Source organism: Micromys minutus (genome assembly GCF_963924665.1).
Source record: "Micromys minutus genome assembly, chromosome: 11".
NCBI classification, from domain to species: domain Eukaryota; kingdom Metazoa; phylum Chordata; class Mammalia; order Rodentia; family Muridae; genus Micromys; species Micromys minutus.
In genome coordinates, this window is record NC_137980.1 from 16,950,725 (window position 1) to 17,022,813 (window position 72,089).

Here is a 72,089-nt window from a genome sequence, read left to right on the forward strand (position 1 = left end):
CATATGCACACAAATAAGACAGGCGGAGGAGGAGGAGGAGGAGGAGAAGGAGAAGGAGGAGGAGGAGGAGGAGAAGGAGGAGGAGGAGGAGGAGGAGGAGGAGGAGGAGGAGGAGGAGGAGGAGGAGGAGGAGAAGGAGAAGGAGGAGAAGGAGAAGGAGGAGGAGGAGAAGGAGGAGAAGGAGAAGGAGAAGGAGGAGGAGGAGGAGGAGGAGGAGGAGAAGGAGAAACTATTGCAGCACCAATATACAAAAATGATGACTTTTTTATTCCACTAAGTTTAGGGGCATCTGGAGATGGAACCCTGGGAATCAGTGATGATGGACAGGACCTCTATTATTGAGTTGTATACCCTTGAGACACACTGATGTATTTTCTAAGGAGAGAAAAAAAAGTCTCAGACTACATAGTGATCTGTCATAATAAGTGAATATTACAATCAAATGACAAGCAACAGTCATCATAATTAACATAGGAAAAAAACCTCAACTTTAAAGATCTTGCTCAAATCTTTAAAATATGAATAAACATTTTCCTTTACTAAATGAAAGCATTACATGTGACAGCTCTGCTGTTTCAATTTTTAAGCACAAATAAAGTGTCCAGTGGTCACACAGATGGAAGTTCTGTTTCTTCATCTTCCAATCTTTGTGCTGTAATTGCTTTTTTGAGGACTTTCAGGTCAAAATGTGGGAATACGGAATCCCAACAGCAGAGGCTCAGAGCACACTAGAAAGGAGCTGCAGTTACTTCTGTCTGTTAGACTTTTTATTTCTCCAAAAGAGTTTGTATTGGGGCCAACTCATAATACCCTTGGGAGAGAAGTAGAGAACTTGGCACTACCCAGAAAACTGGGAGTGTGTGTCTGCGTATGTGTCTGCGTGTGTGTGTGGGGGGGGTGCAAGCACACCTATGTATGTATAGGTATTGGCTGTTATGCTTGGGGTTATTTTTTAAACAAGGTTTGAGAGATCAAACTCAAGCCCTCAGACTTGCAAGGCAAGCCTATTGCCAACCCATTATCTCCGCAGACCTAACTGGTGATTCTTTTAACCACCGTGTAAAATGCCCTTATTAAAAGATAATTCACACAAATTTGTACATCTGAAATGCACATACACATCTAGGAAGTTCTAGAGCAATTTCAGCAAACCTTTAGAATGTGTGTGTAAGACTTTACTGTTGACTTTTATTTTAGACTAACAGAATATGATAATAATTTATTTTTTAACACAGAAGATTGTAAGACACTTGGGAAGAACCCGCAGCTGATTGTCTGACTTAATGGTAGAAAACTGAATATCTCTCTCTAACGAGCGTCAGAGACAAAGGTATAATAGATACTCTTCTCACCCATTCCATTTGGTCCTCTGGTGTGTAGTCCCAACCATTAGGGAATAGGTATGAAAGAGGACTGTAGGAAATGGAGAAAGCCCTGGTGGCTGAGTGTGTTGACATCAGTTGACCAGGTCAGAGAACTCAGAGCCTGCGACCCAGGAGGGGGTGGGAAAGCCTTCCCCCTAGGGTGAGCGCAGATGCGTGCAGAAGCCTCCTTTGGGAGGCCTAGTTTGAGTCCTGACAGTGTGTGTACATGTCTACTGTCTGTTTCTCCTCCCACTCCTAGATGTCTACAGCCTGAAGATTGTTCTTCTACACTGACCGCTCCTATCCAGGTTAGCTGAACCCATCAGCTTGATCAAACTGGATACCGTAAGCCCTCCCTCCCTCTTGGTCTGTAGGTAATAACTCTGGCTCCATGTGTTACTGCACACAATAAGGCTGCTTCTTTGTTCAACTCTACACAATAAACACACTGAGCTTCTGAGATGCTCAGGCCTTCCCAGCTGAGAGCCCAGGCCACTGATCTGAGCTTTGTGTCTGTCTGTCTGTCTGTCTGTCTGTCTGTCTTACTGTCTTCAATCTCTGGCCACCCTAATCAAGTCCACATCACTCAAGGAGACATCAAAGGAGGTGGAAACATTGGACTAGAAAATCACAGAACAACTTTACCTAGAGTTAGTTGTAAAAGGGCTATTGTGTAACTGTTCCTTCTGGGTAGGCATGATGACTGCCATTTTGAATTACCACATGAGACAAGAGACTGGACTTATTGACAGAGCCTCGTGGAGAGAAGGGAAAGGTTGGCACAGCTCATAAGAGTGGTCAGTGATAGCTGGGGGTGGCATTTCAGTACTGTAGCTGCCTATAAACCCCACAGGGAACACTAGGGTTGGCACCCATGCTGGGCTGAATGTCTTTTTTTAATCTGTTGTTTTCTTTATTTGAGACAGGGTTTCTCTGTGTAGCCTTGGCTGTCCTAGAACTTGCTCTGTAGACAAAGCTGGTCTCGAACTCACAGAGATCTGCCTGCCTCTGCCTCCCCAGTGCTGGGATTAAAGGCGTGTGCCACCACACCCTGTTGAGGGGTGAACTTAATGATAGAACTTCATGGATCGTCCAAGTTCCTGTTAGCAGCTTCAAGAAAAAGCTCTGGCTTACCAGGCTGAACGTGGATGAAGTCCTTTCTTTGTCTGAAACTGACCTCTCCATCTGGGGAATATAATAGTCCTGTGAAAAGCCGCACGGGACCAGAAACGCTAAGAGGCTGTGCAGGCTGTGCAGAGTCCAGGCAGAGCTGGACTCCAGAGCCCTGTTGTCAAAGCTTGTGCCCTCAGCTACTGTCCTGCCTTTGCTCCCTCCTGCTCATCCCTGGGCTCTTGCCAAGTGTAGAGCCAGTGGAGAGTTTTCATTTAGAACAGGTAGGATGGAGTAGGGGTTAAAACCAGAACCAGGAATTCTGGTCTCCATCTGGACCAGCCACACACACAGGGCCCAAAGCTAGAATTCAATGAAGTCAGTTTTATATTACTTTATATTATTCAAACCCAGCAGTATTCTTGAGGTATCCAGCATTCCTGCTCTCCCTGGTGCCATAAATATACAACTTATGAAAAAAAAGGAAACTTCAGCTGAAGTTCAAATGGAGACCTATTGGAAGAAAAGGGGAGGAAATATCCCATGGCACTGAGTGAGGCATGAGGAAAATAGGTCCACCACCATTCTGGTAAAGTATAAGGTTAGCTGTCTGAAGGTGTATCTGCACCTTGGCTTTGTTTGAAATACTTTTCATGAAATATTTCTTCTGTCACATCTTCTGGCAAATGTTCCCACGGGAAACCAAGGCAAAAATAATTTTAGATACCAACTCTAGAGAACTGGAATCAGGTATCAGAGCATACTAATAAAGAAACCAATAAAGAAAAAGGCCTTCAAGATGAAGTCTGAAGCTGCCCTTAGCTTGTCTGGAGCAGACAGTCTAAGGCAGGATAGAGACCTCACTTTTTTTCTGTCCACAGGCCTGTTTTTAAGGGATCCCTCTCACAGGGGATACTCCCCTTCCTGTTATGGTCAGCTAGGTAAGAAAATCAACTCTGGGTACTCTCTAACTTAGTCTAAAGGGCACAGATGGGGATATAGGGGCCCACGAGCTGCCATCAGCTCCTTTTAAGCTGGGTGGGAACATCCATTCTGAGAGAAAAAAAGCCCTGACACTCTGGGTAGGGTTATCCCTAACCCTTACTCAGCCACCAGCTTGGTGCCTCCCAGGAGTTGGGGTTCCTGTGAGAGCACAGATCACAGAGGATTGGTGGGGTGCTGCTGTGCTTTTAGCCACACAGAAGTCACTGATTAAAAGCATATCAGTCACTGAACAAAACAGATCAGACTCATCCCATGAGTGTGTTATCGCTGAGTTTTCCCCCCAGGACACAGGAACTTTGCTTGTGGTGGGTTTTGACTCTTGTCCCAACTAGATTCATGGGGACAGACTTTAAAGACAACAACCTAAACGCTTGCTGCAAAGCTTCCTGTTTAAAAAAGAAAAACAGCAAAGAAAAGACAAAAGAGCTGACAAGTGGAAGGCTGAGTTTGGTGACTGGAGTCCGCCCATTGCCATTCACACTAGGACTTTAAAGGCAGAGGTGAGTACACCACATTATTGTGTGACCATCAGCGCTGTCTCCACGGCCCTTTTTTTTCCCAAAACTAAAACACAGCCTACATCAATCACTGGCTCCCTCTTCCTTCTCCAGCTTCCAGCGGCTTCCACTTTTCTCTCTGTGTCTATAAATTCGCTTACTCTTACTATGCCTAAGTTATACGGAACTGGCATTGGTGTGTGTGCGCGCACGAGTGTGTGTGCTCGTGTGTGTGTGTATGTGCATGTGTGTGCATGTGTGTGTACATGTGTGTCTGCATGCTCCTGAGTGTGTGTATGTGCATGCATGTGTATGTATGCGTGCATGTGTGTGTGCATGTGTTGTGTGAGTGCAGGTGCTACAGATAAAGCCAAGATATCAAACATGCTAAGTACATACTCCCATTACTGAGCTCCACCCTTCATCAGACTTTTTGTGTTGAATTTTCAGTCCCTCCGTGAGTTTACTGAGCTCTGGCGCTGTCTGGCATCCTGCCCGGCACAGACCTGGCTCTATGGAGGAAGGGAACATATAACACACGAGAGCTGGTTCCTGCCATCTCAGAGCGATCTAAGAAGTCTTGATAAGAGCTAGGGCTCAAAGAACAGATGAGTCCGGCAGGTCAGAGAGGAGGAGTCTGGCAGGTCAGAGAGGAGGAGTCCGGCAGGTCAGAGAGGAGGAGTCTGGCAGGTCAGAGAGGAGGAGTCCGGCAGGTCAGAGAGGAGGAGTCTGGCAGGTCAGAGAGGAGGAGTCCGGCAGGTCAGAGAGGAGGAGTCTGGCAGGTCAGAGAGGAGGACTCCGGCAGGTCAGAGAGGAGGACTCCAGCAGGTCAGAGAGGAGGACTCCGGCAGGTCTGAGAGGAGGACTCCGGCAGGTCAGAGAGGAGGACTCCAGCAGGTCAGAGAGGAGGACTCCAGCAGGTCAGAGAGGAGGAGTCTGGCAGGTCAGAGACCGGCAGGTCAGAGAGGAGGAGTCCGGCAGGTCAGAGAGGAGGACTCCGGCAGGTCAGAGAGGAGGACTCCGGCAGGTCAGAGAGGAGGACTCCGGCAGGTCAGAGAGGAGGAGTCCGGCAGGTCAGAGAGGAGGAGTCCGGCAGGTCAGAGAGGAGGACTCCGGCAGGTCAGAGAGGAGGAGTCCGGCAGGTCAGAGAGGAGGAGTCCGGCAGGTCAGAGAGGAGGACTCCGGCAGGTCAGAGAGGAGGACTCCAGCAGGTCTGAGAGGAGGACTCCAGCAGGTCTGAGAGGAGGACTCCGGCAGGTCTGAGAGGAGGACTCCGGCAGGTCAGAGAGGAGGACTCCAGCAGGTCTGAGAGGAGGACTCCGGCAGGTCAGAGAGGACTCCAGCAGGTCAGAGAGGAGGACTCCGGCAGGTCAGAGAGGAGGAGTCCGGCAGGTCAGAGAGGAGGACTCTGGCAGGTCAGAGAGGAGGACTCCAGCAGGTCAGAGAGGAGGACTCTGGCAGGACTAAATGCAAGGCACCCAGACTGGAGGACCTGAAGCAGAGGCCGCTGCAGCCCACGTAACTGTTCTGATGATCCCTCCGGAGACAGAAGAACACACTGTGGACCTGAGTATCAGATCTCTACGTGTCTAATCCAAGCCACACACCCATAGGCTTACTTCCTCTTGGTGTTAAGATTTTTTTTTAAAGAAAAAAGAAAAAAAAGAAGTTGATTCTCTGGTTTTGTTTTTCATAATATTCTCAGAAAAAATTGCTAAACCAGCGCAGGTGTGTCTTTCTCCTGTCACAAAAGGACTTTATAAAGTCGTGTAGAACTTGTGGAACCCCAAAGGGATGAGCCTGGGCATGTCTGCCCCAGGCAGTCACACTGGACAGTAGAAGAGATGGTGGGGACCCCTCTTCCCAGGCCCTGCCGCTCTGCCCTCCTCTGTGCATCCCAGGCAAGGACTGAAGCTGCCCTTGCTTCTCCTCCCATTGCTTTCTTTTCCTTCCTTTCACTTGAGAACAGCTCTGGCTGCATGTGGAAGGTCTCCCCTGGGCTCATGTCTTTGGACTTGTCCCACTGGTAGTACTGTTTTGAGAAGTTAGAACTTTTAGAACATTGGGCCCCACTGGAGGAAGTGGGGTCACAGGGAGGTGAGCTTTGGGGGTTATCTCAGGCCTGCTTCTGGCACATTCTGTGTCCCTTGCTGCCTGCTTGATACAACCAGAAGCACCATACTCAGGTGGCCATGGCCACAACTGTGAGTCACTCCAGCCATGGTTTCTTCTCTACTGTGGTGAACTACAGCCTCTTAAACAGCCCAGGGAAATCTCCCTACCTTAAGTCAGAGTCACACAGAGCTCAGGCTGGTCTTGAACTTGCTCTGTATCTGAGAATGACCTTGACCTTTTGATCCTCCCTTTTCTACCTCCTGGGTGCTGGGATTACAGGTATGTGCCACCAAGGCTTGGCTTTCTAAAATGTTGAGCATTGAATTCAGGGTGTGGTACTTGCTAGGCATCGATAACCTTACTCTGCCTCCCCTTAAGTTATTTCTGTCAAGTATTTGGTCACAAGAGAAGAGTAATTAATACATGTCTTTCTTCTAGAAGTTTCCCAAACAGCTTGACCTATAGCCGTGCTGAAGGGCAGGGTCAACTGAAAGGTGATTAGGTCATGGACATTTCCTTTGGAAGGGATCAATGCAGGTCTTCCAGGACTAGGTAAGTCCTCCGGGGACCATGCCATGTTGTCACGGTTAGTTCCACCGTGACTCAGGCAGATACCAGTACCATATGCTTGGGCCTTCAGAAAAACAAATAAGCTAAACTGCCTTATCGCTTTAATGTACTTGGCCTTTGGGATTTCGTTACGATGATGGGAAATCAACCAAGATACTTAGCTCTTTCCTTTACATTACAGCAGAAAGGCAAAGACAGAACCCTACTTTTAGACAGAAATTCTTCTTGGTATGTGTTATTGTAGATGTTTGGTTCTGATTGTCCAGTCGTCCAAATGTATTTCAGCAGAAGCTGCAAATACAGTGATGAGAGAGGCAGCCAGAGAAGCCGCTACAGGACACCTTAGACCCACAGGAGGGGAAAAGTGCCAGGGAGGGGACTGATGGGACACTGTGTGATAATAGAGACAGTCCTGCCTGGAGAGGGGATTAATGGATTCTGCATAGGGGTTGAAAATCTGGGACAAACCTCCAAACTATTTCTGCTTAATAGTTATAAGAAATATAAATTGATTTCTAATGTGTTTCTGAGAATTCCCATAGGAAAACAGCCGTATTTTTTTCTGCTACCAAAACACTAACACAAGCATACAACTCTGTTATTTGTGTCCCCAGGGAGATCTCCATAAATATTTTCCGAAAACCTGGGTAGCTGACTCCTTGATTTTGACCTCCCGTCACTAACCATGGGGGAAACACATACCTGATGCGTTAAGTCATTTCATTTATGACACTAATCAGTTCAATTTGACCTAGCCTCCCTAGGAGCTAGGTCAAAATTAGCAAGAGGACAGCTTGTTATGTGTGCTGAGTTCTAGCTGATCTGGGGCTGCAGTGTACCAGGACTCTGTGACATCAGAGAAAGTTTCTAGATTTACAAAGAAAAAACTGTGGGATGTGGTGGTCAGTTGAAAGCTGGCATCACATCTGGTAATGAACTTCGTGGAGGTGTTCCTAGAAGGTGTTTCGCCGAAGGCAGATGGTAAGACATCAAAGGACAGTTGAATAAAACCCTATGTGGGAACCAAATGAAAGAGAGAATGCCCCTATCAACTGACAGGACCTGAATGCTATGAACAACCATACCCAGCACATGGAAGTGAAATGGACGGGTCCCCAGAAGATCCAAACTACCCGAACTATCACAATAAGAAACAAGTAACCTAGACCTGAAACACATGAAGAAACTAGTACTTAAAAAAAAAAAAAAATGAATCCACTTTATTTTCATAGATGGATAATGTTTTTCCCAGAAACCACAGGCTATTAAAGTCCCATTACCTGGTGTGGGATAGACCCTTTTGGGTTGTTGGTCAAGCAGGTCCCAGAGGCCCCTGAAACAATACAAACTATTGCCTTTGCTCTTGCTCATCCATTGATGAGAAAGGCCTGTTGCTGAGACACCCCTGGCACTGGTTACAGGTCATAGAGGGAAATCAAGCTGGAGCTGAGCTGGGAGTCCCTCCTAGTAGGTAGCACTCACAGTGCCAGAATGTGGACTGTTGGGGGAGCCTTACCCATCTGTGAATCCTGTGAGCTACAGTTATGAACTGCTAGGCATGATATGCTAATTAGGGCTGGAGAGATGGCCCAGTGGTTAGGAGTATTGATTGCTCTTCCAGAGGTCCTGAGTTCAAGTCTCAGCAACCACATGGTGGCTCACAACCATCTGTAATGGGATCTGATGCCCTCTTCTGGTGTGTCTGAATACATAAAATAAATAAGATTTTTAAAAAGATATGCTAATTAGTACAATCTTGGCGTGACTGTAATGAGGGTAACCCACTACTTTGTGGTTAGATTTGAGGCCCGTTGCAAAGGAGGGAACGCCATTATGGTTCTATAAACCTGGTCCAGAGTCTGTGACTTGAGAGGTCATAGGTCCTAAGTGGGACTAGGACTATTGTCTTACTACTGGGTCACATGGTCAAGCTGTCTTCTCAAACCCCGCATTTATACCACAGATGAATGCTGCACCCAGCCTTCGTAAGAGAATCTTTTTATGGCAACGAGTAGTGGCTAATTCAGAAACACATCCGCGATGGTGGAGTGCTCAGCCCTAAATAGGACCACCATATCATTCCACCAAGGACCAGAGAACATCATCCAAAAGGAGGCAGGAAGAACACAGGAGCCAGAGGAAGAGGAAGAGGTCTTCTGCACTCGGGAACTAACTGAAATTGTGACTACTTGAACAAGACCTTCAGGAAACCGGGCACAATACCATTTCTTCAGGGTTGTGGGAGGGACTCATATGGCTCCACCTCTTCCTGAAGAACGGTGGATGGTAATGGCTGCTGAGAGAGAGGGCGGCACTTTCTCCAGTGGTGTGGCTGCTGAGAAGACACCCTGGCTCCAGTAAAAGGTCCCGCCCACATTCAAACAAAGAAGTCTAAAGAAACTCAGTGGGTCGCCCACAAAGGCTAGAAACAGGAGCACTAGGTAGGGTAAGGGTTTCAGTAGGAGAAGGTAGGGGATGACACGGGAATGGGAGGTTGAAAACAACAGAAACGCACTGTAGAAAAATGTGAAATTATCAGACAACAGCGATAAAACACGTCCGTAAGGAAATTGCAAGACCCAGACAGTCTTCTCTTTAAAAAAGGTATTCTTTACCGTTCAAGCATTTCTGTGTCTTAAGAAGTCTCCATAAATATTTTTATCAAGCTGTTCGTTTTTTAATAAAAATTACACAGCAGATTTTGAGCTTTTTCTGGCATGATTCTGGACAGTGTATTAATTCACTGTCTTAACAATAAAACCCAGGCCCCTACTCTCTGCCAAATTCCAGGACAGCAGACAGACAGCAACGAAGGATTTTCTTACATGAAAATTGGAGGCTATTTATATATTAATAGAACAATAAAAGTTTGAGGAATTGCCCCTACCAAAATATTGTAAGCAAGGTGAAGTGAAACCACCAAGCTAAACCACTCCTTGAGTAGAAAAACAGTTTCCTGGGGGTTGGGGGGGACGGCTAGGCTGCCTCAGAGATCGGAGAACAGCTTGTTGGGAAAGCAGGCAGGTTTTATACGAGAGCAGGTGGGAGTATTTCAGCGGGCTGTTGTAGTTAATCAGGAACTAGATGAACTTTGCCCAAGGGAGTCAACCATTGTGGGCAGAGGAGGGAAATAACACTTTTCTGGCAAACTAAAACTTACCTCACAGGGCTTTCCAAAGCATGCTGAGTGTAGGTTTCTGTTTACGAGGTAGAAAAAAAAATTGGCCTGGGTTGAGCATCAACTCCGGCCGTCGCCAAAAGCACCACCACTGCCCTGATCGATGTGAATTGGGGAATATGTTCCCTTCTGGAGCCCGAGGAAAGAACATTAAGGGAAGCAGAGTTTGAGTTATTAGTTTTTTGATACACATTTTATCATTTGCCTTGAAAATTAATTTAAAAGTACCAAGAAGAGGTGTCTGGCTAGAGAAACTGATGAGTATGGTATTGAATCCAGGAAAGACAGACTCTCTTGGGTCTTAGGAAGACACCCCAGACACATCTCATTAGAACAGCAAATCCATAATGCCTGGAAGATTCCCACCCATTCCCACCTCTTCAGGTCTTGAAATGCTATCACTTCCAAATGTCTCTGGCTGGTCTCAGTTCTCTGCAAGGCTGGACTCTTTCCTTCCTCCATCACCTCTGCTCTTCCTGGAGCTGAATCTCCCTCAGCTGTAATCAGAGGGCAGCCTTGGATTCCTTCTGCCTCTGCCCCAGTTACGGTATGCCATCACCTGAAGTGTCAAATGAATGTGTAAGGCATCCAAACAGTAACACCCAGGCCCAGGATTCAGCAGAGAAGCCATGGGTTCCATCACCACCTCAGAAACTAAATAAATGAGACCTCCTACTAAAAGATATACCAAACACAATAATTTCATTAATGTGGGAAAACCCAAATTAATGGACGGTTTTAAGTGAATTCACTTGTATTAGATACTTTTAACCAGGGTGCTTTTGTTAAAAAGTGGTAGGCAAACCCATACTGTTTGTTAAAGAGGCTAAGAACCTGGGACCCCTGAGGTCATGGCCCCTAAGACAAAACCTATTACTATGATTCTGCTAAATTAACAATAAGCATTAACAACAACTACCCATGACATATTTTGATACCCAGATATGAAATCAGTACATCACACAGAGAAGCTTCTTCTTGCAGTAGATGCTAATTAACAATGAGCCACAGCTGGGCAGCTTGCAGGGAGTAAGAGACTTCGGAGCATTCTGTCCTAAATGGGATGTCCTCAACACATCCTCCCAGACTCACGGATGAAGCTGGAGAGGTTGAAACTGTGTCAGAGCAAAGGGTGTGGGGATGACTCCAAGGACACACCAAGGCTGACACAGGTGCCACGCAGAGACTGTGAAAGCACGCAGAAGACCTGCAAAAGGGCAAGCCAGACCAAATCCCAGTGAGAGAAGTGGGCAAAGTCCCACTCCGAACAAAGAGCCGGCTGCAATAATTCACACCTGCAGGGAGAGGAAGGGAACCGGCAGAGAGAGAACTGTCTCTCAGCCAAGCGCCAGGGCAGGCCTCATGCTCAGAGCAGTTGTCCAATACTAGTCTCCATGTGTGACAGCTATTCTTGGTTATCAAACTCACTGCATCTGGAAGTAACTGAACCCCCAAGTAAAAGGCACACCTGTGAGGATTTTTTTTTTTTTTTTTTTTTTGGCCTACGTTGAAGTGGGAAGTTCCACTTCTAATTAGGATCTTTGAGGTAAGAAGACACACCTTTAATCTTTTGAGTCAGAAAAACCCACTCCCTAATCTGGGCCAGGCCTGTGCTGGAAGCCTATATAAGGACACTGAGGAAGGAAGCTTATGCTGGCCTATGTGCGCAGCTCTGGTTTGCCAGTCCATCGGCATTAACATCTCCTCCAGCGTATACCGAAGACCAGCTGAGACATCGGCCTTGTGAGCTGAATAACTACTGGATTCTTGGACTTTCATAGGCAGCCACTGTTGGATTAGCTGGAACACAGCCTGTAAGTCATTCTAAAAATTCCTCTTATATAAAGAGAAATTCATTCTATAAGTACTGTTACTCTAGAGAATCCTAATACAGTTTTTTAATGTGCTTTTCTTTAAAAAAAAAAAAACGGTTTGCTGCGTTAAAGAATATGATCAAAATATATTGTATGAAAAAAAAACTTTAAAGGGGGTTAGGGAATCTAATAACTTCTTCATTGCAAAATTATTTCTTTACAGATAACCAACAAGATTTCTCCTTCCTCTGAAATTCTTGGCATAGTAAAAAGTCAACAAATAGGTCTGTCAGTTTTGGTTTTTTTTTGTTTTTTGTTTTTTAATGAGGAGGGTTATAATAGTTCCATGGTGAAACACGTGTTCCACACGAACCAGGCCAAGGGTTCATCCCCAGCACCTCCACCGCTAACCCACTTGAACCAAAGCAGTTCATGTGGACTATATTACTTATAGAAATAAAAGAAACAATTTTTTTTTTATCTTTTTGCTTATTGTCTTCTGGCTAGTAAGGCTTCCCGCCCATTGCTCACGTGACTTACTTTGACCAGTAGAATGTAAGCAGAGCAGTATGTGGATTGAAATGATTCGGTGGGTTTAAAAAGTCGATCCATGGCCCTCTTCTGGATTCCACTGACATTGCACCCGTGCATGCACAGACCCCACCACCACCACCGCGCAAAAACAAAGTTAAAAAAGCAACAAATGTGTGTGTGGATTTCTTGTTATGCTTTTATAAAGGGCAGAATGTGCCGACTGTGCGTAAAAGCTAACTGGTGCATTCTTGAATTTGGCAAGTCACTTCCTTACGACTATTTGTAGATTAAAAATCTAGATGGTGGGAAGATTTGGACGGCTGGAACAGCAAACACTACACAACAGGATTGCCCCTCAACCTGCAAAGCCCCAGAGCTCTCACCCGCACGGCAGCGGGCCGGTCTTGAAAAGGTTTATCTTTGCACATGGAGTGTGGAATAGAGAACCCCGCCTTAGAACGCAGCTGCTGGCGGCTGATGTAATTGTTGTAAATCGCGCAGACGCTGTTACTGAGTATAATGAAGTCCAAAGTAGTCCCCTGTGCTGGTGGTTTGGGTGAACACCTTTTCCTCCTCAGACCTTGATTGCAAAGACTTCTGACTTATGCCACATCAGAGGCCTTAAACTGAAAGAATGCGAGCCGGGCGTTCAGCTGCGGATCTGGACCAGCGGAGTCCAGGTCTTGGAAGGTTAACGCAATCGTGCGGTTAAAACGTTTTCGGCATCCCCGCGCTATTATTGCACCTTTAAAAAGCCCCGACACATTTCCATTCCTTAAACCAGTTCTCCATCCGTAACTCTAAACCCCTCCCGAACCGGATGGTTTAGCGGGGGGATGAGGGGGGGCACCCCGGCGTCCTGACCGCGCGTCACCGCCCCCCTGGACGCCCCCAGACGCGCGAATTGAGCGCTGTGTCTTTAAGGGGGAATCGGCCCTTTCAGTCCGGGACAAAATGTCTGCGAGGAGCCTGGAGGCGAGGGGAGAGCATCGCGGGGTCCGGGTGAGCGTGGCTGGCTGGGGCTAGGCGGCGTGGCGTGGGGAGGGAGTGTCGGGGACGTCTGTGACCGCGGGGACACCGGGGCTGCAGTGGTCTCGGTGGGGAAGGGACGCCACGCAGGACTGCGGGGACTTCGGGAGCGCCCCGGGCCGTGTGCTCCAGGGGCCGCAGCCACAGGCTGGGGGTGGGGCGAGGGGGGTGTCTGCAACCCCGGGCTTGGTGGAGGGGCCCATCGTGTGGGTTTCCAGAGCTTCCAGAGCCTTCTGGCTCTCTGTGGATAACCGCTCACGGGATAGAGGAGAAAACTGTCGCCATAAAGTTGTCGCGGTGAACCCAGCCTGTGGCTGCTGTATGCCTACCAGGGGCCTCTTGAGCTGATTGTGACTTGGTTAATGGTTCCCACCTGTGCAGGGGAGCAAACCGGTGTAAACCAGAATCCCCTCCTCCACTAGACACAAACAAAAGAGTTTCCGGATCCTATGCCAGCACACTGGAGCCTTTGGTTGTGCAACCCTTTCTGTGGCCTCCTCAAAGATTTACAAAAAAAGAATGGGGTGGGTTTTCCTTCATTGGAAGAAAAATAAATACCTGCCATTGCTTTTCAAAGAGGTGTTTAAAACGGCTGTTGAAAAATTAGTTCCGTGAGTTAATTAGTGGTGCTCCTGAATCTTTTTTTTTTTTTTAAAGACAGGGTCTCACTGTTTCCTGTATAGACCAGGCTGACCTCCATCTCATAGACTAATCCTCAGTCCCTGCCTCCCAAGTGTTGGGATTAAATTCATTTAATTTCTGTACTGTGTTATTAGTTCATAGTTCAAGGCATGTGACAATAAAAGGTAGAGCAAATTGTGTTTTTTAAAGTGTTTAAGAATCCAAACCAGGTTATTCTCAACTTCAAAATACACACGGCCTTTGTAACTTAAATGTGTGTGTAAGTGTGTTAATGCAGAGCCGAAATAAAGTGCACTTCAGGGCATAGTGTTATTTCAAAATGCATCAGTTGTGCTTTGGTGGCTTTTAGTTGATGGTCGAAATAGCTGAGAGTTCAGCTTAAAGCATTCAGGTAGCATTTCTGCTTTACTAAATAGCTATGAGTTCAGTCAGTACTTCTTAAAATACTGTAGCTGTCTTCAGACACACCAGATCTCATTACAGATGGTTGTGAGCCACCATGTGGTTGCTGGGAATTGAACTCAGGACCTCTGGAAGACCAGTCAGTGCTCTTAGCCGCTGAGCCATCTCTCCAGCCCGGTACTTTTTTTAATGCCTATGTAAAACCTTTCTCTGAATATTTCCACACTCAGCCCTCTGTTTCACACTACTTTGTGTTGTTTGTACTGACTTAATGTTCTTGTGTGTCTGCTCCCACTCACACCTGGTGTGTGCATGTATGTGAGGATGCCTGTGGAAACCAGAGTGTCAGATCCCACAGAGCTGGGTTACAGGCAGTTGGGAGTAGCTGGGCCTGGAACTCAGGACCTCTGGAAGAGCAGCAGGTGCTCATATCCACTGAGCCATCTCCCCAGCCTCTTCACCAGCTTTTAATTTTATGTATGCGTTCAGGCTAATAATTACAGACTAATTTTTCTAGTTGTCTGGATCTGTCTATGAGTGAGTCCATGGCAGGAAACTTAATAGGTGAGCAGACCTGGACAGATCACAGGTGGGTGGATTACAGCGCCTTGGCACTGCAGCCTCGAAGGCTAATTACTCAATTATGTTTGCTTTGATTTAAACCACCGTTGAATGAAGTAAGCACAGTCCGTTAGTGTTTCTCAGAATCTGTGAATTTCATAAGGTAGTTTTTCACGTTAGATCCAGGCTCAATCAACACGTCCCTGTTTATTAACTCTGCCTGGCAAATCCAACTGAAGCCATTGGCCCTGACCACAAAAGGACAAACGGACCGCACCTCACTTGTTTCCTTCTGAAAACATTTCCTGGTTCTTTGGCCTCTGGCCTACCCAGTCCTTACCCATGTGCAGACATAAGCTCATGGGTGTTTTGTAGTGACCATATGCTTGAAACAAAGCAAGGTAGGTCTGAAATGAAGGTGTGCACTTCAAAGCATGAGGCTTTGGAGTGAATTGGAAAATGAAGCCTGGAGGGATGGTAGATTTACTGTAGATCAGAGGGGAGAGCCAGAGTGTCCAAACTGAAGGGAGCCCTGAGAGGTGAGAGGGAGGAGAGGCAAAAGGGGCTAAGAGCCAGAGTGGCTGAAATGGCTGAGTTCTATGGAGGACAGAGGCTGGGGGAAGGGAAGCCCGGCCCCTGGGCTGGAGGGTTTTGGGTAAGGCTGCAGGTAAGAAGCTTTGAGAGGAGCCAGGACTCTAATAGGTGTCGGGGGAAGCAGATGAAGGCTAGTAGCCACCGTCTGCTTTGATATCTAGGTACCTCAGCCATCTGTCCTCAGTTTAAGACTGAACAGTTTTCTTCCTTCCCTCTCCGCCCCACCCCCAGGGGTGAGTGGGTGGGGCCTGGAGCTCAAAGACGAGCACTTACTGCCTAGCACCAGTGAGGCACAAAACAATGAGTACATTTGCTTGCCTTATAATAGTTTATAGTTATACATATATACACGTGTGTGTGTGTGTGTGTGTGTGTGTGTGTGTGTGTATAGTTATATGTATAAGACCATAGTTACAGGTTTAAGAGTTTTGCATTTGTGTTTAATGTGTGAGCGTCTGTGTGTGTAGAGATCAGGACAGTCTCTCCTTACACCATGTGAGTCCCATTGTTCAAACTCTGGTCATCGGGCTTGGTGACAGGTGCCTTTACCTGCTGAGCCACCTTAACAGCTCCATATTTCAGGTTTTAATGGCTTCCTTCAGCCTGTGTTCGTATTTGGGGAAGTCATACTGAAGAATCTGGATTTAACTTGATAGTTTGCTAGTAAATTTCGAGATAGAACCAAATTCGGGGCTGATCCATGGGAATCTATCTCCCACAGATAACGGATTTATCCTTCCAGAGAGTAGACCCCCAAGTTCAGCCACGGGAAAATGTAGAGGTACAGTGCCAAAGTGGTGGTCCTCCCTTGCCACAAAAGCTTGCTATTAGCTTTTTCACCCAGTGCTTTTCCCTCTGAAATTGGTCCCAGAATTGTCCATTACTAAGTTGACTTTTTTTTTTCCTGGTAGTATTTAAAAGTAGCTCGAATGTGTTTTGATTTTAAAGCAGGAACTCAGAAGCCCAGTTCTATACTAACAAAGGACTCTTTCTGAAGCTCAGTGCTGATCTGGTGATGTTAAGGGATCCTTGGAAATATGGCTTCCTCCCTGCCCCAGGTGGTGAGGCTTTGAAGGCCGAGTCTGCAGGCTCTGCTTAGCGGCTCAGCAGCAGGCCCTTCAGGAACCCTGAGCGGGTGCATGCTCAGCATTTGTTTGGGTGAGAGTTGGCTGGAGTAAAGGCAGGAGACAAATAGTCACACCTGTTGGCACCTTAGACGTTTTTTTAAAAAGCTGTCACTAAGGAAAGGTCCTGTCCTTTTTCTCTTTTATTGACACACATGATAATGACTACGCATTGTTATCTGGTGCTTACTAATGGAGATGTGGACATCGCCCAGTCTGGGCCAGCCCATCTTCCCATAGTTCCTGGGCCTGAATGATGAGCAATCTGTTTCTTTTCTTTTTTTTTTTTTTAAAGATTTATTTAGGGCTGGAGAGCTGGCTCAGTGGTTAAGAGCACTGACTGGTCTTCCAGAGGGCCTGAGTTCAAATCCCAGCAACCACATGGTGGCTCACAACCATCTGTAATGAGAACTGATGCCCTCTTCAGATCTGGTGTATCTGAATAATAATATATATATATCTTTTTAAAAAGATATACATCTTATATATAATAAACAATACGCTGTCACTCTCTTGCCCATGGGACTGTCTTCCTCCAGCCCCCTTATGGTCTGTTCCCACCTGAACTCACAGCTGAGATGCCAAGGGTTGTTTATTAAAAGTTGCTTTTTATTTACATATAGACCTTGCCACATACATTGTGGTAAAGAATAGGCCTAGCACCCATATTTCTCAGGTTTTCTTTGGCTTTTTGGCTTAACACTTCCCCTCCTCCACCTCTCCTATCGCCTTACACCTCAGCTGCTGTGTCTCTTTATTTTCTTAGCCTGACTGTGGAGATGGGTCCATAGTTTTGGACACTATGGCGTGCAAGTGGTAGACATTCAGTAGAAGCAATATTTTGAATTTTGACGCTTGATCTTTTCTGGCTAGCAGCACCCAGCACTGCTGGGCAGACATGTCCAGCAGCAGGTCTTGGGAGTCTTGCAGTCATGAGGAAGTGGCCAGTAATCTGTGATACACTGCCGTGCTCAGCCGCGGTGCTTGGTAGGCTAACCGTATCAAAGCTAACTGTATCAAAGCCGGCTGCTACTTAGAGTATGTTTGTGTCCGGTGGTTCATTAGGATGTCACTGCATCATGATTAAAGAACATCTATATCTTTACAATTTCTTACAACACTGTAGTAATCTGGTATTCTCTAGAAATGATGGGGTTTTATACACACTTTACAACATTTAGCGCCCCCTCCCCTCAAAAAACTTCCTCCAGAACACCTGGCAGATTTCCCATCCTTTAATGACTGCATAAAAGTCCCAGTTGTAAACAGATGCTATATTCTCAGCTATAGTTCCCATTCTAAATAATGATGGAATAAATATCCTAACACCTGTGACTTCATGTGTTGGTACCTTTTAGTTCTACAGAATAAATATCACACCTACTTTTAATGTAGGAAATTCCAGATGGCTTTCCTCAAAGCACTCAGATCTTCGGTAAGAAAGCGGGTGTACCCTGTTTCCGTCCCCTTCCTGACTTTGAAAGTTAAACCTGCCCACCTTGGTTAGGATGGTGGATATAAAATGACACCCTTGCTCTCGCCTTTCCATAGACCTTTCCACGGACGTTTGAGCTGGCCCTGAGGTCATTAGCGTGCCCATGTTTCTTGCCTAGTTTCCTATTGGATCTCTTGCTATTTAAAACTCCGTTGTAAGGACTCTTGGTCGTTGTGGACAGTTCCGAAACTAGACGGGTAGACCTGGGCTTTCTGCTGCTCCAGGTAAAGCGGAAGTGGTCTCGGGCTGTATTCCAGGGCCGGGCAGGTTCTACCCTGATAAAGTCCTATCTTAGGGAGCCAGGATGCTGCCCACGATGGAGGACTGAGAAGGTGGAGCAGTCCCATACTATGCTGCCTTCCATTGGTTAAGACCTCCAACAGTAAAGGGCCAGCCTTTACTGCTGCCCTCTCCACCACCTCGGAGGGGCAGTACTGTGCTGGCCCACACTTAGAGAGTTGCTGGTCACCCCCTCAGGTGAAGAGCGTGGTGAGGAACCCACACTCTCTTGCAGTGCCCACCTTAGTTTCCAGCAGAGCTCTCAGCACCCCAGAGTTTACAGGACGCACAGCTCCCAGGGGTGTAAAAGGCTTGACAGTGATTGTCACCGCTGGCATTGTTAGGGGCATAGCAGTGGGGACGCTCAACCTTCCACACAGCTGAAAAAAATCTGCAAGCTCACGTGCCTGTCAGAACGGCGAAGCAGTAGTCGGGTCATTTTAAGTTTATGAAATAAAATCTAGATTCAGTATAATCGTATCCCATTCCATCTAGTAACTAAAGAGAGCCCTGAAGGATCGATCAAGACAGAAGGAAATGGAGTTCTTAACAGGGTACATAGATAACCTTATTCTGTGTACTCTTCTGAGTTGAATACCCCTTCACCACAAAAGCACTGGAGGACTGAGGATAGAACGTACCTCAGCATCTACTGTGATCAGGGATATTGGTCTGTACCTTAGTTTTCTCTTGTGCCCACATCAGTCATGGCATCGAGGTAATGCTGGCTTCTAGAGTTTGGTGTTGCCTTCTCCGTTTATGGAATAGTTTTGGGGCAGATCTGGGTATCAGCTTCTTTTAAATGTTTGGTAGAATTCAGCAGGGACCCCGCCCTCCTTTGTTGGGAAACTTAATACTATTGGCTGTTGCAGAGCTGTTTCACTTCTGTAGCTGTTAAGGTTGGTAGACCATAAGCAGCTGGGAATTTATCCGTTCCTTCCAGATTTCAGAGCACTTCGGAAAACGTTTTAAATACTTGCTAACCTCACAGGGTTAGTTAGCATCTGACATAGCATCCTTCATCTCTAGTTTTATAAACCAGTGTATTCTCTCATTATTTTGGTTAGATTGGCTAGAGGGTTGTCAATCTTAAGGTGTTTTTCCTTCAAAGAACTTGTTATATGTGTGTGTGTGTGTGTGTGTGTGTGTGTGTGTGTGTGTGTGTATTACTCATTTAGCTTAAATTTCTTTAATTGCTGTCCCTGTCATAACTTCCTGCCATCTACTCCTTTGGCGTTTGACTTGCTCTTTCTGTTAGACCTGGGGTGTATCACTGGTCCAGACAGATCACAATAAATGGATTTCTAATGTAAGGATGCACAGCTATAATCTTTCCTCTTCGAGCTGCTTAGGCTGCACCCCAGAGGTTCTGGTGAGTTTTGCTTTCGTGTTCACTTGGTTCTAGGGGCTTTTAAATTGCCTTCCGAGTTTTTCAGGATCCACTGTTCTTTTTGAAAACTTGTCTAATTTCTAAATGTGCAGGTAGTTTCTGTAGTTTCTCTTGCTGTTTTCTAGATCTACTACACTATGATCTGTTGATTCCTTTGTATTAAGGTTCTGTGGGCTACTGAAAAGAACTTATAGGCAGCTATTCTGCATGTATATAATTTACAGTATAGTTTCACTCTGACGTTCCTTGATCTTTAGTTTGGATGATCTGCCCAGAATTGAGAGACTAGGCATTAGAAGTACCCACTGTCATTTCTGGCCTTGTATGCCTATTATCTGTTTTGTAAAACTGGGAACCCAAATCTCTCTTCCTCTATACATACATATATGTATAGATATCATGTACATATGCAGGTGTTTTTCTCCTGGTCTTTGTCTTCAGTTTTATTGATTTAACAGATTCTGTAACTTTATAATCTCTACCGCTCCTCCCTTGGCCTGGCAGAGTGAACTGTCACTGGCTAGCTCACTGAGATCGGGTCTCCTTGGCCATGGTGCTTCCTGAGATAAGTCATCAGAAGAGCCCAACAAGTCTTAAGTGTTCCGTTGTAGCTTTCAGAGTTTGTCTAGATTCACACCTCTGGTCCATTTCCAACTTGTTCCAATTTGTTCCAAGTGCCACTTTTTTACAGTTTTTTACGGGGGCTGGGGGTGGGGCGGATGGGGCAGGGAGTTGTGTGGGTGAGTCTTAGTCATTGGGCCAGAGTGATGGCTCAGCAGGTAAAGTGCTTGCCATGTGAGCCTGGCAACCCAGGTTTCCCAGACCCACGTACAGATGGAAGAACACCAGTCCCAGAGATGGTCCTATCTCTGCACCCATGCTGTGGTGCCTACACACATACCCAAGACTTGGTCGTTACAGTCATGACACTGTTTGGGTCCCTCTTGTGTGGATACTTTAGCAGACAAAGCACACACAATTAGATTTCTCTTCCAGCCCCATAACTCAAGTGTCAAAACGAATTTTCTGTCTTTTAAATATGAGAGGGGCTATTAGTTAGGATGAGCAATGAAGACTGCCATTTGTGTTGAGAGGATCCTGAATGAGCATTCATTAGTGATTTTTCTGCTAACCAAGGCTGTTCGTCGGATTTCTTGTGGGTCTGTGTGTTCTACAAACTCCAAGACCATCCTGAGTTATCCTGTACACATCTTTGGACCCTAGGATGGTCCAGAATGTCCAACCAATAAGGTGCTTAAGAGAGACCTGGCACGTGCTTAAGGCTCTGCTTTACATCTGCCTAGTTCCTAAAATGTGCATACTTCGAAAGCTTAAGGCTTCCTGCGTGGCCAGTTTTCTTTTTCTTTTTTTTTTTTTTAAAGATTTATTTATTTATTATATAAGTACACTGTAGCTATCCTCAGACACACCAGAAGAGGGCATCAGATCTCATTACAGATGGTTGTGAGCCACCATGTGGTTGCTGGGATTTGAACTCAGGACCTCTGGAAGAACAGTCAGTGTTCTTAACCGCTGAGCCAACTCTCCAGCCCACCAGTTTTCTTACTAGTATGTTATAATCGCCACTCCCAGCATGTGGCGTCTGGGATGAAATCTAGTGACTCGTGCTTGCTGGGCAAGCGCACTACCAAACTACATCTCCAGCAATTAGCTCAGTTTCTTGACTACATGGTACACGAAGATACTTGTTCTTCGGAAGAGAACGCAGAGCGCTAGGACATTTCTAATCTTTTCTTAGATATTGACATTTAATGCTGATTATTAAAGAGGGGAGGGGAAAAAACCGCATCCACAAGGTTTGTAGCATAAAAGGTAGTTTGTCCTCAGCTAACGTGTGTAGGATCTGTATAATAATGGTTGCTGTGATTTCCCCACGTCTCCATGCAGACACTGCAGAAGGAATGAAGAGTGAAAAGCCCCCGAAGACCATGGAAGACAGCTGGGGGTCTGACGACCCTGCAGAACAAGGCAGCCCCAGTTCTGCGCCTGGGGGGCCATCCTACTCCGAAGCCTGGGGCTACTTCCATCTGGACCCAGCTCAGCCTAAGCACCGGATGATGAGCGCCTGGGCCACCTGCCGCCTGTGCGGGGAGCAAGTAGGCGGCTTCCCCAGCCTCCAGACGTGGACGCGGGCGCTGTGGCTGCACCTGGGTGATGTGCATCTGCTGGAGCTGAGGAAGAGCGCTCCGAGCGCGGCACCCGTCATTTCCCGCCCGCCGGCACCCGTCATTTCCCGCCCGCCGCCGTCCAGCCCCGCCGTGGCTGTCGAGGGCGACTGGGCACGCCTGTTGGAGCAGATGAATGAGCTGGCCGCGCGGGGCAGCCGGCGCGAGCAGGAGCTGGAGCAGCGCGAGGCGGCCCTAAAGCAGGCGGAGCTCGCGCTGGAGCGCAGGCACCGGGCTCTGCAGGAGGAGGCGCGCTCCATGGCGCAGGTGCGCAGCCAGCTACAGGCGGAGTGGGAAGTGCTGAATGAGTGGGTGAAGAAGCATAGCCCCCTTACGAGCCCCAGTGCGAGCCCCAGTGCAGGGGGTCGGGCACCGATCTCTCCCCTGCCTCTGCTCCCCAAGGAGGACCCTGACGTCCAAGACGTGATCACCAAGGTCCTGGTGTAGCAGGACCGTTCCATGTGTAAACCTAACCATAGGCTGCAGGTGGCGCGGTAGCGCCCCCAAGTCTGGTAGCCTGGTTTGGGTACACAGGATGGTCCTCACAGCTACCTCCTTGCAGTGCCTTAGACCTGAAGGTTTTTAAGCCAGAAGGTTCTCTAAACACCAAAGACTCATCACACCGCGATCCTCTCAGGGGAAGAGGCATGGAAACAGTAAGATTATTTATCCAGGAACCCGGTCCACTCCTTTCCAAATGTATAATCTTGACCCAGCACCACGTTCCAGAAAGGAACCTTTGAGTATCCCTGGCTCCCTGCCTTCAGTATCTTTAGAACCCCACTTAGCCCGTCCCAAAGAGACCCTTTCTTGTTGCTGTCCCTCATGTGGCTAACCCAAGGCAATGAGCACCCTTTTTTAACGTCCATCTTTCCCTGGGTTAGACCCAGCGACAGGTACACTCTCCCATTTTCTTGTCTTACATCTTGACACCTTAACTTACTAGCGAGGCCTCTTGTCACTTAGAATAGTTTCTTGCCCCACAGACCTCCCCCTGAACCAAAAAAAAAAAAAAAGAAAGAAAAAAAGAAAACCTGGAGGCCGCACCTGCCCACTGCCTTAGAGTCGACCCCTGTCTCATTCCTTCTTTCTTCCACTGGGTTCCCAGCAATGACTCCTGCCTGTTCTTGCCCACACTAGCCACTTTGTATCCAACCGTGTTTGTTTCCTGTCTTACGGTGTGCTTAGCTTCTACCCAAAAACCAAATATGGCTTCCCCCAGCCCTTGACGTTCTTTCTGAAGTCCCTTCTTTTGGAGGTAGAACATGCTTTCTTAAAGTGTTTTGTTTTGTTGCAATAAGGTCTTTTTTTTGTAAGATATAAAAAAGATGTACATTTAAAGCATTTGAATGTAAATGCTTTATTATGAAAAGTTTGGAAGGGCAATCTGACCATTATGTTTTATAAGAACTAGTATATTCTAGGACAAATCTCTGCATTTGACTTGAAAGAAATCCGTTTCTGTGACTGACATGAAATATAACAGATTAATTTCATGAAATACTTGTAATTTTGCAACATACTCTTGCTTTTTTTTTTTTAAATAAATTTTTATTTATACGCATTGGTGCTTGCATGTATGTCTGTGGGGTGGCGGACCTGGGAGCCACAGACAGTTGTGAGCTGCTATGTAGGTGCTGGGGATTGAACCTGGCTCCTCTCTGAAGAAGCAGTTAGTGCTCCTAACTACGGAGCCATTTTTCTAGCCCCACTTTTTGTTTTTTGTTTGTTTTCTTGTCTGAAAATCGGTCCTCTTCAGCACTTGAACACAGGACAGCAAGTGACACAGTTTATTGGAGGGACCTTCTTCCAGGACGGGAAATAGGTAAGGAAGTAACCTTTCAAACATTCTCAAAAGTTTGGCCGTTCGAAGAGAGAATGGTGATGCTTTATGTTGGTGACATCCGGGTTTTCTGTCCTGGACCTCACTGCAGACCTGCCTCAGCCATGCTTGCTGAGACGAAAGGTGTGAACCAAGTTCTGCCAAATGATTTTACCTTGAACGATCTAGGAAGAGTTGAAAGACGTGGATCTCGGTTCCTGAAGCATCCACTTGTGTCTTAGCTTTGCTTTTACGGCCCATCCTCTACATTTGGCTCCTGGTTCATTGTCCTTATAATAGCTTCAGTGACTTCTGCCAGCAAGAGAATCCCGGTCTTCACTATTCACCCTGGGACTGGGCTGCAGGCCCTGTTGCCTGCTTTATGGTGCCTCCCTCCCACTACATCTCTGCCACCTTTTTCTCCTTCTGGACTCAGCACTACTACTTAGCTTATAACTGTCGACTGGACCCAGCTAGAGTCATCTAAGGGAATCTCAGTTAAGGGGTTCCGGCTCAAACTGGCCTGTGGGCAGGCATGTCTGCTGAGGCTTGTCCCTAGGCAGCACCATTCCCTGCAGGTGATCCTGAGCTGTGTGAGAAAGCTGACCACCCGTGGGCCTTTTTGTGAGCAGGCAGGTATCGCTTCTGATTTTCTGCTTCAAGTTCTAGCCTTGGCTTGCTCAATGACTGGCTGAGACCAGAAGGTAAATAAACCCTTTCCACCTTCCGGTGCTTTGGTCGGAATGTTTTATCAGAGTGACAGGAAGCTAGAACAGAGAGCTCCATTTCTGAAGATCTGAACTTTGAACCCTGCAGCCACCCCAGTGTACCTCCTTGACTGGAAAATGGATGAGATGACCTAATTAAAGTCCTTTTGGCCCTAATCTTCTACAATTAGAGGAAATATACTAGACCAGCAAAACAATTGATGGTTCAGCAAACCAGTCACTTGGTTAACTGCATTTAGAAACAATGCTGTCATGTAGCTAGACTTACTGGTAAGGTTATTAAAAGTAAAAAACGGTGGCACACACTTTTAATCCCAGCACTTTAGAGGCAGAGACAGTGGATCTCTGAGTTTGGGGCCAGTTTGATCTACAGAGCGAGTTCTAGCACAGCCAGGGCTACACAGAGTCTCTAAATGAAATGGTTTGGTGGTTCATGACTATAGTCCTAGTACAAGGGAGGCTGAGCCAGGATGATTGCTGTTAAGTTCAAGACCAGCCTGGACCACAGAGCTTGAGGCCAGCTCAGTGTAGAGTTTAGATCCTGTTGTGAAAACACTGTTCCCAGCATTCTACAGGCAGGGAGGCTGTGGAGGCCGACCAGCTCTCTGCCAGGCTCTCGGAGCCCAGCCTGCAGGTCTGCTCACAACCATGGCTGAGCAGGTCTCTTCCGGTTCATCTCACTGTCAGCTCTAGGAACTCCGTGAGTTGAGACTGATGTCGTGCTGGCTGTGACCACATCCATGACCTATGATGTTGAGGGCAAACTGTGCTCTCAGAGGAAGGAGAGGTTGGCTTTGTCCTGTACCATCTTAGTGATTTAAAACAAATTCCACTTACAGTTCTGCAAATTCTGAAATGGATCTCAAGGCTCAGCAGGCCTGTCCCTTGTAGAAGTTCTAGGGAGACATCCAGTTTTGTCATTTCTAGCATCTAGGGGCTTTTTGTACACGGGCTCACAGCATTCTTTCAGTCCCAGCTGGCTCTATTGCATCTACCTGCCTTCCTCTCCTATAGTTAAAAGCTGCCTTTACATTAAGGACAGCTGGTTAGCATCCTAACACTATCCAGACCTTAATCTTGCCTTCATTCCATGATCTATTGGCAGACTCCAAGGGTTACACAGACATCTTTGAGGGGAATTCATGCCTGAATCCTACCATGGGTTGAGGTGGGTGTGAGAGAGGGGCAGGTGGGCAACTCTCCTAGAACTGATACTTTAGTTCAGCCTAAGCTGCCCCTTTAGACAGCGTTTTGCCCTGGGCAGGGGATACTCAGACTTCTGGGACAGATATTTTGGAAGGTGGGTGTCTAGAATGTCTCTAGAGAGAAATCAGAGCCCTCAAGGATCCTGAAAACATCTGTGACTGTTGACCAAGTTAGATAGGAAGACTGTGTAAGTAGTGTATGAGCAGTTACCAACACACTGGAGTGAATGGGCGGGGTTATGGCTCAGAAGCAGGATGATTAATCTGCAAGCTTGAAGCCCTGGGTTTAAGCCCCACTATCATTTCGGTTTTAAAAAAAAAAAATGCTGGGGCTGGAGAGTTGGCTCAGCAGTTAAGAGCACTGACTGCTCTTCCAGAGGTCATGAGTTCAATTCCCAGCAACCACATGGTGGCTCAGAACCATCTGTAATGAGATCAGAGGCCCTCTTCTGGTGTGTCTGAAGACAGCTAGAGTGTACTCCTGTACATAAATAAGTCTTTTTTCTTATGCTTCCTGCCACTTAATGCTGTTAACCACACCAGCCCTACCTCTGGGCCCCAATCTCTTCTATAAGATGGAGATGGTGGGGTGAGGAAGACACTGGTTAGCCAAATGCTGGGATATGTTTAGGCCCAACAACTGGGACCTCCATTCCTTACTTCATCTGAGACGGAGCCCAAACACAGCCCTACGGCCATCAGGAAGCACAGGCTCTGTGAAAGGGCTACTAAAGTGAGGTTGCACACAAGCCCCAGAGACAGTCTGTAAAGTCATTCCCCCTCCCAACTCCAAAGGAATGGTCCCTTCCTCTAAAACTGTTACCCAAGATTACAGGTCACATGACTGGCCTTACATCAGACGCCTCCTCATAGTGACCCAGAAGAGTATACAGTTATTTCAAAAGTACTTCCTATAAACGCTTCACAGAGCAGCCACCAGATCTAGCATGTTTTTTAAAGCATTCTTTGAAGTAGCAAAATATTCATCTTTTCAGAATCTTTTTTCCTGTTTAAAAATAGTGCCAGAGCCTGTCGACCGTGGCACGTGATTATCCAGGTTAATATTTCTGACTAATAAGGTGAGATTATGAAGAAGCCACGATAATTATTTTTGTGTGACTAATAAGTTGGTTTGACAGCACCATAACTTAGGGTCAAGTAAGGCAGCAGAGTTATGGAAGAGAATAAAGCTGGTTTTGGTTGGTTTATGATGTGGAACCCTGGCAGCCACTATGTACTTAAACAGTACTGAATGACTCTTCCTCTGAAGACCTTAATTATGACATTTCTCAGATCAAACTTCATAGAATTAAAATAAGGCTTTAAGAAAAAAAAACATTAAGGGGTAATGAGAGCTCTGTTCTCGCAGAATGATTCTCAAGGGCTTTTGGTCAAGATAAGTAATGGGTAGGTGAACGAGCCGGTGACCTTCCTGACCTTTGAGTCTGCTGGTAATGGGAAGTTAAGTAATTCACTCTCACCCGTTCAAATACATCTAATAACACTCCACCAGCTACGTCTGTCTTCCGTTCGCTGAGGAGGGCTAAGCCATGGTGTTTCCTCGCAGATGAGGAAAGCGCTTCTGAGAGCGATTCTGAGCAGATGGGAACGCAGCTTCCCTTGTGAGTGTTGGTCCATCGCCTACTGCTCAGATTGAGAGGAGTGCGGCCCAATGTCTACGCTGCTGTCAACTACAATTCTCAGGCCATGATACAAGATGCATCGTCAAAGGAGGGCCTTCGGCCTTGGCAAGACTTAACGGTCATCTTCCTGCCTCAAAGCTCAGAAGGAGGAGTAGTTAACTCAAAAGACTAGCTAAGTCTTAAAATTCAAAAAATAAAGACAGCGATCATAAGACTCCTCTAGGCGGGTTTGAAGAAGAATCTGGAATCAATGAAAGAAAGATGGCTTTCGCCCATGTTTGGCCTTTGTGTTTTGCCTAATTCAATCTGGAAATAAATGTAGGCTCCGTGCACACAGTAGGCTGTCTGTGTGCTGGAACTCTAACTCACTGTGACTTCCCTAAGAACGGGAAACAGCCCCCGCCCCCTTAGAGCCAGTTTGTCTTTTTTTTTTTTTTTTTTTTTTTTTTTTTTTTTTTGGATCAGTGTATGCTGCTCAAATACAAGTTTCTAAAATCTTACTTTTCTTTCTAAAGTCTTGACAAATGAACACGTCCTCTGAGGATGGTCAAGATCACCTCCAATAGCGCCATCTTTTCTCCCTGTCTTGCCGACCAACATGCTACTTAGTCTTCAAAATGCACCAAGAAACTCAGTTCCTAACTCAGGCTTCGACTGCACCTGCTGCCTTCCACTTTGAGGGACTAAGTGAGCGTCTGTCTCAGTCCCACTTCTAACTTCCCAGTCTTTCTTGGAATCAGTAAACCCGAGTACACGGCAGGACTCACCCCCTTACACCACACACACACACACACACACACACACACACACACACACACACTCCTGGGGGTGCGGGGTCAGCAGCACAGAAAGTAGCAGTGCCAAAACTCAACAAGTGTTGAGTTATTATGTAGAGCCAACAGGCCAATCTCATTAACAATTCCCAGTAATCACAAGGAAATATCAAGGTGCAGAGGTTAAATACGTTTTTCCGGTGGTCATGTAATGCAGAGGACTTGAACCCAGGTCCACCAAACTGTTTACCTTGTGCTCTTCACCCACATGAAAAGAACAAAGACGAAAATCCCAGCTCTGCAGCGACACACTGCAGGGAGCGGGGTACACCTCTCCCGGGGCCACTGGGCCGGCATTAAGCAGGGTTACAATCTGTTTAAAAAAAAAAAAAAAAAAAAACAAAAAAAAAACCTAGTGTTAATTGTGAATTAAGTCTTTATTGTGAGTACTGCTGAAGTTTCGTTTTCCTACAAATAGGGAGCAATGTTAGGATGGGACAATAGGAAATTTCTTGTTTAACCTTTTGTTTAGGCTTGCGGAGGCGTGCGCATGCGTGCGAGAGGTCAGAAGACAACCTGCGTTTATTTATTCTTGCGTGCGCATGCATGTGCATGCCTACGTGCAGAAGGTCAAAGGACAACCTGCAGGAGTCTTTCCTTCTACCACGTTGGCCCTGATGGAACTCCGGTCACCAAGTTTGGCAGAGGCACCTTTACCTACAAAGTCATCTCAGGCAGCTGGAATGGGGCCGTTTGGCTCCCTCGTTAGCAGCCGTTGGCTCACTTTCCCTTGCTGTCCTGGCTGCTGGGAACAAAAAGACTCATTCTAACCGACAACTGGGACCACCCTTATGCCAGCGCCGGCCATTATGAATATTCTGCAGATACCTCGGAACAACTACACGACGACTCCAGCTGATTCTCCCTAGCCCTGGCCGCAGTGACAGCCACAGCTGAGCAATGACACAGACGCTGTGCTGGCCAGTTTAATCTCAACTCCACACAAACTGGAGTCACCTGAAAGGAAGGAACCTCAACTGGGGAGATAACTTGCAAAAGACCTAGCTGTAAGTCATTTCCCTAGTTAGTGGCTGACCCGGGAGGGTCTATTGTGGTGATGCTATTCACAAGCTGGTGGTGGTCCTGTGTTCTGTGAGGCGGCAGACTGAGTAAGTCAGTAAGCAGCACCGCTCCTCGACCTCTGCATCGGCTCCGAGTTCCTGTCCTGACTATGGCGGAAGCGTCAGCCAAATAAACACTTTCCCTCCAACTTACTCTCCATTATGATTTTTTGTTTTTGTTTTTGTTTTGTTTTTTACCACAGCAAGCATAACCCTAAGATACAGGTGTCCTATGTTTGGCACTGAAACTGGTTTCAGTCCTGGTGGTATTTTGGATAAAAATATAACCTCAGCCAGGCTGTTCCAAACAGTTTGTGTTAGACTCTTCGCTACCCTAAGCCTAGAATTCTGTCTAAATAACCTTGAAAGTATTCCCACCTTAGCCAGAGGGGTAGCGCGCCCCCTGGTGGCCTAACAGAAAGTGGTACCTATTGCCTAGAGCAGGCTGTGGTTGGGTCCACATCCAAAGCATCCCTGACTGTAACTGGTACTGACTTGTCCAAAACAAACGGTGATGGTGCACAAACTCCCCAACTATACAAGCCGACTGCTCAGGCTCACTCGGCAGGTCAGCAGAGAGGCGCTGCCCTTTGTGTCCCCCATTTCTGCTGCAAAGCAGGCCCAATAATAGGCTTACTCAGAATGGCCTTATCTACTCTCAGCTTGAGCTTGGGTGGGGGTGGGCAGAAGGATGGAGAGAACAGAAGCACCAGCACCTGGCTTGTGCCTCATAAGGCTGGTACCTTAGTTGGCCCAGCAGTAGCTGCACTGTGTAGGAGGAAGCTCGGGCGGGAACGGGGGGGGGGGGGGGGAAGGGAGGGAGGAAGGGAGGGAAGGAGGAAACTGGAAAACTGAGGCTATAGGATAAAGCGTTATAAGGACCGAGGGAAGAAAAGCTGTGAGCGCCCAGAGCCTGAAGAGTTCCAGGGAGCTGTTTGGGACCAAGAGTGTCAGATCACAGGCTGAGAGCTGTTATTACTGACCGCTGGTTGGGTATAGGAGGGGACTTGCACAGAGACCTGCCATAGCGTCTGCCCACCCCAGTGGTCCACTCACTGCTGCGTGGTTCAGAGACCAGCACTTGACATATTTTTTTTGCTACCTCTATACCTGGGGTTTCTACCCAATTAGAGAAAGAACCCTTAACCAGCAGAGTGGAGTATCACTGTCATTTCCAGCAAATAAGTGGTTTGACCTTGAAGAAAATAAAGCCCCCACTTTTTTTTTTTTTTTTTTTTTTTTTGTAATACAGGCAATGCTGCAATCCACCCCAACTCTCCAGTTAAAACAAGCAAACAAAAACCCGCCTCAGTCTAGGCTTTCTAATTCTTAGTGTTGAGTCACAAATACAAGTTAAGTACCTAGTGCAGTCTCTGATACAGTCAACGCATCCAGCCATAAATTACCAAGGACCTGCAACACATCCATCCTGAGCTAGGTGCTGAAGGAACAGCCTTGAGAAACACTGACAAGGTTTGCTGCTCTCTAGCTCTGAACAACACTCTCAGGAGGTTGAGGATTTGCTATCCAAACTCTCCAAGTCTCCAACCTTCCTCTTCACCCTTCAGTCAGTTATCCATCCTGCTGAGCGAGAGCCAAGGAAAACCTTTCCCTGCTCAACTATCAGTAGGAGTTGCAGTATACTGTCAGCTCTATAGTAAAACACTTGTGCAGGCATGCATGAGACCCTGGTCTTAATTCATACGTAGAAATAATTAAAAGGAAGTAGAAAGCTACATACCCCTTGGATCACTCACTAATAATTCAATGTCTGCCTGTTTGTCAAATAAAAAAAAGACTGCACATTGTACGATGTGCCTTTAAAAATCAGAAAGCCGTGACAGATTTCCCCAAGTGTTTGGAAGTTCCTATTTGAATGGATACAAAGTAGGGATGCATCATGGTGGTTACCTAGGTAATGGTTACCTGCTCACACAGTATCTACTGCCTCGCCTCTGGTGTCGACAACAGTGTGGACAGCAATGTGCTTGGCCCCAACTGATGGCTCACAAGGATCAGCTTATGCCAACTGTGACCACCTGTTGCTTGATTTTAATAAGTCTCTTGGGGGCATTAAAAGGGCAGTGTCAGCCTGAGGTCCCTTGCTTTCCTGAAAGAAAAGAACAGGCATCTAGCACCACTCCTGACCCATTCTCCCTTAGACAGGACTACGGCCAGAGCTCCAAAAGTCACTTTGCCACAAGTCAAAAATATGACCAAGCAGGAAGGCAACAGGCAAAGCACAGGCCTGGTAGGCAGGCACACACAGAAACACCATCCCGTCCCGAGGGATCCAACGGCATCCGACTTTGGGATCTGAAAAAGAAACTGTCTCATTCAAAATTCTAAAGCAGAAATGGAGGCAATGCTTTAGAGAGGAACACAGGAATGCCAGGCTCGTGGGAAACTGCATCCGTGTGTCCCCGAGGACACCTTAAGGGTTAGGCACCAGACACACGTGTCCTCTTTACTCCACAACTTTACAAGGCTCCTCACCTTGGTTTTCCTTTGTTTGGGATTTGTCCCTTCTGCCTATTCCTGGGCTCATAAACGGTCCACAAATGAACTCATAGATGGCTCTCGGATGCCTTCAGAGCTGGGTGAGGTGACGTGGAGTTCATAATCAGGGTGAAAAGGAAATGCTGGAAGTAACACTCTTTCAAAGAGTCCCGTCTTTCTGAGTAGGAGTGCATCCACTAGCTATTTAATACTAGAAAAATGATTTGTTAAAGTGAACGGCTTCCTCAGGCATTATAACAAACAGGGAATTTCCACATTCTGACCACAAGTAAGATTAAATTGCTTAAACTTCAACAACTTGTAATTCAGTCTAAACAAAGGACTTTGAAGCTACCATATAAATTAGCAAATCTGCACATACATAATGGACTACTTAAAGTTTGCATTTAAAATACTTATGCATAATCCAAGCTGTACTTTGCTTACACTTGTGTTTCTAAACCAGCAGAAGCTCAATGTTAATTTACTAATTGGCTACACTTACATCTCTTTTGTCTGACAGAGACATGAGATAAAGTTTTAACCTTTGGCCACTGTTTTGCATGTTCTTAGCCAGAAGACCTATGAAAAACTCCTCCCCCAAGGTAGACTAAAGTTAGGAAACAGTCTTTTCACTCAGCACTCGAGGGAGATATCAGAAGCAGAGCCTGTTTTGAAGGTTCTACTGTAACCTACTAAGGAAATCAGCAAATTGATTCCTATTTGAGAAAATAATGCAGAGCATTCCTGCTGCCTCCAAGTGCACGTGTGTCACACATGTGCATGAGTGTAAGGACACAAAGAAACACTATCCAAACGAAGAATCACAGGGCTAAAGTCTCCCACCCTGGCCCTCTGGGACTTGCAAACTGGTCCTTTCTTGCCTCATAACCGACCTTTCAGCACCCACATCACTCACCCTGTGTTGCTAGAGGGTGCGCTCCACCCTTCATTCCGGATCCTTCCCAAGGCCATGTCTCTCACCATTACAAACTCCTGCACTTGTTTCTGAATCTCAGACATTTCTTTCACAGATGGGGAGCTGCAGTTCATTCGCACTGCCAGTGCCAACCCCATGGGCAGCTGTCAGAAGGGCCGGGGAGCAGACAGTGGTGACCTATGGGACACCAGCCCCACAGGCTTTTCTTCTGCCACTGTTCTGGGGACAATGCTGGCTGGTTGCAAATACAAAGGAGACCAATGCTTAAATCATTTATTCAAGAAATCAAGCCTTTGAAATTTTTTAAAATATTTTATTGCATTTGAAGACATTTCCAGTAAATGTTTGAAGCCTTGGCTTAGTAACCCATCCGCCCCTGGTCATCAGATTTCTCGAGCACAGTCCCATTGCCTGCAATGGTATTTATCAAAACTAAAAATGCTAGCACACTAAATGTGCCAACTGCACCCGGTTGTCTATATCAAATACTCCATCAGCTAGGAAAACCAAAGGCAAGTGCCGAATATATGGTACAAACCAACATTCTTCACAGAAGAAAACAGTGTGAGACTAATTTCTACAACATGTCACCTGCCATCGATTCTTCAATAGTATTACTGCGGTTATTTCAAGAATAGGAAAATTAGGCTCCACTACCTGTGGTTTCTCAACTTTTTAAAAAACCTAAGTTCTAAAAGGTGTAGCCAAGTATACACAGAATTGTTTATGAACGTTTGATATTTGATATCTGCGTGTCTTAATGAAACAGCATGGAGACAGGACCACGCTCTGAAGTCATTATTGGTTACGTGCACTCTGCTCCCATGGTTGGCTCACAGGGCTGAGGGATGGGCTGGAACGGAGGTCTGGCAGCTCTCCTGTGTGGTCATCGAGTCCCCATCCTGCATAAGTGCACTCAGTTCCTGCTCAGAGGTTAAGAACCGCTTCCTACAAGCTGCAAACGTGTGGTTTACACGTTCCCACGAGTGTGTGGATCAGGGGGTCATCTCAAGAGTTCCCTCCCATTTCAAACTCTTTGCAGCTCTGCTCTCCCCTACGACGGCCCTTACTCTGCAGTCCCTGTCACCCACGGTGCAGGCCCCGACGCTTCTTTCCGAGCTTTATTTTCTGTGAAGTTTTCTGCAAACCGCTCCCGTGCTTTGTCCCAGTTCTTTTTGCTCTTACTCTGGAGGAAGTAAACATCATCAACTGAGGACGGCGTCCCTGTCCCCAAGCCTGCATGTGTCCGTCGAAGCTGAAGCTGGATCTGTTATGAAAGTGAAAGAATTGTTTTAGAACCTAAACACCCAAACTGTTGTGGAGACATTTGACTGTAATCTTTTGACTTATGCAAAGAAAATGTGCCAATCACACTGTCACATTGGTACACACAGAAATACATGCTCTACAACAAAAAGTCCCACCATGCTTTATGTGTGCTTATGTTTTGTTTAGGCTGCACATAGCTATGTGGGGGTGCTCACAGCCCAGACAGGGGCGGGACACACATTCAGTCCCAAAGTAAAGGCCATGGACACAGTTAACCCTCCGGCCCTAGCCTCATCCAAGTGCATGTACAAGAGGACCAAGCATTAGAACAGGAGGCCTGGGAAGGTCGCTGGACACAGCACGGCACTGTGTCCAAATAATGAATCAATGGGCAAATAAATGAGTAAATGTACTGAGCGTATCTGAGCGACGCCCTTGCCTGACATGCTCAAGGTTTAAACGGCTAACGTGGTAAAGCAAATGAGCCTCAACCTGCACAACTGCAAAGCACGAGAGAAACCTTTGACTCAGTAAGATTTTTTAGTCATGATTTCAGAAGAAAGAACACTCAATAAGGCTTTTCCCAAATCACAAAACACCAAACAAAATGCACATGTGTTAAATGGGAACACAGTGAAGGCCTTAGCCATGCCTGGGTTAGTGCTCTAGCCCCAGCACTTGGCTCATTACTATAGAGGCAGTGCCTACTGGAAGAACTCAGGATGAAGGAGAAGACGAGTCTTACCGGCGTCTTCATCCCTCCACCGTCCTTTCCCAGGCCTTCTCCCTTTTTCCAACCCATCTTCTCCAGCATCTTTCGGCCTTTGTTGCTATCTGTAATTTCACTGTAAAGGAAAATTAAGCCAACAATTGGCATATAAAAGTTTTTAGGCCATGTACACAATATGTCATGCATAAAAAACACTGGTAAAGCTACCATAAAAACTGACAATACTTCATAAGGTGGAGGGCACAAGTGCTACTGTATAGACGCTACCTAAGGAAATAAGCCAATGACACACAAGGGCACAGACCTAAAGCAACACATCACTAGCATGTCAGATGTCCGCCTCAGAGGACATGCACAGAGGAAGTTCTGTGGCAATGACATGAGCTGCACAGACAAAGCTACATAGGACAGGAGGACACAGACACCTGTGAACACTCACTTAAAACTCCAAAAAGTTCCTGCTGTCAGGATGGCAGGAGACGGGGCTGTGATTAGGGCAGGTCAGAGATTACTGACACTGTCGCACCTCTTGTCCAGGAAATGTGCTCCTACTGCGCGGCATTCCACGGTACCACAAGGCTGAACAGTCAGCACACAACAGAATGCTTTCTGTCTATATGAATGCCCCAATAAAAAGGGAAGCTGGAGCCCACCTGTCCCTACCCGCATTTGGTGTGATAGATTGTCTACTGGGACAGTTTTGGTTTTGTATTTTTATTATATTCCCGGTGCGGATAGGACTAGCTTCTTTTATAAGATAGCAAGTAAAGCAGGCCACTGTGCTTAGTCTTTATTTCTGCCTTCTCATTTAACTCTAACATAATCTCCTTATTGTTCTGCGTAAGAGATGCTCTATTGGTAAAGAACTTGTCTGCTGCACCTAACTGGAGTCACTCACTGCATGTCGTGAACTGACTCCATCACCAGTAGGACGTCCCATTCCGCCCTCCAGGGAAAGAAAAGGTACCGCCAACTGTAATTATGAAATTAAACCTGGCACAACACTGCAGTTTGGGAACAAGGGAGAAAAGTCACAACTATTTTTATTTCTATATAGAAGATTTAAATGGACTCAACCTAGAATAAAAAATAATGTAGCTAATTTAATATGTAAGTGTGGTCATATTATAGGTTTCAAAAATTACATTTTTCATGTTGATTAGCAAAGCCATTTTACTAAGTGAAAAGAATCACTGAGTAAAAAATTCAACAAGAAATGCCCTAAAGGTTATCCGTCAATACTCACGAGTGAACAGATGCAGGGGCATCATCTCTTTGGAAAGTCCCTTCGCTTCCAACCTGTTCCCTGCGTTTTCCAGCTCTGTCTTTATATTTAGGATTCTTCAATGTTTTCTCATCTTCATAGTCTGTGTTCTTAACAATCACAAACCATTGTTGAAAAAAAAAAAGAGAGAAAATAAAATCAAACTTAGAAAAAAATATGGCTCAATGTGGCTTCTCCAGACACTAGTAAAACAAGTGGCTGTTTGCTCCAAATGGTTCAAGTGACATCACGAAGGCGAAGAGATATTATCATGCTGAAAACCCAGTGTATTCTTCTGTTATGGTACAGCCGCCTACTGTCCTATGAGCCAGGGTCCGGTGGCTCAGTGGGTAAAGGCGTTTGCCATGCAGGCCTGATGACTTGAACCCCAGAACCCCACAAACATGGAGGAAGGGCACCAGCTTCACAGAGGTGTCCTCATCCCTCCACATGGCACTGCAGCCTGTGTGCGCGCACACATCAGGGATGCACACATAGTACTAAGACCTGAACTGCTGAAACTGAGAAAAACATCTTCCCCCTTTTCTCTGAAGATTCCAGAGAATGCAACATAGTTTGATACCGTTTCTTGGAAGGGAAAAAATAAGGAGTCCTTTCAAAATGAGGAAGTGGTCCATTCTGTTCCTACGAAAGCCTTTGCTTCAATATAACCCCATCTATGTGACTCCTTCACTCCCCAGCACATATCACAGGACAGAGTGGGCTGAGCCCCGTGTCAGATGGATAGACATAATGTAATGATTCCCCAGGAAGGACACACTTTTAGCAGATGCAGTGTGACATGCCCAGGATAAAGGCGCACCCAAGTGTGGCAGTGACACCGAGGTTACATGTGTTTTAATAGTCCTCACTTTTTAATTGATAAACTGTACTCCACTATAACACTACTGCATGGTTTACTTATCCATATTTAAAAGACATTTGAATCTCTCAGTTTGGAAGCACTACTAAAAAACAAGTAGGAATGGTTGCTTACCAGTCTTTGTAGAAAACTGTTTGCACTTCTTGAAGGCAAATACTATGAACTGGTGTGACAGACACACTGAGAGCGTGTGGCACCCTTAGGAAGCAGAGCCTTGCTAAGGTAAATCTTTCCTCTTTTTTCTTTTCTTTTTAGTTGTTTTGTTTTTGTTTTTCAAGGCAGGGTTTCTCTGTGTAGTTCTGGCTGTCCTAGAACTTGATCAGTAGACCAGGGTGGAGATGCAGCCTCTCAGGTGCTGGGCCCATGTAGTGGTAATATTAAAAAAGGTTCTGTTCTGTTGTTACTGGCCTCCGAGTGGCCTCACTCCACGGGAGCCGCTCCAGTAGTCACTCCAGTGCGGAGCCGGAGCGCAATCCCCTAAGTGGTTAGTTCCCAAACCTGGTACCCACACATCTCATTCCACAGGCCCAGTAAAAACATGACTCCACAATCATTAACTTATCAAGCAGGTTTATATGTTAAATTCTTAATCCACAAACCCTCTACACAATAAGCTTACAACCAGTGGACAAAGATATAAACTGCCCACCTAGCTAAGATAAATAGACCCATAGAAACCCTCAGAAATAATCATAACAACCTTATTCATCTAGAGATGTGCCGAGAGAAGCATCCAAGTCTGCTTCCATTTTGCCTCCTATCCAATCTCCTGCCTACCCTCCTCTTCCATTTTTCCTAGACTTTTCCCTGCCTACCTCTCCACTGTCCAATCGTATATTGCCTTGACATCAACCTACACATCACCCTGTTTACTTAAAAACAAAACAAAACTTTTCCCTCAAATGTAAGCTATGTATAACTATTATCATTTGAAAATATTCTAAATAACTGTTTTCTCAAAGTTAATTAGCTTGGGTAGTCTATAAAACTAAATTAGTCCTCAACTCCATCAGAAATCTGAGAATGGCCAAATATCTACAAACATAGGAAGCCTAACATGACTTCTAGAACTGAGACTGGTTGTAGAGACAAATCTCCATTAGTAACATGTGAGAGCAAGTGGCGAACCAATGTGTTAGGCAAGAGTCCACTAAAAAGTTAAGACTATCAGGCTAAGAGTTAGAGACAAAGTTTTATTTTCTAATTAGGCAAGAGTCCACTAAAAAGTTAAGACTATCAGGCTAAGAGTTAGAGACAAAGTTTTATTTTCTAAGTAAGAGGGGGCCAGCGCCATGTTGAGTCACGAGATGTCTCACAACATGGTGCGGGAACCTTAAACAAAATAAACAGAGACAGCCTCTGCCGGTAGGCTGTAGGGGGGTCTGCTCTGAGAAAGCAGACTACCCTGAACACAGTGATTAGAAGCAGCTTGATTCTTTGACAGAATTGTTTGGGAAATGTATTAAAAATTTGTTTGTTTGTTTGTTTGTTTTGAAGATGGTATAGAGAATTAATGCTTAAGTCAAGTTTGTTTTTCTAGTTAGAAGAAGAGAGTAAGTACAGCGTTTACCCAAATCACATGGGGATTTTTACCCGTGGTTCAAAATTAAGATAGGGTAAATTAGTCATTGACTCCAAGTAAAGAGTGGTGATATTTACAAGTTAAGAAGGTTATTAAAAATAGAAGTCTGTACACCAGGCAGAGTGAATACAGACATATGCTACAGAAGTTATTAATAAATAAAGATCTGAAGCTCCAGATAGAGAGCTGGACAGATCAAAATACTTTGGGCTAAAGTCCTGGTTTTAGAAGTTGCTGACTTATTATTAAAATTGATAAAAGTTGTTAGTTTCTTTTGTGAATTATCCTGCTAAGTTGCCAGTTAGTGGGGGTTTGTGGTAATTTTAAAATTATCACAACAAGAGGCTCATATTCTCTTAATGTGAGATCCACGGGAATTTGAGTTGATTTCTTGACATGACAGATTATTAGAAGCCTAAGAATAAGATCATACAGTTTTTTTGTTTATTCACTTTTGTATTGTTTTAAATTTCAGAATGTGTAGGATGTTGAGTTTTGTGGTTATATTATTTCTCTGGGAGAGAATACAAAATACTAGATATTCTAGTTGCCAAATAAGGGACACGCTATTTTGGGAGAAAGGTTTTGTCTTTGTGTTTTAAAAAAGTGTGATTAAACTCTGTGTGCCTTCCAGAGTTATATGGATCAGATTTGATAGAGGGAGACCACATTAAAAAACCAAATTTAAGAGGATCAAACAAAAATATATCTTGAAACTAAAATGTTTTATTTTGAGATTTATATATTGCAGAATGTGCAGCTATGGTGAAGCTTGTCATCAAAATGCTGAAATGGCCTCTTAGATTCCTGATCTCAGAGACTACCACAAACACTGGTGCGGCCTTCCTTCTTGAGGCCTGGCCAGCTTCCTCATTCTCCTCCCCATTTCTAGATTCTCAACACCTATGTATTCAGCTTGAAGAAACTACGAAGAGTCGCTGCCCCAATTCCCTGGATTTTGGGGGTTATTCTAAGGTTGTTTTTATAAGGAATTTAGAAATGGTCATAATTTAACAGGGAGGAATTAGCCAGATTTATTTGTTCAACCATCTCTTGTTTGGTAACTAAGCTAAAGTCATATCTTACACTGGTAGAAATCTTTCTAATTGATACAAAATTGAAGTTATAATCTTTACAGTGGTTTAGAATTTATTTGATACAGATTTAAAGTTTTCATTGGTATAATTTCTTATTGATTTAAATTTGAGGCTAGTATTGTTGCTTTCATATATTGTACCTATACAATACATTTGGGAATACAAGGCTTAGACCCAGTCCTATAGCTGCTGTTATACACTGATTTTAGTTGATTAAACAATACAAGTTAAGGGCCAGATAACAAATTCATGATTCCGAGTCAGTTAAAAGGGTGTATTTGAGATATTTCAATTAGAAATGGTCAAGAGTAGTCAAAGCTTAACAGTTCAGAAATGCTTTTTGTAGTTAGATTGTTTTCAAAAACATCAGAAATCCATAAATTATGACATTTAATGTTATTTATTGTTTGTTGAGACATATCTGCTCCTTACAGTTCCCCTTTGGTAGATTTAACAAAGATATTGATCACCTCTACCTCCAGGTGAGGTTATATCTTATGGCAAGACAGCCACTAGGTAAGAATTTCTTCAATTTATCTAAAAATACTGCCCAGAAAGGAACACAGTATGCAAAATAGTTGACTGATAATCTTTGCTGAGCCAGAATTATCAGTGCTTCAAAATTCTGCATTACAAAGTCTGTCAGATATGATCCTGGGCCAGAAGGCTGAAGACTGATGCTCTAACTGTTCAAGGATGAAGGACTGTCCATCAGCAGTCTCTATAAATTGACTAAGTTTTGAGAAGCTGTATTTTGTGCTTCTCATATATCAGGTAATATTAGTCATTCTTGGGTTTCTGATGTGGTTGAAGACATAGCCAACCCAGCTGTTTAGCTGGTAACTAATATACACAGTAGCACAAGGCTGGCCCTGAATGGACTGAGGCCTGTGGTGTTTATAAAGTAGCTTCCTTTTAAGTTAACTTGTTCTCTTATTTTACAGTCACTATAAGATCTATAAATTCTAGTTTCTCATCAGGTACATGATTTGCAAGTATATTCCCTGGCCTATGGTTTCCTTCATATTCTCTGTGTCTCTGGGTAAGCAAAAACTTACATTTGACAAAGTATAGCTTGTCAACATATTTTCATGCATTGTAACTTTGGTGTTAAATACCTCAGAAATTTTGCCTAAACTTGTGTGTGAATATGAGTGTAGTCAGAGGAATGGAACGGTTTTCTCCAACCACCATCCACTTCAGTTTCTAAGGGGGATAACTGATTCGAATGAACTGCCTGGCTAGCAAGATCCAGGGATCCTTCCAGCCCTGTATCTGGAGTGTACATACACGGCACACTGGCTTTCAGATGGGTGCTGGGATCTGAACTCAGGCCCACATGTGCACTATATTTTCAACTCCAACTTCAGTAGTTACGTTATAAACAGCAGAACTATAGAAGTTACATAAGTAATCGTGGCAAACAGAACTTAATTATATGTAGCATGCTTAGTACACTGACTAAATGAGAGAATATTTAGCACTCTTACCTGCAAACCATACTTTACTCGTATTTTCTTTAGTGCCTTTCTTCTTTCCAACTCCTTTTCCTCCTTACTTAATGCTGGACCAACTAAAAGGAAAATCTGAGTTTGAATATGACAGACTTTACAGGAAATTAATTCTTATTAAAAATAGTTTATCTTAGTATATTAGCCAGTTCAAACCATTTTCCTGCAAATTTAATAATCTCATTTTTCCCTATAGTAGAATAAGATTCCACAGTGTGTCTATATACCATATTATCACTTCATTCATCAGCAAGTATTATGCTGAGATATCTAACCCAGGCCCAGAGAGACAAATGGCATAGTCTCACATTTCACATATGCTGTGTCAAACAATTAAATGGGTGCATTTAACCCTGAGTGTCTGCAGGATGTGGAAGGCAGGGTGAGCTCATGAGAGGAGGAGGGAAAAGTAGAGCTTCTGTAATATGGGGCTATCCGTGTGTGGAGCGAAGAGAGGGGGGTTGCAGAGCTGGGGTAAGCAGAACTAAGGACCCCGAGAACCCCTTCTGGAAACCCACTGTTTCGAAAGTCAATTTACAAACAGTTTCTACAAAGGACTTTGGCTAGAGGTGGCCTGCACGCGTGGACAATTCCCAATGTGTCAGTTCTCAGCCCTGCAGCACTACACACTGAGCACACATGCACCGCACCGTGTCTACAACAAGCATGCCAACTACACACAGGCTGCTCCACCCACATGCGGTGAGACATGAGGGGTGGGGGTGGGGGTCCGATGGTGCAGAGGGACATTCAAACACCGAGTGCAGCAGTCCAGAGTACCGCTCACACCCACACGTGCTGGGCTTCACATACCCAAAGGCTCATCCTTTCTATCAAGGCGAAGGTGAGCTCTGACCTGCCCGGGTTCACAGCCATCGCACGTCTCGCTGCCAGGGTGAATGTGAAAAGACAGCACGGTCTCCCCAATCTTTACTTCATCCCCGTGTTCAAGGACATAAGGCTCACATTTTGTTTTTGGCTAGATGAAAAATTTTCAATGAAACAGAAATATAAAAGTCATATGGCTACATTATGTCTATGTAGAGAAAAGTTCAGAAAAGGAGACACATGCACACTTCTACAACTTGATGAACAGACCCCGAAGACTACCAGGATCATGGCAGTAGCTCAGTGGAAGAACATGCACTTACCATGAACCAAACTCTGGGCTCCACCCTACAATCCCTTATAGTATTCCCAAAAAGCTACTTCTAATTTGATCTGATCAAAGCCCACCAGTCCACTCTGGGCTTCAATCTACTAGCAAAACACATAATTAGAGAAAAGTTATGTATTAAGAAATGATTGCCTTTCTTCCTCTTCTATAAAAATTTTTGCTCTGTGTGTGTATGTGTGTCTGTCTGTCTGTCTGAAAACATATAAGTTGTTAAATGGGCTCTGGGATCAGAACTTGGTCCTAATGATACCATGGTAAATACTCTTAACCACTGAGACACTCCCAGCTTTCCTCATAATTTCTTTTTTTCATTCTTAAAGCATTAGAGTAAGACCTAGGTGGTGGTTTATATTGCCAACATAGACAGGCTGAAGAACCACTTATGGTCTCTGAGCACATCATGGGAATATATGTAGTTCATAGTGACCTCTGTCTGGGCATGCCAGAAAGTGATCATCTAGACTAGGTTAACTGAGGTAATAGATCCACCAAACTGTGGATGGCCCCATGGTACGGGCTGGCGTCCTAGACTGAACAAACAGGAGATACTGAGTTTAGTGCTAGTATTTTCTCCCTTTGCTTCCTGAATACCTGCTTCACCATGACAGACGGTTCTTTTCCTTTCCTAAGTTGCTTTGTCAGGGTACTTTGGTTTTCAGAAAATTCCTAGATTAGCATTATTTTTATTAAGACAAAAAAAGAGCAGGTTAGGGCTGTCTAGTAGTGTGTCAGAGGGAGAGCATCTGCTTGACAAGCAGGAAGATCCTGGGCTAGAATCACAGCAGCAAGCTGGAAAAAGAGGGCCACCAAAGCTGCTTCTGTGATTATTCAGTCCTGGGCCAATGAAATGGCTCAGCACAAAAAAGTGACTCCATGAAGCTGACCTCCACATGTGAAAGTCACACACACACATAAACATACACACAAACACACACATTTAATCTAAATAAGCTTTATGATATAGGCATAACTAAAAGAAGCAATAGAGATATAATTAGAAGTCAAAACTCAACAGACCAGCATCTACTAAATATTTTTTTTCTAGCTCTTTCTGGAAAATTCCAATTAAGTTATAAATTTGTGCTTGAACTCTGATCTGAGCCAAATGATATCTGTAATGACTAGGACCTGAGCTCAGACAAGGAAGTGCAGGTGACTACTACACATTTACTTACCTGAAGAATCTGTTTCCCATTGACAATGGTACCATTCTGGCTGCCTTGATCCACGAGAACGTAGCTTTGCAAGTCATGGTCAAAATAAACTTCTGCATGGAACTTAAAGGAAAGCAACCAAGCAATTACAAAGAAATGCACGTTTTCAGCTCAGAGCTGACTTCATTTATGCAATGGTGCAGATATTAGTCTCTGATTATTTCACCTGAGTTCTCCTAATGCTTTTTACTGAATACAAATTATTACAAGTTTCTGGTAGAGATGTGGAGGCTATGCTTCCTATGTTTCCACCTTTATGATAAAAAAAAAATCTTGTATATATCCTGCCTCTTCTACTTTTAAGACATAAGTAAGATTATACTGTACATATAATTTTATTTTATTTTATTGCCTAACATAAGTACTATCACTGCCTATTTAAAATCATTCCAATTTTCAATTCATACTAACTTGAAACAGTCAAGAGAGTCTCGAGGAAGCCAATTCTCCAGCTGTTGAAGACACAGGACTGACCCTCCCTGACTCAGAGCACATCAGTCTAAACTGCAGCTCTGCTACACAGGCTTAGCGTCAGCCATACAGTGTGTCCAAGCAGTAGGGCAACTGCACTTCATTCCCTGTTCTGTGAAGAAGCCCACATTGAAGGCTTGTAGAACTGGACATCTAGGCTTCTTAGGGTGTTAATAATGTGCGATGGTCAGGTTGGAGAGATGGTGCAGTGGTTAAGAGCACTGGCTGCTTTTCCAGAGGACCAGCGTTTGATCCCCAGCACCCACGGCAGCTCATCCGGAGGCTTGTAACCATCTTAGGTCCAGTTCCAGGTAACCATCATTCCCTTCTGGCCTCTGTGTGCATGAGGCACCCAAGTGGTACGCAGACATACATGCAAGCAAAACCCCATTTACATACATTTCTTAAATTAAAATTGTCATAAGCCTTCTTGTGTATACACTATCTGTACGCAAGCCAACTTTTTCTCTGAGAGATATACTTAAGAGATGGAATTGTCAAATTACCATGAGTAAATTTTATTTAAATTAAAACTGTTAATTTGTGTGTATGTGTGCACATGGGGTACACTGGGTGTACACTGTGCATTTCAGGGTGTGGGTGTGCCAGGGTGCATGTGTAGAGGTCGGAGGACAACCTGTAGGAGTTGGTTCTCCTCCCACCATGTAGTTTCTAGGGTCAAACTTAGGCACTCTACCTCGACAAATCATCTCGCCTTCAGCTGGCCCCTATATGAAATTTTCAAATCTTAACCTAAATACTGCCATACTGCTTTCCAAAATAGATATATCCCTGTTATCTATGAGAATTCTTGTGGCTTTAAACACTCTCAACCAAATTTGGTTATTATCAAAATTTAAATTTTCATGCACCACAATGTTCATAGCGGCTCTATTTATAATAGCCAGAAGCTGGAAGGAACCCAGATGTCCTTCAGAAGACGAATGGATACAAAAATTGTGGTACATATACACAATGGAATACTACTCAGCCACCAGAAACAATGACTTAACCAAATTCTTAAGAAAATGGCTGCATCTAGAGAAGATCATCCTGAGTGAGATAACCCAGTCACAAAAGAACAGACATAATATGCAGTCACTGATAGTGGGATGCTAACCCCAGAGGCTTGCACTCCCCCAGAAACAACTCACAGACTGTATGAAGTCCAAGAAATAAAGAAAACAAAAACTATACATATATTCACAAAACAAGAAGACTTTGACTATTTCCATGTTGCGTTTTGTTTTGCATGTACTTTACGCTTATTGCAACTAGTACGTTTTCAATGCATACTGTCAAGCCCTTGAAAAAAATCAAGTACTGACTAAAAAACATATTCACATGGTTTTATGTAAAATTTATTTTAATGTCTGAAAAAACTGTACTGACAAAAATGTATAATTTTAAGCAAAAAATGTTTAAAATCTTTAAAAAAAATAATAAGCTGTTAGTCTTTTGTGTAAAAAAAAAAAACTGAAATTTTAAAATAAATTTGATATGACCTTGCAAAATCAAAAAAAAAAAAAAAACAAAAAAAAATTAAATTTTCTATTAATCTAGCGATGTGTACGTTTTACGATTGATTTTGCTTTTGAGTTTCTCTGATTTCTACTGAAAATCTTTTTAGCAGAGGTTTTCTTTATTATTTTGAATGATGGATATGTGTCCAGATCTCTGTGTGGCTCAGAAGGCAGAGACGTCAGACCCCGGCTGCGAGCGCACCCAGCCCTGAGCCCCTCGGCTCACGATCTGCTGCATTAGCCTCTGTGGTCAGCCCGCCTAGAGTAGCTTTATGAAAACTTTAACGACTCCAATGTTTTCACACTGCCAAATCCTAGTCTGAAAGCTCTTCTAACCTGCGCTCCCACGGGAACAGTTCCAATAAGTGTGTGAGTAAAACTCCCATCATGCCCTCACGTCTACACTGCGTGTGACTATCTTCGACTTACAGACCTCTAACATCACAGTGCACTTAGAGAAAATACAGTTGTACAAAACCTACAGACAGCTGTTAGAGCTTTGTGATGGCCGGCACCATTCCCCTTCTTAATTTGCTTAACACACGAGAAGCTTCAAACTTACTCAAAATTAGCTATGTGTGAATTTTATTGTCTTTTTAAAACCTCATAAAGCCTCCTATTCAATGCTCAAGTATTTGTTTATGTCTTCATCCATGGTAAACTGAAGGTTTTTAAATCAGCACACGGACTTCATCTGCCTGGGAGTGCGCTGTGTGCACTGTCAGCCTGACGCTTCCTAGCTCATCTACTGACTTGACAATGGCACTAAACCCAAACCACACCTCTGCATTTTCGCTCATCTGAGAGGAGGAAAGAGCTTCTCGATTAAAGTTACGGGTTAGGCTTCCTTTGAGAGAACAAAGTAAGTCCACAGGGCAGGGGGACTCCCTGCTTTCAAACAGTTCTGGGGAAGACTTTCCTGACAATAGTGAGAAACAAATTCCATCCTTTTTGCTTGGTTGGTTTGTTTTTTAAGATGGGGTTTTTCTATGTAGCTCTGGCTGCTCTGAGACTCACTCTGTAGACCAGGCTAGACTAAATTCCATTCTTAAAAGACAAAAATCATAGAAAGTCTCTGTAGTTTCACATCACTCCATTAAATAAAAACAAGCAACGAGGCAGAGGGACTGATGCCTGCCTCCTGCTCACGGAGTTCCGGGTTCTCTTCTCAATGGTGACAGAAGGACAGTCAAACAGCACCAGACACATGGCACAAAGAGAGAGCCCAGAAGCGCAGCAGCCATTCCCCGCCATTTTAAAGCTACAATTCCGTTTGTTTTGAAAACTCAGTTTTTGATTGCTACAACATGAAGCCACTAAAACTTTGAGAAATCTTGAGGTAGAAAAGGCTAGATTATCCATGGATAGCAAGACCTTTGGATTCAAAGCAAGTGCTTTGAATCAGGACTGAACTTATTTTTGAATTACCACAAAACACAGCATATTTATATAAATTGGATGCTGTTTTACTATTTAAGTTAAATAAATCCACGTTTTGGAACTCATGCTTCGGACTTTTAAGAAGGACATAATTAGCCGCATGGAGATACACCTGTATTCTCACTAATTTAGGGATGCCGAGCCCAGATTACCTGAGCAGCCTGGGAGCAAGGCGAGCAAGACCCTGTCACAAAACAAAGCACATGACAAAAATCCTGGCCAAGCATAGGTGGCCCAAGTCTACTTAGGAAGTAGGGGGAGGAAGACTGGGAGCTTGCTACTTAGTGAGCTGGAGGCTGGCCTGGGCTACATGAGACCCTATTTTAAACCAAACCCAAACCCATGACTTCCAAACTGTGATAAGGACTTTTTGTCAAAAGCCGAAAGAAACAAAGAGGCACTGCCTTCATCATCACCACACCATTAGCCCTCCTGTCCAACAGAAAGCCTTACACTTTTACTAAAACCATTCTAGGTTTCCTTTCTGTTCACTTTGGTTTTTGTATAGGATCTGGTGTAGCCTAGGCCAGCTTGGAACTCACTGTATAGTCAAGACTGTTCCCAGACTTTTAGTTCTGCCTCTGCCTGGGACACAGGCAAAGGACACTCGCACACACACTTTTCTCTGCCAGGGCTACAGCTCGGAGTGGAGGCCTCACCTTGCTGACAGCAACTTCAGGGATCCGCACCGTGTGCTCCATGTCCTTTTCTCTGCAACAGTGAGTAAATTAGTGAGTGACTAGGGAACACAGACACAGTAGTGACAGTGACGGCTGCTTTACTAGACGATGCTTACACAGAAGCCTAGCAGCAGCAGTCCCCGCTGTGGGGACTCTGACTGACTCTGGAGTTCACACTCCTCTACACAGTATTTGTTTACATCATCTTTGTCGTTCAACTGTGCTTTCTTTGAAGAAAGATGTTGCTTTAGCCTCTGTGTTTCTAGAATAATGCCTTGAATACAATACTACTTGCCCACCTTCTTTAAACAAGCAGAAGCCCTTCAGACACAGCAACACACAGCGTCCTTACCTCCCAATGGTGGCTGGACTCACGGCTGTGATGATGAACAGCGAGCCCATCTGCAACACTGGAGATCTAATGACAATCACCCGAATGCAGGGGGGCCAAATTTTCTCCTCATCTGCCAAGGTAGATAAATATTAACTTAAAGTTCTATGAAAATTATTTTTTTCACACAGATAACTAAGAGACCAAATTCTCAGCACAAAGGAGATTTGTTTGTCACAGAGGAATAAGAGACAAAGACAGGAGACAGAGGACAAGGGAGAAGGGGAAGGGGACATGGGATTGGGGGAAATGAATGAGAAACAGTGTTCTGTTCAGTAGAAGCTATTCAATACCTTGCAGTTTTCTTAAATTAATATACTGATGGCTCTCATGACTGAACTCCTAAAAACTGACAGTGGGCCGGTCATTCTCATAATTTTCAATGCCATCAACAGAACTGCTGTGCCCCAGCCACGCTTCCCAGCTCCGCCCCCCCCCCCCCCCACTGGAGGGTATACTTACTCACCTTCATCATCCGGTTCTTCTGAGGACCCCCTGTCCCCACTGCTACTGTCTCCATCATAACTGCGCTCACTCTGAGACTCTGTAATCTCACCTTCTTCTGGCTCGCTTTCGCTCTCTCTGATTCTCTCATCCCTAGATGAGGCTGAATTATCATCTCCGGGAGATTCCACAGTGTCTCCACTAACAGCCACAGTGAGCTGCAAAGGGCTACTTTTGTGAGCAGTGTCTATTCTGGCCTTTTTTTTCACATTTCCAGAATTTTCATCCTCATTGCAGTTTATGTATTCTACACTGCAGACTTTCTGATCTTCTGAACTCAAATCCTAGAAAGAGGAACAGGGAAGTAAGTGACATCAGTATCTTACGCCACTACATACAGTCCCACTGATTCAGGAGGACACAGGACCAGGACAGAACAGGTGCCCACATGTCCTGCTTCATGACACCATCACTCTTAGAATGTTACATCATTGCTGATACCCAGCACAGCATCACATGGGATCACTATCCAAGTGGGAGGCTCCACAGCCCAGTGCGTCCCTCCACCTACTCTCAAGGCCTCACATTCCCAGACCCAGCAGGTAAGCCTGCTACTTGGCCTATAAAAAAGCTGTAATGCAACTCCTGCCTATACTTCCAAAGTTTCTAGTAGTCACATTTAAAACTTAAATAAAAGCATTTAATCACTTTTGGTTGGTTTGTTTGTTTGTTTTGGGCTTTTCGGTTTTAGCTCTGGCTGTCCTGGATCACTCTGTAGAGCTGGCCCAAATGCACAGAGATCCACCTGTCACTGCCTCCTGATTGCTGGGATTAAAGGCATGTGCCATCCCCTGCACGTGTAATTCACTTTCATAAAAAGACTTCAAATTCTCACACATCCAAGATATTCTCACTCACAGGGCCTTTGCCTCAGTCCAGTCACATGTAGCTTATGGCTACTATACTGAACAACATGAAACTTGAAAATGTATCAATTCTAAATATTTGAGTTTTTAAATAAGACCATGTATATACAACACAGAAATATTATAAAGGATAACATGAAACTAAAGATCTAAATATAATCAACATATCAAAATTGAGATTTTGCCAAAAGTGAACATTTTAGAGTTAGATTGAAAATGCACAAGTTTAAAGTTTAAAATAGAAATGTTTTATTTATATGTCTTTAATTCTAAAAATTTCAGTCTGTCTACCATAAGCTTTTTATTATTACTTTTTTGGCATGCTTTCTGAAAAATGAAGAAACTATTTTAATTAACAAATTAATTATTTAATTTTTATTTTTATTGTGTACATTTCAAATTATGCACAGAATGAGTGATTAAATCAAGCCAGTGAACATATGCATTACATTCCTTTTGTGGTTATAATACGGTTTATTCTCATAGTGACTTTCAAAGATTATAATATGTGGGCTAGGGATACAGCTCAGCAGTGAGGCGTGTGTCTAGTATGAACAAGGCCCCAGGTTCAGTCTCCAATACACACGAAGGTAATACAGCCACTAAGTACAGGCACCATTGTGTACAGCAGACAATGCAGTATTGTCATGGAGACCGGGAAGAAGCAAAGTCATTGTTCTTTCCCTTCTGTGTGTAACAATCTCAATTTTCTTTCTGTCATGTGCATATAATGAAGAGAGTTCACATGTAATTTCGCAAAATATGACAGCATATTTTTAGTAGCAGCAGAAATTGAGTTGGAGACAGGCTGAACATTCACAGTGTGATAAACTGTATATACTCTCAGCAATGCAAACTCACCAAGGACAAGGGCAAGGGCAAGGAGCTAAAAAGCTATGAGGAGCTCTGTGGCTATGTAAATCAGATCAACAACGCCTACCTAGCAGTGCATGCACTCTTTAAAAGCATGTTCCAATATTCTCCCCTTTATCATCATTACTTCTGGACAACAGAAAATGGCTGAAACTATCAGGACACTTCGGTAAGGGATGCCTGGGATAGACGGTTAGATAAACATACAGGAAGGACAAGAAGGGGCACTTATGCATAGACAATGAAACACCCCTCCCTCCCTCTCCTTCTCTCTCTCTCTCTCTCTCCCTCTCCCTCCCCTTCTGTGTGTATGCATACATATATAAGATGTTTTCCCCAATACCTAGGACATGCTGCCTTCCTTCCTACGTCAAGTATAAACTGCAAGGCTCAAGGAAGTGAGGGTGTTTTCTATCTCTCTGTTTCCAGTTACCTCAGATTCTTCTTACTGCTAGAAAGAGAGGCTTCTAAAATCATTACATTTTCTTTTCTTTTTTTTTTTTTGAGATGGTTTCTCTGTGTAGCCCTGGCTCTCCTGGGACTCACTCTGTAGACCAGGCTGGCCTCAAACTCAGAGCTCCACCTGCCTCTGCCTCCTGAGGGCTGGGATGAAAGGTGTGCACCACAAAGGCCTGCCTCCCAAAGTTTATTTTTACTAGTTCACTAGCATACTTTTCTATTCATTTAGGTATTGTCACTAAAATGAAAACACAGTGAGAACAGAAAGTACGGAATCTTAATTTCATGTGTTGACAGTAGAATTTTTACTTTAAGTAAATTTGTTTGGGTTAAAAAGAAAAAAATGTGACATAGAATTTCTAAAGTGAACCAGACAGCTGCCACAATTCAAGCAATGCCAGTGCAGCGAGTGTCTCCTCACACATCTCCAAGCTCAGCCACTTAGGGACAGCGATAAGAGCACTCAACACATTTGAATTAGCACGGAATCCACACTGATTTTAAAGCTGCCTTCAGTCTTCATATCTGAATTCCTTTTCCTGTACATGTCACCATGTTCTTAACTATGAACTATGAGATGCCAGGGATCAAATCCAGGGTATTGCACATGTAACAGAAGCTATCGAACACTACAGGACATGCTAAGATCCCATTTCCCCCATTTCTTATGCATATGGCTGTGTTAATTAAACAAAGAAGTTGTCTTTCTTTTTAATTTTTTAAATATAAATTAATAGAAATGACTCTCCACCTAGTGCAAACAAAAGAACCCGTGATTACTGATAGTCAACCCTTTTCCAAAAACAAGACAAAAAAACAAAACCCCACGTGGCTGAAATGCCTGCAGTGGACGCAAGCTCCTTCCCAGCACCCATGCCCACTCACAACCAACTCCAGTTCCAGCTCCAGAGGCTCTGGAACCTTCGTCTGACTTCCATGTGCACCTGCATGCTCATGCACACATGCATGCACACACATACATGTGCACACACACTCACAAAATTTATAGCTATATACATAAACAATAAACCTTTTTTTGTTGGGTTTTTTGTTGTTGTTGTTTTTTCAAGACAAGACAGGATTTCTTTTGTAGCCCTACCTGTCTAGTAACTCGTTCTGTAGACCAGGCTGGTCTTGAACTCAGAGATGCCCCTGCCCTTGCCCCTGCCTCCCAAGTGCCGGAAACTAGAGGTGTGCACCACCACCGCCACTCAGCAACAATAAATCATTTAAAACAGACAACAACAAAGCCCCTTTCAATCCTAATATGTTCACTGTATATTTATCAGGCATGCATTTTTAAGTTTGCAACTTAATAAGTGGGAAACTAGTTGATTTAAAAAGCTGAATCTGTATGTGCCAATTAATAATTTTTTTCTTTTGTGAACTGTAATAACCAACTTACTGAATCAATGTCTGGATTTTTTTTTCTGAATTAAACATTGTAAGATGTTTTATATATCTTAAGTAACACCTACTTCTAATGAAATTTTACAAAACACCTACTTCTAATGATTGAATTTGTAAAAAAAAAAAAGAAGAGTGAAATTCATTTCACTTGAACCTTTCTTAGTTTTAGAATCTAAAAACTTAATATATTTAAAATACAAAAATATACGATGATATTTACATTCATAAAATCAGTGGCTTGATTAATACGAAAATACTGTTAAATTTTAAAAGAAAGCATCACCTTTTCTTCATTTGCAGTCCAGAAGCCTGGCTCTTTCCTTCTCTTCTTCGGCTTTTTATCTTTGTTTGGTTTTGTGCTGGAGGTCTGGTACGGCTGTAAATCTACTCTCGAGTGGAATTGGTACCGACCACTTTCCACGTCACAGTAGTAATAGATCCCGGTGGAAGGATCATAATACAGCTGGTTTTCCTGTCAAAGTCAAGACAGTAAGTTTTATTCATGTATTACGAATAAACAAACAATAAAAATGCCGAATATATTCAAAGATAGTGGATACGTTTGTTTTAACAACTACTGTATTTTCAGAAGAATTAGAGAAAAATAACTTAAAAAAAAAAACTATTAATGTCTGCTCTGCTTTCCACACTGAGAAAATTTTAATCTTTTTTTTTAAATGTAGATGCTTCAGTCCTTTTTTTTCTAAAGATTAATTTATTTATTTTATGAATTTGAGTACACTGTAGCTGTCCTCAGACACACCAGAAGAGGGCATCGGATCTCATTACAGATGGTTGTTAGCCACCATGTGGTTGCTGGGAATTGAACTCAGGACCTCAGGAAGAGCAGTCAGTGCTCTTAACCACTGAGCCATCTCTCCAGCCCGAGAAAAATTTAATCTTAATTGCATCAAATAAAACCACCAGATTTACAGTGTTTTACTTTATGTGAAATGGCAATTTCATAGGGTTCAACTGACCACATTAAAAAGAAATGGAGGAAACATTTCTGAAGCATGAACACAAAGGTGTGGATGACAAACTGCCCAGGAAACCAACAGTGTCCTAACGCTATACAACCCTTGACATTTCACAATAACTTAAAGAAGCTGGGGTTGGGGGTGGGGCGGCAGGTAAGGAACTGGTAAACAACTATGTTCATTAATTTTCTATTCCTTTCTTTCTTGTTAGAAAATTGGAGGCAAAAGTTCAAAACAGGAAGGAAAAGTTGAACAAGGAGACTGAAACACAGAAACAAAAAAACTTGAAGGATATCTCCACTTACAGTCAACAAATGCCAAAAGTCCAACACACACCGCCATTAACTGGCAGGCCGTGGGAAGAATGCGTTCCAGGGCTGGAAGCCCACTCACCAACCCTCAAGCCCAGTGTTAAAACTGCCAATCCTTCCTTCCCGTACCCCAGTTGGGACTTAGGTTTTGCTCTCAGGCAGCTGAAACCCAGCAGTGAGGTCCTAGGCAGGTCTGATACTCACAGAATCATAATAGAAACCAGTGCTGTGGTCAAAGTACAGGCCGGTGCTCTGGTCGTAGGTGAAGCCGGTCTGCGACACGGCCGCTTCCGCTGCAGCTCTCAAGCTTTCAGCCAGCGAGGAGCCTTCGAGCGCGGAGCCTTCTGCTAACGCGGACGCACTCTCCTGCAGGGAGACATGCCACCAAGGGCCATATGTGTCAGCTTAGCTGGATCCCAGGAAGTCCGAAACCACGTGGACTTAGGACGTTGTTTCAGTTTGTTTCCAATTTGTAATGGAAACACATTGCCATTAATTTTTCAAGTATTCTCTAATTTAACCTCTGCCCTAAATGTTGTCTATTTTTGGTTTTGCTGCAAATTAGACAGAGGCCTGCACATGAGGCCAGTGCTATCCCAGAACTCCTGTCTGAGTTGTAAAGACACTACCGTAAGATCGCAATATTCAAAGTTAAACGCGTGGTAACACAAGGAAGCAGCCGTAAGATACAGACTATGAAGTATCTGTACAACAAATGGCCTAACTGTTCAATATAGTCAACCATAAAGACACTTTACAACTAGAGACAGAGAAACTATAGATTAAACGTTCATAACTAAAACAACTGTAAAAACCATTCAGGTAATCTGAATAATGATGAGGCATTTCACACACAGCCCTGGGATTGGAGGGTGAGGAGAGAGGAAATGCCTTTTACTTCTGGGTGTGGCCAGCTTGCGTACACATACAGTACTTGGCAGGCTCTGGTAGGACAGTTTATACCTGAGGATTCAAGACCAGCGTGGGCAACAAAGGGTGACCCCATGTCAAAATAACAAATAACTTTGGGTATAAACGTAAAACGACACTGTTCTTATGCCCAGAGCTCCTTAAAGTCTCACTATCATGTGTGGCTGTAGAAGTGAGAACCACTGCACACACATGGGTCAGAGAAAACCTGTGCACTTGGTTCTCTCCTTCTACCTTTCCGGAGGTACCAGGGTTAGGAGCTGAACTCAGGCTGCCAGGCTTCTGTAACAAGCACCTTTATCTCCTCCTGGGCCACTGCACTGAGCTCCAAGGTTCATGGGCTAAGTTAAAATATACTGACAATACTCCTTTAGTTCATAAAATCATAAACAGAAAAACTGTCACAACTATAAATACATTCCCACTTCTGTTTTCTAACACCACAGCTGAGTGTGTGGATACAAACCTCTTAGGCACACACAGACCGAGGCAGAACACTTGAACTCAGGGGAACAAGGCCAACCTGAGCAACAGAGCAAAACTTTATTTCAAAAGACAAAACAAAACGGATGCTCTGTGCATAATCACACATTTTATAACTCATTTATAACTATTTATAATTCATGTATGCATCCTACAGGATCAAGGAATCCTATCTTTCTCCATAACTCCTGGACCTCGTGTTTCACGGTTAGCCTTTATTACCTGTGAATCAGAGGTGACGTGATCCTCTTGTCTATGGCTAACACATTCTGTTCCATCAGTACCAGCATAACTACCATTGTCTATCTGTGACTCGTCTTTAGAATTAAGAGTAGAAGCCTGGACATACTGATTCTGCTGTGCAGACAGTTCCGTCTCTTTACTGGGAAGATTATCATCATTATAATATGTCTGATAGTAATAATCTGTAGAGAAAACAAACAAACAAACAGCTGCTGAGTCTATGGGAAAAGTGGGTTAATTGCAAAATCCAAATAGCAAACACAAAACTGCACCCATTAAATCTGGCCACAAGGCCAGGGCAGATCTAAGAGGGGCGAGGGGAGAGGGAATAGAAGTATAATAAGTATGGGAGTCTGGGGTGGGGGGCGTTCCTAGCACTGGAGAGCCTGAGGCAGGAGGTTGAATGAAGCTAACCTGGCCTACCCAGCAAGTTCCAGACTACCTTTATCTCCATACCGAGAACCTTACTCAAACAACAAGAACAGAATTCTTAGGGCAGCACTGAAAACACACACAAGCATTAGAATAATTACAATACATTTCTATTTTACCACCCATAAATTGACAAAGAAAGTGACATAGAAAAAAACTGTATTATCAGATTCTTCACATTTACATATTTTTGTCTGTTATTTTTAAAGAAACAGTACATCCATGTGTCTTGAATGTTCAGAAGGTACTAGACACAGAATACCTGAAATTGACCAAGGAGAATGGTTCTCTGTCTGTACTTCTACATCAGACTTTTGATTTTCTTCTTTTTTCCCACAATGGAGTATTTTACTAAGTTCTTCTACCTGAAAGGAAACAAGGCTTTAGGAAAAAGAAGCCATAAAGCAATTCAATAATACATAACAGTCTACCATCCTCACAGTATTACAAGGCATTTATCTTGGTAGAACTTTTAGACCTGGGCCTAAAGCAGCTGGTTCCTTTTTCAGCAACTCTACAACCATTCAAAAGCTAAGGCTGACCTCTGGCCTTCCCCTTCATTCCTTTCTTTTAAGCACAGATCTCAGTATTTTACAAGCTGATGAAAACTCACATGCTCAAATAATCCTCTGGCTTCAGCCTCCCAGGTAGTTAAGACTAACCATGCATGCCACTGCGACCCACAGTATTGTCATACTCCTAGGTAAATACCCAAATCACAGCTGGGCATGGTGGTCAACACCTTCCCTTCCAAGAGTTCAAAGCCAGACAAGGCTACACAGTGAGACCTGTTTAAAGAAAGAAGGGAGAAGGAAGGGCAAAACATTCAAATCATCCCTCCAAAAAAAAAAAAAAAAAAAGTCTAGGAATGGAGCCCAGTGGTGGACATGCCTGGTAATCATGAAGTCCTAGGCTCAGTTCCCAGCACCACAGAAAGAAAAGTCTAACTAAAGACAGTTCAAATGCAAGCAAGTTCCACCCTTACCTTGGACAATAATAAAAGGTTTATTCTCAAAGTCTCAAAAGCTAACGGTTCTTGCTACAATTTACAACTACAAGTTTCCATCTGAACTGAATTTTCTACTACCACTCAGAGACTTGGAGTTATTTACTGAAATATATTTAAATGCTATTTATATGCTATATGGACTTCTTTGTTCTTATCACTAACTTCAGCAGAATAGAGTAAGAACTCACAGAGGAGGCATCTTCCCTGTGACCTTTGTGCACTGAAGCACCCCTAAAAGATGCTGTGCAGCACATGCCCAGGAGCAAATGAGAACTGCCTCAATCCACGAGCCTCTCCTGTCTGACCGGATCTCAGCCCGCGTCTTTAATGATCAGTAAGTTTGAACATGGAAAAGGCAGTGGTTACATACAGGTTTATCTAGGTACCTTATGAACTGGGGAATCTCGCTGTCAGGACCAGAGACAGGAAGACTAATTAGTGAGAATGTTGAGGCGGCACGAGCTCTCAGGTTCATCCCTCAGTCTGTCATCCCTTACCCTGGGAGGCGACCTTGCCCTGGTGCTCACTGCCTGCTGCCACCACTGCCATGATGATACTTAGTATCCACATTTATATGGAAACTTTTGAGTAACATCTCAGTTTATACAACTGCCTCACAAAATAGTTGTCCTGATGCCAATGTCACACCTGAAATGTCTTGAGAAACAAAATAACTTGTAATGGGCTTGTTAATCCCCAAACCAGAATATATTATGGCTATTAAGTTACCCTTTAGTTACTGCTCTAAAAGGAATGTACTTAAAGACTTGAACCAACAGATAACTACACTCTACCCTACCAGTAGGGAATGTTGACTAGAGGGTAGTAGAACTATCAGCAAGATGTAAGACTTTTTCTACTTTGGGTTTATTGTTATTATTGTTTTTATTATATCATTATTAATTATTATTATACTATTATTATCATAATATTGGGAGAGGAAGGTCTTGGGGATCCAACCCAGACCTTCTACATACTTACAAGGACTCTACCAGGGGCTTCTATTTTCTTTCTTTTTTTTTTTTAAACAGGTCTCCCTACATTGCCTACATACTAGCCTCAAATTTCTAGACCAGAAATTTAACTGTAAACAGGCACAGAAACCATTACAACCCAGCAGTTATTTTCCAAGCTCATTTAAGAATCGTATGTCAGGGACAGGAGAGAGAGATGGCTTAATGGTTAAGAGCACTTGCTGTGCAACCCATAAGGGACCCCAGTTTGGATCCCAGCACCCTCAGAACAAGCTGGCTTGGTCCCCAGCACATCTTTAACCCCAGAACCATAGGTGGTAGAGACAGGATCCCTGAGGATTGAGGGCAGTCAAGACTAAACAAAAAACAAGTTGTGGTTAAGGAAGACATCCTGTCAAAGGAATAAGGTAGAACAACAGTGGATAGTTAACGTTTCTCTGGCCTCCATGTGCACACAGTTATGAATACACCACCCACACATTATACACACACACTACATAAAGGACGGGATGGCAAAGTCTGATGACATTTCAGTGTCTAGTCTGGATATGTAGTTTTAGAAGACATTATTAAATTATGGAAAAAAACATGAGGTTAACATTAAGTATCTGGAACTAACTTGTTAAGATAATGTGCAACTGTTCAATGAACAAGCTAAAAATATATTGTTTTTTTTCTAAGCATCACTGTCAAGAATCTGTCCTTGCTACATATTATGAAAATGAAGCACACTTCTAGTATCTGTAGAAAGGCAGGTAGGTATACCTTTCTACAAGTGAACCCAAGAGGAAAACTGAGATCACCTTATACATGGAGCATGTTCAAGAGTGGGTAAAATTAAAGTGTCCCTGCTTTTAAGCTTCATTGCTATACTCTATTATCACCCAGACTTTAAAACTTTTTTTTTTTAATTAAGTTTTTAAAAATTTGTGAGTACACTGTAGCTGTTTTCAGATACACCAGAAGAGGGCACCAGATCCTACTACAGATGGCTGTGAGCCACCATGTGGTGGCTGGGAATTGAACTCTGGAAGAACAGTCAGTGTCCTTAACCGCTGAGCCATCTCTGCAGCTCCTCAACCAGACTTTACAAATAGGGACACTAAAGATAGGAATTGGGGTTCTATGTTCAGCTTTAAGCAAACTCAAAAGGGGATGGATGGTTGTTGGTTCGTGCCTGAAATCCCAGCCTAGGAGGTTTGAGTCAAACTGGGGCTACCTTCTAAGATCTAAGACAGGCTGACCTACAGACTGAGATTCTGAATTGAGAATCCCAAATGAGGGTGGGAGAGAGAAATTCAAGCCTACAACCTCAGCACTTGGAAAGTGGAGACATGAATCAAAAGCTGAACTTCGAGGTCATTCTCCGTTACACAGCAAGTTCAAAGCACAAAATGATGCCTTCGTCTCAACCAAAACAACAAAAACCCAAACAAACAAAACAAACAACCAAAATAAAAAAATCCTCAAACGTCATCTCCACGCGAAAATAAATGCACCCATTGCCAGTAGGACAGGAGATCAAGACCAGGTAGCCCATCTGAAGTTCATTCTCGCCTGTCCTGAGACCAATGTCCAAACCAATCGGCTGGCACTGTTCAACTGACTCCAAAGATATTCGGGATATTTAACAGCTCTGGGTCTTATTGACTTCAAAGAGTCCACAGAGGTCTGGCTCCGGCCAGAGGGGTGTTGCGGACCGCGCACCTGCGTGCGGAGTTCCTGGTTATTGCTCTCGGCGTTCTGGTACAGCCGCTCCGTGTGATGCAGCAGCTTCTCGACCTCCCGCACCTGCCTCTTGCAGCTCCGCAGCTCGCGCTCCAACTTCTCCACCTTCCGCCTTAGCTGCGCCAGCTCCGGCTCCGGGGAGGCGGGCGGCGACGAAGGCGCCTCGGAGGCCATGCGGCCGGGATCGCAAGTGTCGGCTTAAGATGACACCGGTGATCGCTGGCCCAGGGGCCACAGGAGCGCGCGGGCTGCAAGAGGCGGCCTCACGCCCGGACGACAGCAGCCGGTCCCGGCCATGTCGTCCCAAAGTCGGCGACCAGGGTTGCGAGCTATGGGACGAAGACGGCCCCGTCCGGGCCGTGTGGCCGTAAGATCTGACACCCTCCTGGTGACTGCCTCAGAGAAGCTAGGGGACCGGAGAACTAAAGAGAACCAAGCGGAAGCGCTCTAGTTCCGGGCTGAGCCGGAAACGGCGCGCCGGAAGTGGGCGGGGCCGGGTCGGAAAAAGGAAGCGACGGGAAGCTAGAAGGGTCTGTTAGTGCTAGTACGTGGGAACGTCTCGAGAGGCTAGGAGCCGTTTACCAGTTGGTATTTATGTACCCGAACAACGGTCTGTATTTTTACTTCCTATTGTTTCCTTTGTTTTGTAGTGAGGATTTTGAGTCCGAGATTCTTGAAATGTTTCCCCATTCAAAACCGAGGGTTCTTCCATTGTACACGTTGTAAGTTCGCCTTACAATGTGAACTTTTAACATTTAATTCTCTTCCCAGACTAAAGGGATTCACACGACACAGCTTTGTTAAGACGATGTCCCTTTCTTACATAGCTTTGCAAGACCATCATTATCATCTGTCCGGTTCCTGTATCTATCCAGAGCTCTCCATCCTTCCCATTTGAGTATTAGTCTGTTACCATAATACAACCATATCATCGCTTTGGTTCTGTAGGATGCCTTTTTTTAAAAAAAATATGAATAAGAACACTTATTTGTATACATAGTCAATATGTGACCCAGCAATGCCATTCCTGACTTTAAGTCAACATATCACAGAGAGACTTGGAGCACTAATTACAATACTAAGCTACAGAACCAGGCAGGGTGACTGACAACGGTGCTGTGAATTAAGGGAAATATATAGCACATATACACAATGTATTTTTAAACAATAAATACAAATAAAATTATTTGGAACGAAGTGGTTCACATTTGGAAATGGATACATCTGGAAATGATCGTTAAGGGAATTAAGCCAGTTCCAGAAAAGCAAATATCATGTGTCCTTTCTTATACATGGTTCCTAGGTTTTTATATAGATCCACACAATCACATAAAATTATTACCTGATTGGTTAAAACATATAGAACAGATAAAGATAATTATCTTTTATGATGTGAGAGTGGCAGCAGACCTGCCTAAGAGACTAACGAGGAGAAACGACATGGTAAAGGAAAGAATGTACTTAATGTAAAAAAGAAAAATGTATGAAAATGCCCTTATGCGACATAGTGCCATGCACAATGAATATATACAATGAAACTTTTTAAACTAGAGAGACGTTTATTTTAATTTTGAGAGTTTTTCCAATGTTCTGCTACAACGGTTGAATAAAATATTTGCTCAAAAGTACAGAGTTGTGGGACCCTAAAGACACAGAAATGGCTACAGTCTGACTCAGAGATTTTCCAGTCATCCCAAGCCTGTGAGATCCCACCTGTGCCTGACAAATAAAAACAATGGCCCAGAGTAATTCTCAGAAAAATTGCAGAATATACTGACAGATAGTCACCTGGCCCTCTAGAAAGCCCTAGATAGGGTCCTGACACATGTCATAATTAGCTCATGCTCTAATCACCCAATTCTGAGAAACAAAACAAGGATGAGAACCCACAGAATTTTCTGGCTGACAGCCAGAAGGTCTCATAGAAAAGACCCAAATATATATCATCATCAGCCTAAACCCCCTTATACAATGAATCCAAAGGTCACTGTAACCCACCAATGTGACGTCACCACCCATGTTATTGCTGAAATCTGCCCGTTGCAAAAAATAAAAGATTTGTGTCCTTTTAGAGCTCGGGGTTGACTCTCCCTTCGAGGATGATCAACCCCATGTACATGGAATTAAACCTCTTGCCATTGCGGTGGTCTGTCGTCTAATTGTGTTCTGTGGGTCATGCTCCTGAGCTGAGACTCCTCGGGGAGTCACATGGAATACATGACTGTAATTCAAGTACTAAGATGGAGGCAGCTTGTGTTGGCAATTGAGGAAATTTTATTAGCCCCCTATTTCTGGAAGTATGCAAGACTTGGGATCCTGTCCCTGACGATACCGCAGGTTCCACGGCCTTTCGCCTGTCTTCACACCTCTTCTTAATGGCGTCAGTCAACAGCTTTCCATGGCATCAGTAATAAATCTGTAACTTGTCCTGTGCTGCTTGTTCAAAGTAGACTGTAGGATGGAGAAGGCCCTTCCTACTCACAGACTCAAGGATGCCTATGTCAATTGTCTTCCAAAACCCCCATCATGACTCAGGCCACCCCCACTAGCTCTGTAACACGAAGAGGGAAAGACAGCAAAATTCTCAAGGAGCACAAACATTGTGTACTGAAGAGACGGCTCAGCTGTTAATAGCACTGCTGCTCTTGCCAGGGGTTCGGGTTTGATTCCCCAAACCAGTGAGGTTGTCCTCTTCTTGCCTTAACAGGCACCAGCTGGCCAGAATATGGTGCACATACACAGATGCAGGCAAAACACTCATACACGTAAAGTAAAGATAAGAGCTAAGTGGTAGGTGGGTCTCCAGCTTAGATATAGGAAAAATTACTGGAGCAGAGTCTACTACATGACCAAGACCGGAGCTTTGATTTTACTGATCATGTGCGGGTTGAGGAACACCTGCCCAGATGTTCAGAAGAGAAAGAACATTCTGGAAGTTGGCTTCAAATGGCAGAATCAGATCTGGATGAAGAGTGGGTTCTAGGGACAGCACCTCACACAGCTCTGTAGTAACGAAGCAGTGGGCAGCTACTGAGAACTGCAGAGCCGAGTAGGAACAGGGCCCCAGTCTTACGGGGCTTCTCCCCACCCCCCAAAATAGTTCTCCTTTAAGTGAGTAATTTTTTAATTTAAAAATTATGACTCAGGCTGGAGAGATGGCTCAGTGATTAAGAACACTTGCTGCTTTTTGCCTGTACCCTGGACAGCTCTGTGCCCGACCTTACCTGCCCTTGGGGATTGGGGATTAGTTGGCACAGAGTCAGACACAGACTCCAAAAACAGGTGAGCAGCAAGCTCATCTGAGCACTCCTGCAAGCTCCTTTAATACCCTCCACCCATGCCCCCACCGGTCCGAAGAAAGCATCTCTACTAAACAGTAGTTCCTGATTGGCTGGTATTATTTGTTTGTTTTTGGTGCCACTCCAGGTCTTCTTATTTTTATCATCACATATGACTGTTCTATCATGTTGATCTGTACCATCTCTTTTCCTCAGTCAGGATTCTTCAAAGTAATAGAACCAACAAAAAGAAAGAGAAAGGGGGGTGACACAGGAGCAGATCCGTCCCTACTGAAATGTCCATCTATGCCCATCTAGCACCTGGACGGCCCAGGAAACATTAGCGGTGCCCATGGTGATGGGTCTCCCTCCATGTCACTCCTAGGCTTAAGAGAAGTAAATGAGAAGGGGCATTGGCTTGAATCCACTGGGGTTTGAGGGGCTGGTAGACAGGAACAGCTAGCAGATGCTTTGCCTGAGTGAGAACCATGGCAGGTGCCAGTGAGCCTCGCCAGATGGAATCCAGACAGCTGAGATACCGCCAGATTCCCCAACAGAGGAAAGCTGTCTGCCCAACAGCCTGATTTATATCTAATGTCACTTAGGGAGCCATGAATTTGGAATCTAATGAATAGTCACCTGTAGTGATTTATATTGGATCCTGTAGATAGCCAGTTCTCTCCTACTAAGCTTACTGTTTGATGTCTCCTGAGAATGTCTGGAGGACCATAACATTTCCACAGACGTGATTAATGGTTCCGTATTACTTGGGTCAACTGGCCATTACTATTTTTCTTTCCCTGGAAGTGTAAGGAAAGAACGGACTTGTGTAAAGTTCAACACTAGTGTAAAAGTAATGGAAGCTACCCAGATAGCCCCTTTGTTATCCATACCTAAAATACTTAACAAGTTCATGTAACAATTTTATAAGGGTTTCAGATTTCACCAAGTTGAAAGTGGTGACTCACACGTGTCAACTGAACTACTCCTGGAGCAGGGACAGGACAATCTCAACCCTAGGAGTTCAAGGCCTGCCTGGTCACTACGGCAAAACACCTGTCTCTGAGGTCAAAAAGACCCACCTTGCTGCCTCATGACATCATCCTACAGGGTTTGAGTTTGAGAGAGCAGGGGAGATGACATTTCATGACAGCTCAAGGTAGCTAGGAGCTGAGGAGTAGGGTAAGCAGGTTTGAGTCCTGGGAGGAGTAGGAAACCATTACGCAGTCCGAGACAGAACAAGACCATACAGTTTGGCACTCACTGGGGTGTGTGCTGGACAGGAAGAAGCCAGGGAGTTTGTGAGGCTGAGTAATAGGAGAGCGTTCTCCAAGGATTTGGAAGTGTGAGTGAGAACACAAACCTAATTTCTGGGCTCTTGCACTGGGGATGGAGGATTAAAAAGATGATTCTTTGGAACTGCTCTTTCAGGAAGCAGTTAATTAGTTGGGATATTCTTCCCACAGCACACCGTGGGATTTATGCTTGTGACCTTGCAACTGCTGAAGTCCTGGCCCAAGGAGAGGGGTCCAAGGAGTGAGTGACAGGGCTGTGGTGAGGAGCAGGAAGTCCTTGCAGCAGAGGCTGTGACTTGAGCTCATAATCTCACCAGTGCAGTCTGTTGAGAAGCAAGATTGCATAAGGTTGACAATGGATGCGTTTTAGACCCCGGAGCAACAGTCCTCAAGACCAACAGAGAGAACATGCATCTGCTCCATTCCATCCTCTGCCTGCTCATCACTGAACCCAGAGCCTGCTTCCAGCTAGACTTCATCTTCAGGATGCCCCGACACAACTGACTGTTGGATTCCTGGGCTCCCCACACAAGATGAGCATCAGCCTGGAAGCTGAGGTGCTGGCTGTGATGGACGAATAGGAAGCCACCCTTCTCAACTCTTCCAGAGCCCCAGGGATCTGCTGGGTGGATAATGGGAGAGGCTTTTCTGAGTAATGGTCTAGTCGGGCCAAAGGGTGACACTGTGCGGTTTCCCACTCATTTCTGTGATTTCTTCCATCCTCCCCTGCATCGGTGACAATGGGATTGAAGAGCAAAGAGATAGAAATGGGTGCGATGGGAAGGGGACAGCTTGAAGCCATTTTCCTGGCTTAGGGATGCTCAGCTTTTTCTCTGTTGCCTGGTGAGTTCTCATTGGTTCCCAGGGCTCAGTAGAAAGGATTTAACCAACTGGTCCAAGTCTGTTTTCACTCTACCCCCAAATCTGTAAAACCTCAGCCAAAGTACACTATCTTCCAACTCCCAACCCTCTACTTATATTTCCTGGAACAGGTATTGGGAAATGGGGCTGTTTGTGTACAGTCTGTAAGCTAAGGCCGTTTTCACACGTTTAATACCCAGAGGAGCTGGAAGCATGGAAGGAAGGAGGAAGTAAAGATAGGTTCCACTGAATAGGACTTAACTAGCCTGAAAATACCGTCTGGCCTTTTAGAAACAGATATAGACAAATTTATTTAAATAAAAATGTATGATACTTAGAAGCCATCAGAAATGGAAACTGAAAGACCCGGGGAGGTCTGTGTGTTTCTTAGGCTTACTTTTGGTGAAATATGGACAGCCACATAAAAGATTGGTTATCTGAGAAAGTCTGATCTAATGGAACAGGCAGAGGGGAAGCAGTAATTGCATCTACACTCTTAGCCTCTCTGCGTTGTAATCCTTTCAGCTCAAATTTGCGGCCAAAAAAAAAAGGGGGGGGGGGATTACTGTCTCAAACAAGTGGAAAACAAGGATCAACACCCAGTGTTGTACTCTGATCTCCACGTGTGTGTAGTGACTCACATATACAAATCATGTATACACAGGAAGGAGGGAGGGAGAGAGGAAGTTAGGGAGAGAAGGAGATAAGAAAGGGTGAGAGAAAGGAAGGGAGGGAGGGAGGGAGGGTTACTGGCACTGAGGGAAAAGACTGAAACATTTGAGAACATGGATCTGACCTTCTCAAAGAAGACTGGTACGTTGCTGTCTTTATAATAATCGCATATGTGGTATGGAAAAATTTGAAGTTAATGTTTTCAGAAAGTTATTAAGAGATTTAAATTAGATCACAGGCTAGTTTTTGAGCTGTACTGAATAGGATTACAATAAATAAAATAAGACTCAAGGGCTAGAAAAGTGGCTCAGTGGACTAACAGCTACTTCATGCCAGGATAGCCTGGCTAAGTTTAGAATTCAGTCCCCAGAATTCATGTAAATGCGGAAAGAGAGAACAGACTCCACAAAGTTGTCCTCTGACCTCCACATGTGTGCAGTGACACACATGACCTTCCCACACATCACATCACACACATACACATACACATTACACAAATTCACATACATATCACACACACACATCATATGATACATATCACACACACATCACATCATACATATCGCATACACATATATCACACACATACACACATCACACATACACATATAGAGAGCACACAAATGTGCATATACATCACACACACATACACACACAGAGCTGGTTATCAGAGCAGGAAGATCTTCACATTTGGTGGTTGGGGGGGGGGTCTTAAGCCATATAATCCAAATAATTAAAATAGCAGTCACATTATAAATTGGTCGTGGCTCAGGAAATGACTCTAAGGTTATGGTTTGGCATCTGAGAGGCCCAAGAAGCTGTCATGGCCTTTGACCTTCCCTTTGACTTTTCTAAAGTACTGGAAAAAGCTTTCTGCAATGTCTCCTCATGTATACAAATGCATCTGTCAAAGGAGACTGAGATTGGCTTCTGTTTCCTTACTGACATCTACAGGGAAATAGACTTCTACGACACTAAGGAAAACTGAAAACAAATCAAGACACCTAGAGCCCAGCTAAGGTTTTCCACCGGGTGATGTCTATTCCTTGGGCTTGTCCATTATCCCTGAACGAGAAACTCTAAAGCTGCTAAATCCTGTATCCTTCCTTCCTAGGAAGAGGGCTGTCTTAGTTAGGGTCTCCATTGCCATTAAGAGACACTGTATCCAAGGCAACTCTAATAAGGACAACATTTAATTAATTTAATTAAACTGTTCAGAGTTTCAGTACATTATCATCAAGGCAAGAACATGGCAGCTTCCAGGCAGGCATGGTGCTGGAGGAAGTGAGAGTTCTACATCTTCATCCAAAGGAAGCCAGGAGCAGACTGACTCGTCCTCACTGGGCAGAGCTTCAAAGCCCATCCCGAGGTGACACACTTCCTCCAACAAATGCCTCCTAAAAGTACCTTTTCCTGTGTGCCAAGTGTATTCAAACCACCACAAGGATGTTTTTGTTGCTGTGTTTGCAGGCAGTCTTATATAGCCAAGGATGACTTTGAACTGCTTTTGGATTCTCTCCCACCTCCACCTCTTGAGTTCTGGGATTACAGCTCTGCCACCCCAGGCTTATGCAGTACTGAGATCTGAACTCAAGGTCTGCTGTATGTTTAACAAGCTTCTTCCAAATGAACTGCATCTTCAGCCTATGTCCCCTTTAAGTGTTAAGTGTTGTGGAACGGTTACACTTACCCACAGCAATAAAGAGCTCCGGCATCTAAGAGTGCATACTGCTCCCTCAGAGGTCAAAGTTCAGTTCCCAGCACCCACGCTGGGTGGCTTACAACTGCCTGTAAATCGATTGCCCCCTTCTGGCCTCTGTCGGGAGCTGCATGCATATGCATAAACCCACACAGGTCACATAGTTAGAATGTATTTAACCAAGAGATAGGTACACAAAGCCATGTATGGGCCTTACTTACTGGTTTTGTTAATTAATTATGGTTGCAGTTGAAAGCAGGAGCCTGCACTTGGCTCTGTCTCTCACCATCGGTGTCAGAGGGAGGACATTACGACACACTTTGTCCCTTGGTCTCCCCTTTCTTAAAAAAAAAAAAAATGCCACTCAGAACTAATCTGTAGACACAGACGAACTGTGCAGAGACATTCTAGCAACTCTGGAGTTCTGTACCCTGATACCCCTTCCGGTTTTTCCTTCTAGTTTAGAAGACACACGTGCATGACTTGAAGATGGGGGAGCTAGTAGGTTGAATAAAGATCAATGGACCATACAAACATCATTTAAGAACAGCCCTGGGGAGAATAGGTCTGAAGTCATCTCCAGCATCTGGTTTTCCTGTACCCCCCCCTCCCATCCCCCCTCTCCCCGACTCCTCTTAGTACGAATTTAAAACCACTCTCCTTGTGTGAAGTGTCTAGAAGTTACTCGAATGTTCCAGAGACTGGAACAGCCATTCTCCATGACTCTCTAAAGTTATCTCACAAATTAGCAGTGAGTGTTTGACTCCTTGAGGAGACATTGTGAAGAGCAGAGACCTATTCTGTAATTGCTTCTCCAGAGCTAAACACAATGCCAGACGCAGTCAGCATGCCAATCATGTATCGCAAATGACCTCAGGAAAACTTCTGTGGTCCTTTCCCTCTAATGGTCCAGTGCCAGGTTTCTAGCTAATTACGGCAGAAACTAACTTCAAGTGAACTGTGTATGTCAGACGTGGAAGAGTTATTTGCTTTACACATCCTGGGATGTTTCTGGTTTTAATCAAAACCTGAGTGTTCTTTTTGCTCTTAACTAAAGCTCCACCAGGTCTCCTGACCCAAATGACCTCAAGTCAAGTCACTAGCCCGCATCCGTGTCTTTCAGGTCAGTTTCGAAATTCTCAGAATTAATCCACTCCGGATACCACGACTTGGCTACTGTTTCCTGTCTTATCAGCGGTGCAGCTGACAGGGGTAAAGTATCCATGGGTTATCTCTATGACTCCCCAGTTGAGGGGGACTGTGGGTGAGGGGAGGGCTCTCCTGCCCTCCTCTCCTTTGGTGCTCCTCTGTAGCATGAGGTTTCTGATGCACAAAAATCTGCCTGTGGTGGGTACCGAGTGTTGCAAAAAGCCGAGTTCAAGAGTTCTGCACACAGTACGGCACGACATACTATGTTTATCATTAGCACGGCATACCACGTTTATCATTAGCATTGCTTTTGCTGATGTCTCTTTGGGTCCTGAAAGTTAGTTGTTTTGTTTTGTTTTGTTTTGAGTGTGGGTCTCACGAGTCCCAGGCTGGCCTCAGACCATATGTAATCAAGGATTCAAGAACACCGTGGAACTCCCGATCCTCCTGCCTCTACTTCATTTGGCCTTCCACTCTTCACGCCTCGACCTCACGAGTACTAAAATTGTAGGTACAGTCTACCATGCAGATTTATGCAGAACTAGGGTTTAAAACTCAGGGCTCCGTGCATACTAGGCAAACACTCTAACGACTGAATGATACCTCGAGATGCCCCCATCCCCGCCCCCGCGCAACCTTTTTAAGTTAACAAAAATCTTTCTGTATTAGAAAGATATGAGACTGTCATGAAGATCATTTCACAAGGTTTTCTTTATTCATTTTGCTCCCCAGAGCTGGGATGACCCTTGAGGCGTTGGAGAACTTTGTACTCCGTCATGCAACATTGCCACTTGTCCAGCAGGTGGCAGGCTTCTCAAACATAAGTGCTTCTGGGAGCCTGATCCGCGTCCCTCAACACCGCAGTCTGTTTTCGTTCAGAACTCCAGTATTACCTCTAGGGGATGTAAGAAAGAAAGAAAGAAAGAAAGATAGATAGATAGAGAGAGAGAGAGAGAGAGAGAGAGAGAGAGAGAAGAGAGAGAGAGAGAGAGAGAGAGAGAGAGAGAGAGAGAGAGAGAGAAAGGAAAGAAGGAAAGAAGGAAGGAAGGAAGGAGAGAGAGAGAGAGAGAGAGAGAAAGGAAAGAAAGAAAGAAAGAAAGAAAGAAAGAAAGAAAGAAAGAAAGAAAGAAAGAAAGAAAGAAAGAAAATGCCTTTAGGATCTGAGGAAGTCCTTGACCGTGTGGCCACAGTGACATCTTATCACCTGCCCGTTCCACTGGGCTGCAAGCTAGTGAAGCAAGCTGTGGTTTCTGTATTTGGTATCTGTGGTAGAGCTGTGGGAGGAGCCAGAGAAAGTCCAGAAGGGCCCTGTTCTGAAATGCAGCCCACAAAATAGTGGACATAAAGCTGTTTTGCATGGTGAAGGTACCCACTGCTAGCCCTGGTGGCCTTCCTTAGATATCACATGATAGGAAGAATCAGCCAGTTGAGCTAGACCAGCAGTCTTAACGGCCAGCCCACACGATCCCGATGTCCTATAAACACAAGCCGTAAGCCAGTATTTAACAGAGATTCACACACTTCCCTTTCCACCCCGTCTTCCATACAGTAATCTCAGGAAACTTTATTCACGGTAGAAGGGCAAATGCTAGAGAAGAGCTTACCCAGTCATTGTCCGAGGACAGTGGTTCTCACCTTCCTAACCCTGTGGTGATCCTTAAACACAGGGACCCCCAACCATAGATTTCTTCATTGATACTTCGGAACTGTAACTTGCTACTATTGTGAACTGTAGTGCACATAGTTTTGGAGATGGAGGGTTGCCAAGGGGGCCACGACCCACAGGTTGAGAACCACTGCTCTATAAGCTACAATGTCCTGGCCCCTATTCTATAATGTTCTTCCCTTAAATGACCTCACTTAAAGGCTACCGTGCCACAGGGTTACTAACCTGTAACTCAGCCTAGATCATGGAAGCATTCAGGGAAGACACCACGTCAGACTGACATTTTGAAGTCATTGTTCTTATCACAAACACCAGTGATGCTTTTCTCCAAAATCCACAGAAAAATAGAACCACCCAGAAAATAGAGGGAACACAAGTCAGAGACACCATGTTCTGGTTAACACAACATCCTTTGGCCTTGGCCATGTGCTTACAAGGATGTTACAAGATACAAATCATCTCTAAGAACATTGAAAAAGCATCAATTGCATTAAAACAAAATCACAGTGGGATCCCCTCGTTACCTGGAACCAAAAGGCCCCAAAGCTCATGGCTCTCAAAGCTGTCACATGATTAAGGTATGCCTTATAGGCTTTTGGCACTTCCTTTCAGGCGCGAGTTACCAGGGACCAACAGAAAATCAATAGAAGATGAAGTGGAAATTTCTGGATTCTTTGGAGACTCAGTTGCGTCATGTGATGTTTTTCTGGAAACTGTCTTCTGAGAGGATGTTTTTGCTGAGGCAGACATGTGGGAGGATGTTTTGCTGAGAACAGACACGTGGTGTTTTTCTGGAGGCAGCCTGGAAAAAGGACATGTGGTGTTTTGCTAAAGCAGATGCTTGGGAGAACATGGGACGTTTGGAAAGGATATAAATACAGCCCAGTGGGCAGTGGATGACACTGGGTGGCATTGGTTCGCCTTGCCATTCTTTGTTGGATGTAGTTTGTTGTGACTTCATAGGGAGAAACACACCAAGAAACTTCTGGGGGTCTTTCAGCGGAGCCTTGTGGCCTTTGAGGACACAGGCCAATTGGCAGAGCTTTGCAGTTTCTCTGGGTCGTCCTACCTTTGCCGATTCATTCATGAACCATGTTTTTGAGTTCTGCTATTGCTGATTCATGCGTTCATGAATTTTCGAGTGGACAGACCTGTCGCTGCTGCTTCCCGTGAACTGAACTGCTGATATGTCCTGATGACGCAGACTGGATTTGCTCCAGAGAAGTATTTCTAAACAGGTCCACATCCTCCTTTGTTTTATTAACCTTTCCTTTCCTCTAGTAGGGTGGTGGGCTAGAAGGGAGGTTAAGGCACTTAAGAACCCTTATTAAAAGTAAGTTTTGAAAAATCTAAGCCTAAAAAAAAATGTTGTCTCACAGAGTAAACTATGTAAATGTGTCAGTGCCCTTCATAATCTGGTGTCCACATGCCTGGGGCCCTGCATTTGATCCTCAGTAACACACACACACACACACACACACACACACACACACCTTTCACAAGTGTGACAGGGTATAAGCTTAGCCCTAGCACATTTAATTCAGATGAGAAATTCAAACATGCATTACATCTGGAGTTTAATAATGGAGGAAGGATTGCGATAGATGAAGGGGACAAGTCCTCCCCATGCCCGTGTAGGTTACAGTCAAGAAACTGGCTTTATTATGAGTGCTTTTAGGGTCGGGAAGTCAGCACAGTATGGTGGTTAAGGGCCCTTGCCAACCAGACCAATGACCTGAGTTTGATCCCTCAGCCCCATATGGTAGGAAGAGAGAACTGACTCCTGCAAGTTGTCCTCTGGCTTCTGCCATGGGCACTGTGGTGCATTCACACCCATGAGGGTGTGCAAAATAAATGCAATGTAACACAAGCGTGCTATTAAGCACTTTTCAAACACCAATGGAAACAGTAAGTCCTTATTGTAAACACTCCTTAAGATATTTTCCTCCCTCGTGTCCAGACCAGAGGAGGATCCATTCCCTTGATGGTAGCCTAGTGGACTGGTTGACTGATGTTAGACATGGTTGTACAATCTCCCTCTCTTGAGATGTCCATGCACTTGGTGGACCAGCTGGGAGATTCCTTCCTGCACTGCCCGCTCTGGTCTTCAAAAGCAAGGCCAATAAGAGTCAGAGACAGCTCACTTTTAGAAGAGCTGGTTGAACAGAAACTGGAAACGACAGGAGGGAAGCCTGCACAACCTAGACATGGCAGAAAGGTTGTCATAGTAGCGAGACATCCACTCAGCTCTGAGGGACTACGAAAGGCAGCCGGCCCAGTTGTGTTAAAGCAGAGGGCCACGTCCAGAAGAGTGATATCAATGGAGGAGGAGAAGACAGAGAGGAAGACGGAGACGGAGACGGAGAGGGAGACAGAGAGGGAGAGGGAAACGGAGAGGGAGAGGGAGACGGAGAG

General features: G+C 44.5%; 2 protein-coding genes across 2 annotated transcripts; one reads left to right on the plus strand and one right to left on the minus strand.

The window, feature by feature from the left end:
• Positions 1–13,093: 13,093 nt before the first annotated feature.
• ZBED3 (zinc finger BED-type containing 3) lies at positions 13,094–23,399 on the plus strand. Its single transcript, XM_080924743.1, has 2 exons — positions 13,094–13,189; positions 21,612–23,399. Exon 2 carries the CDS (start codon positions 21,626–21,628, stop codon positions 22,334–22,336), a length of 711 nt encoding a protein of 236 aa, XP_080780869.1. The 5' UTR covers positions 13,094–13,189; positions 21,612–21,625; the 3' UTR covers positions 22,337–23,399.
• Positions 23,400–32,952: 9,553 nt separating this feature from the next.
• Positions 32,953–59,487, minus strand: AGGF1 (angiogenic factor with G-patch and FHA domains 1). The gene is made up of 14 exons (XM_080924985.1): positions 59,034–59,487; positions 55,606–55,708; positions 54,891–55,093; positions 53,460–53,621; positions 52,248–52,436; positions 48,319–48,640; positions 47,814–47,925; positions 47,441–47,492; positions 43,309–43,410; positions 41,770–41,935; positions 40,936–41,018; positions 35,866–35,993; positions 34,635–34,734; positions 32,953–33,887 (listed from the first exon to the last, which is right to left on the minus strand). Exons 1-14 carry the CDS (start codon positions 59,226–59,228, stop codon positions 33,687–33,689), a joined length of 2,118 nt encoding a protein of 705 aa, XP_080781111.1. The 5' UTR covers positions 59,229–59,487; the 3' UTR covers positions 32,953–33,686.
• Positions 59,488–72,089: the final 12,602 nt, after the last annotated feature.

Coding starts and splice junctions, on each gene's coding strand:
- ZBED3 (XM_080924743.1), top strand. CDS start 21,626: ATGAAGAGTGAAAAGCCCCCGAAGACCATGGAAGACAGCTGGGGGTCT.
- AGGF1 (XM_080924985.1), bottom strand. CDS start 59,228: ATGGCCTCCGAGGCGCCTTCGTCGCCGCCCGCCTCCCCGGAGCCGGAG. Junction 43,411..47,440: donor CTGAAGTTGCTGTCAGCAAG/GTGAGGCCTCCA, acceptor CTTTCCTTTAAG/TTCCATGCAGAAGTTTATTT. Junction 33,888..34,634: donor GTGGAGGGATGAAGACGCCG/GTAAGACTCGTC, acceptor CTTTCATAACAG/ATCCAGCTTCAGCTTCGACG.